Consider the following 60948-nt stretch of genomic DNA (forward strand, 5'->3'; position numbering starts at 1 on the left):
TTCTGCCCTTTGCCACTCCTGTCTTCCCTCTTCTTAGAACAGTAAATCTCTGACCACAACAGTTTATCATCATCTCTTTTCATACTGCCTGGATTTGAACAAAAAGTTACAGACTCTAAGACTCACTGTGAACTCCTCCAGCTGTCCTATTCTTTGTAAAACAAAACAAAATAACCAACCAACCAAACCAACCAACCAACAAAACCAAACCAAGAAAATCCCCAACCAACCAAACCAAAACCAAAAAAAAGTGGTCTGTTTAAAAAAAATATAATGAAAAAAATAATCAGAGATGATATTTGGAAAAGTCACTTTACTTTTAATAGTAATTTTCACTGTCAGAGCCAGCTCATCCAGACATCTTTCAATGGATCACCTATCCCGACTTTAAACATTTCCAGTGATGGGACATCCACAGCTTCTCTGAGCATCCAGCACCAGTGTTGAGGTGACATTCAGAGTACATCACACACAGACAATATGTCTGTTTCTAGCTCGTTTAGTTCTGTTGTATCCTGCCCCTTCTGCTCATGGCCTGAGTGAGGACCCAACTCTCTTTTGTGGCATGTTTGTCTGAAGATGCAGGGCTCTGAACTTTGGCCACAACAAACCCAAGCAGCGCTACAGGCTAGGGACAGAGTGGCTGGAAAGCAGTCAGGAGGAAAGGGACCTGGGGGTACAGATAGATAGTAGGCTGAAGATGAGCCAGCAGTGTGCCCAGGTGGCCAAGAGAGCCAATGGCATCCTGGCCTGTATCAGGAACAGTGTGGCCAGTAGGACAAGGGAGGTTATTCTTCCCCTGTACTCAGCAGTGCTCAGGCCACACCTTGAGTCCTGTGTCCAGTTCTGGGCACAGAATTCAGTTCAAGAGAGATGTTGAGGTGCTGGAACAAGTCCAGAGAAGGCCAACAAAGCTGGTGAGGGGCCTGGAGCACAAACCCTATGAGGAGAGGCTGTTTAGCCTGGAGAAGAGGAGGCTCAGGGGTGACCTCATTGCTGTCTACAACTACCTGAAGGGACATTGTAGCCAGGTGGGGGGTGGCCTCTTCTCCCAGACAACCAGCAATAGAACAAGGGGACACGGTCTCAAGTTGTGCTGGGGGAAGTATAGGCTGGATGTTAGAAGGAAGTTCTTCACAGAGCGAGTGATTGGCATTGGAATGGGCTGCCCAGGGAGGTGGTGGAGTCACCATCCCTGGAGGTGTTGAAGAAAAGCCTGGCTGAGGCACTCAGTGCCATGGTCTAGTTGACTGGGTGGGGCTGGGTGCTAGGTTGGACTGGATGATCTTGGAGGTCTCTTCCAACCTGGTGGATTCTATGATTCTATGATTCTAAGATCCTGCATCTGTTCCGAAGATTCAGGCAGATCTTGTGTCTCTGGCACAGGTAAGGGTTCTCTGTTTTTTCTTGGTTTCTTTTTGCTGAACAGGAACCTGTGGCTATATTTTTAAGGATCTTATTCCAGTGGTTTGAAAAGGTTCCATTTTGCCATGTCACCAAGCTGTCAGTGTGTGAGGTTCAGTGTGTGGTACTCAGGAGTATCCAGGATTGTTCTTTGGTTTTCTCACAGATTCACAGATTGCATGGGGTTGGAAGGGCCCCCCAAAGGTCATCTTCTCCACCCCCCCAAGCAGTCAGCAGGGACACCTCCAACTAGATCAGGGTCCCCAAGGCTACATCAAGTCTGATCTTGAATGTCTCCAGGGACAGGGCTTCAACCACATCCATGGGCCACCTGTTCCAGTATTTTACCACTCTGTGAATAACTTTCTCCTTATGACCAACCTAAACCTGCCCTTCTCCAGTTTAAGACCAATGCCCCACACCCTACTGCTATAAGCTCTCCTAAACAGTCCTTTCCCAGCCTTCCTGTAGGTCTCTTTCAGATATTGAAATGCAGATGATTATAGCTTGTTGTTGCTTGTTGAAAATTACTTTGTGCTCTTAACAACTGTCTCTCTTCTCAAAACCTTCTCTTTCTCTTTAGTGAAACCAACAGGAAACACATTTATGATGGCATATACATGTGTGTATGTGTGTGTATCTATATAAAATGAATAATAGGTCCTCATTTTTCCAGATTTTGGCTGAAATTTTTGTGTACTTCTAAAATTTCAACAAAAAATATCCGAAGTATTTTGAGAAGGTCTCTAATTGTCTAAGAAATCCATTATATATATTTTTTTTTCAGTTCCCCTCTGTTCTCCCTTCCAGTATTTACTTGCAGGTGGGTGTTCTGTTCTGGCAGGGGAGGACACAAATACCTCTGTTGTCATCTTAATCTGCAAGGCCTATGGGCCAGGGATTGCCCTTATGCTTGCACAGCCACTGAGAGCAGAATGTTGAACCTCTTCACAAAAAAAGCCCAAACAAATGATTCAGCTGATTTCATTCCCCAAAAGCAACATCCACTCACAAAAAGAGAGAGAAATATTTTTGCCACTCTCAGATCTCTCCTACTTCCCTATGAAAAGTTACACAGATTTCTAAGCTAGCCAAGGGAGAAACATTAGGGTTGGACTTGATGATCTGTGAAGTCTCTTCCAACCCTGATGATACTATGATCAAAGACACTCCTCAGTCATAATCACATTGAACCTGAAGCTGTTAGAGCTGCATTTCATAAGCCCAAAGCTTTGCTGTGCAGGAGGCTTTGGCTGCAGTGAGGGGTGCCACTTTAGAGACAAACTTCCAGACTCCAAACAGCAGGTCTGTTGCAATAACTTCGTTGATCAAATTAAATTTATGTTCACACTGCAGAGCCAAAACCAGTTTCTGATTGCAGCCTTGAGGGGTATTTCTTGGCTCGTGGTCCATGTTTTAAATAATGTGCAGCTCTATAAGTCATTACCAATGTTTGAAATCTCTTCCTGCTTGTTATCCTTGGAGATGTGGAATGAAGACTATTTACGTTCCCCTCATAGTTCGTTATGATTATTAAACCATAGGAATGAGGACATGTGCGTGGAAGTTGGATGCAGCAGGCCTATGCTGGCTGTGCTAACATTATTTCTCAAAGAAGAGAGTATATCAAGGGAGATGGCCAAGTTTTCCTTTTCTTCTCCTAACTCTGTTTGTGTACAAAGATTCCAAGATTTCACAATGCCATGTCATAGATGTACTGCTTGCTGAAGCAGTAAGAAGAGGTTTCTTGTTACCACATTACCAAAACACTTGAAGAGGTCCCTTTGTTAATAATCTGCTGTTTTATACTGTCAGATTCAAGTGTCTGCTCTCATTTCTGCTCGCTGTCTTAGCTGCATTCTTCCCTTCACTGGCTTTAATGCTATTTCAGTTGCCCCATCTACCCCCTCGGACCCTACCAGCTCCTTTAAAATAGATCCTTGACCACTTTTCACAGTATCACAGTATCATCAGGGTTGGAAGAGACCTCACAGATCATCAAGTCCCTTTACCACAGAGCTCAAGGCTAGACCATGGCACCAAGTGCCACGTCCAATCTTGCCTTGAACAGCTCCAGGGACGGCAACTCCACCACCTCCCCAGGCAGCCTAAATTTCCCCTGGCGCAGCCTGAGGCTGTGTCCTCTCGTTCTGGCGCTGGCCACCTGAGAGAAGAGAGCAAACCCATCCTGGCCACAACCACCCCTCAGGTAGTTGTAGACAGCAATAAGGTCACCCCTGAGCCTCCTCTTCTCCAGGCTAACCAATCCCAGCTCCCTCAGCCTCTCCTCGTAGGGCTGTGCTCAAGGCCTCTCACCAGCCTCGTCGCCCTTCTCTGGACATGCTCAAGCATCTCAATGTCCCTCCTAAACTGGGGGGCCCAGAACTGAACACAGTACTCAAGGTGTGGTCTAACCAGTGCAGAGTACAGGGGCAGAATGACCTCCCTGCTCCTGCTGACCACACCATTCCTGATGGGGTGATGTAAGCACTTGCAGATACGTCTACAGTGCACAATGCAGCATTGTTTCCAGCCGGTATCCCCACGCGCTGCTGTGCAGTGCCAAGCAGAGGTGCTGATGAGGGAAGGAAGGGGACTATATTTGCATTAAGACCAGGTGAAAAGGCAGTGCAAGAGCAAAGATTGTTCAGCCAGTCTGTGACTGATCTGGCCATGCTGATCCTAGCTTCAGGGACAGCTTGGGCTCTGTAGGCCACCCTCACTTGGTGTGGTGTAGGTACATCCTGAGTGCCTTCATGGCTGCCTAGCTACATAGCTTGGCCCCATTTTCAGAGCAGACTCATTTAATCACGGCTTACACACACTGATAGGGACATCCAGTCTTCTTCATGCCTAAATCTCTTTGGAAAATGTAAGTCATGAGAGGCAGCGGAGAGTTTATTGTCACGTCTGAGGCTTGCAAGTATTAGTTCACTAACCCCATTTTCAGAGGATGGAGAGACTGTAGTCACGAAGTCACTGCAGCCAGTGGCAGTGGGAACAGACAGCTCAGTCTGGAAAGGGTACTCATCCTGAACTGTCCTCTGCTTCCCAGATCATTTCAAATTTAGACTTAGCAGGTCTCCGTGGAGGAACATGGGCACCTGATAGCTTTGTTCTCTGGATGGAGAGGATTGAAAATTCTTGGCTGTTTATTTCTGTCATTTAATAATCACTACATCCACCTTTAAATATAAATGAGATGCCTGCATAGCTCATGTGCACTCCTATGCCTTGTAAATTTTGTCCCAAAAAGCAAGATTTTGCCTACTCTGAAGAATGTGGGATTTTTAGAATCATAGAATCAAGCAAGTTGGAAGAGATCTCCAAGATCATCCAGTCCAACCTAGCACCCAGCCCTATCCAGTCAACTAGACCATGGCACTAAGTGTCTCATCCAGGCTTTTCTTGAACACCTCCAAGGACAGTGACTCCACCACCTCCTTGGGCAGCCCATTCCAATGGCAAATCACTCTCTCTGTGAAGAGCTTCGTTCTAACATCCAGCCTATACTTCCCCTCTATAGGAGACTGTGTCCCCTTGTTCTGTTGCTGGTTGTCTGGCAGAAGAGACCAGCCTCAACCTGGCTACAGCCTCCCTTCAGGTAGTTATAGACAGCAAAGAGGTCACTCCTGAGCCTCCTCTTCTGCAGGCTGCACACCCCCAGCTCCCTCAGCCTCTCCTCATAGGGTTTGTGTTCCAGGCCTCTCACCAGCTTCATTGCCCTTCTCTGGACACATTCCAGCACTTCAACATCTCTCTTGAATTGAGGGGCCCAGAACTGGACACAGCACTCAAGGTGTGGCCTGACCAGTGCTGAGTACAGGGGAAGAATAACCTCCCTTGTCCTGTTGGCCACACTGTTCCTGATATAGCCCAGGATGCCATTGGCTCTCTTGGCCACCTGGGCACACTGCTGGCTCATCTTCAGCCTACTATCTACCAGTACACCCAGGTCCCTTTTTACTGGGTACATCAATTTGCACCTTCTCCCCATTGTCCATATCCTTAATGCTCTGCTTTCAGGTCACTGTGACACTACATTGGAGTCTACAGGAGCTGTGTCATGGCTTGTCCATGTAGCACCTGCAAAAAGAAGGTTTTAATCTAAACACAGGTCCCCAGTACGTAACATGCAATACATTTGCATAATGGAAATGGATACACTGTGAATGCAGCTCACTGTGGCAATAGCACCTAATATGGCAATAATTCCTAGCTTCTCAGGGTTCCAGTGCTCCTTTCTGCTGTGCTCCGAGCACTCAAAGGAATGCTCACCACAAGATGGTTTGTGTTAGGAATGATGGCATCTGCTTAATTAAATTTCAAAAATATCTAAGTGACAGCCCTCTTGGGCCAGAGTCAAGAACTTTCTGTGTTTTATGGTGCTTAGACAATGTTGTTGGTTGGTGGCTAGTGAGTTTGCAGTTCATACAGTGAACACCACATTGCTGATGACAAATATAATTTAACTCTTCACTCTAGAAGCCTTACCCGTACCAACCTAGCTTTATCTCCTACTTATGCTAGACTAGCAAAACAGAGAGCAGCAACTGGGTGAGTTTAGACTGGACATTAGGAAATATTTTTTCACAGCAAGAGTGGTCAGGCATTGGAATGGGCTGCCCTGGGAGGTTGTTGAGTCACCAACCCCGGGTGTGTTTAAAAGTCATTTGGACATGGTGCTTGAGGATATGGTTTAAGGGTGAACTTTGTAGAGCAGGGATAACAGTTGGACTTGGTGATCCTGAGGGTCTTTTCCAACCAGAATGTTTCTGTGGTTCTGTGATGAAGCAATAATTCACTAGATATGTGAATTGCCTGTGTCAATGATATAGCTAGGTGTTTTGTCAGGGAGATTCTACCGACTTTGCTGATGTCACTGCCACAGTCCTGAGGAGCTAGTATTCATAACCAGGATCGTGCTGCATTGCACTCTGTACAAGAACAAAACACATCTGCTCCATGGGAGTTGGCTGTAGGGAAAAAAAATGGATGGATGTGGGCAGGATTAGACACCAGCAACAGGCAGAGCCAAATGCAGCATACGGTGCTCACTTGGGCTTTTTCCTAGTAGCATTGCATTCTAACCTGTCCCATGCTTTAAAACACTCTCAAGCTCTTCACTATAGGTAGGTCAGGACTAAGTTTTGAGCTAGCAGTGTGCACTTGCAGCCTGGAGGGCCAACCAGATCCTAGGCTGCATGTGGCCAGTGGGTGGAGGGAGGTGATTCTCCCCCTCTACTCCACTCTGGTGAGACCTCACCTGGAGTACTGTGTCCAATTCTGGAGCCCTCATTACAAGAAGGATGTGGACGTGCTGGAACATGTCCAGAGAAGGGCCACTGGGATGATCAGAGGGCTGGAGCACCTCTACTATGAGGACAAACTGAAAGAGTTGGGGATATTCAGTCTGGAGAAGAGGAGGCTCTGACATGACTTTATTGTGGCCTTTCAGTATCTGAAGGGGGCCTACAAAAAAGCTGGGGAAGGACTTTTCAGAGTATCAGGGAGTGACAGGACTAGGGGCAATAGACTGAAACTGGAAATGGGCAGGTTCAGGCTGGACATGAGGAGGAAGTTCTTCAGCATGAGAGTGGTGAGAGCCTGGAATGGGTTGCCCAGGGAGGTGGTTGAGGCCCCATCCCTGGAGGTGTTTAAGGCCAGGCTGGATGAGGCTCTGGCCAGCCTGATCTAGGGTAGGGTGTCCCTGCCCATGGCAGGGGGGTTGGAACTAGATAATCCTTGTGGTCCCTTCCAACCCTGACTGATTCTATGAGTCTATGATTCCATAATTTGCCTTTCAAGGAGCAGTAGATGTTCAGATACCAGTAAAACTATGCAAATCTGTGTGTATATGTGAGTGTTGTCAGTTCCCAGCATCGGCTGAGTACTCCTCCAGCTGCAAAGCACACATGCAACCCAGGGGTACGTGTTGCTATTTACTCCTAGCCCTCATGCCAGTCTTCCTGCCAGTTCTTCACAGAGAGAGTGATTTGCCATTGGAATGGGCTGCCCAGGGAGGTGGTGGAGGCACCGTCCCTGGGGGTCTTCAAGAAAAGCCTGGATGAGGCACTTAGTGCCATGGTCTAGTTGACTGGCTAGGGCTGGGTGCTAGGTTGGACTGGATGATCTTGGAGGTCTCTTCCAACCTGGTTGATTCTATGATTCTATGATTCTATGAAAATGTACATACAGGCAGCACATTCCAGCAAGGCTTAGTATTTGCTGCTGGTACAGAACTGAGGGAACGGTATTTGCCTTGTGTTATCCTTCTGTGATGCTGTCTTTGCCATCCCTTTTGTCTCCATTCAGCCTCTTTTAATTAGGACCATCAAGGCTTCCCCAACACTGCTCCTGCAAAGCACTTCCCAGAAGGACTGGCCCTGTGAATGTACCTGGGGCAGTGAGCAGAGGTCGTGGGGCTGCAGTCTGCCAGAAGCAAACAAGTGCAGCTGCCAGGAGAAAGTCATCGTTGGGATGAGAAGGCTAGTGGAGGCACTTGGGCTGCTGGTGTGCTCCTGGGAGGAGAGAAGCCCTGAGGCATTACTTTTGTGCTATGTCTTTACTTTTAGCTTTGAATCTGGCCTTGAGGGCATCTCAGAGCCTGGAGAGGCATCGCAGGTGGTGTTGGAGCGGTGTATGCATGTGCTGTCAACTCAGAAGGTAGGAGTAAAGCTTTTGGTCAAGAAAACACATTAGTGAGGAAGTACTTAAAACAGGCAGACAAAACAAAGTAACCCAGATGTATCCAATGAAGCAAAACAAGTTGTGCATGAACAGTATCTTAAGCTGTTTACAAAAAGCAATAGAAAATGCAAAAGGTTTTGGGTTTTTTTTCTGTCTGAAAGCAGAGGACACAGGCACGAGTTCACTGTCTCCCTGACCAGTGCTGGGTAGCTTGCTGGTGGTAGTGACGTGGTCTGTGCCTATGGTGCTTTGGGGTGTGGAGCTCTGCATATTACATAGCAGCTCAGTGAGTCATCTAGCCACTTCTGCTGCGTCTGCCAGGTGTACCAGGAGTAGCATAACAACTACAGGCACCTGATCTTCTGCTTTTTCTTCTGGCCATCTCCCTGTATCAGGAGCACCAAATCACAGAATCACAGAAACGTTCTGGTTGGAAAAGACCCTCAGGATCCCCAAGTCCAACCATTATCCCTACTCTACAAAGTTCACCCTTAAACCATATCCCAAAGAACCACATTGAAACGACTTTTAAACACACCCAGGGTTGGCGACTCAACCACCTCCCTGGGCAGCCCATTCCAATGCCTGACCACTCTTGCTGTGAAAAAATGTTTCCTAATGTCCAGTCTAAACGTAGCCAGTCACAGCTTGAGGCCATTCCCTCTTGTTCTATCACTATTTACCTGTGAGAAGAGGCTAGCAGCAACCTCTCCACCACATCCTTTCAGGTAGCTGGTCCACTGCCCTTGAGCAACCAGGCATGCAGCCAGGATGCTTCTCAAGCCACTGCAGTCAAGGATACTTCTGGACAAGACAGCTGCTGCAAAAAGGAAAGAACAATCCCTTGGAAATGCTGGGTTTGTTTTTACCCACTACCCATCTAGAGCAGCACTGTAGGAGGCTGGCATGCCAGAAGCTGTAGCCAGTGCTGCCATGAGAAGTTTACACAGAAAATAGGCCTCCTTTTCCCAAAAGAGGGGTGCTTGACAGAGGACATTCAGAGGATGCATGGGACTGGCAAATGTTACAGAGACTGGGGCACAGAGTTGCTGATCTCTAGCTAGAGAGAGAAAATTCTTCAGATAGCCAGAGGATGCTTCTGTTACAGAAAAGGAGCCTGCTGAAGAGCCTGTGCAGTAGTGTGCATGGCTGGAAGTAGCAGTAAAATCACTGTAGCCAGGAACTGGAAGACTTGGAAGAAGGGAAGCATCATACTCATTAAAAAAAAAAAAAATAAGAAAGAGGACCCTGGAAATTGCCAACCTGTCTGCCTCACCTCTCTGCCTGGGAAGATCATGGAACACAGCCTTCTGCAAGCTATTCTAAAGCATGTGGAGAGCAGGGAGGGGTTTCAAGACAGCTGGCATGACTTCACCAAAGGCAAGTCCTGCTTGACCAATCTAGTGGCTTTCTACAATGGTGTAACTAAATGAGTGGACAAGGGAAGACATCTATCTGGAATTTTGTAAAGGCTTTGACACTGTCCCCCACAACATCCTTCCCTCTCAGCTGGAGAGATATAGATTTGGTGGGTGGGCTGTGCAGTGGATAAGGAGTTGGTTGGATGATGACATAGAGCAATTGTCAAAGCCTCAATGTTCAAATGGAGACAGGTGACAAGTGGAGTTAATTCTAGAGAGATGTTGAAGTACTGGAAAGTGTCCAGAGAAGATCAACAAAGCTGGTGAAAGGCCTGGAACACAAGCCCTATGTGGAGAGGCTGAGGGAGCTGGGGTTGTTTAACCTGGAGAAGAGGAGGCTCAAGGGTGGCTTCACTGCTGTCTACAACTACCTGAAGGGAGGCTGTAGCCAGGTGGGGGTTGGTCTCTTCTCCCAGGCAACCAGCAATAGAACAAGGGGACACAGTCTCAAGTTGTGCTGGGGGAAGTATAGGCTGGATGTTAGGAAGAAGTTCTTGCCAGAGAGAGTGATTGGCATTGGAATGGGCTGCCCAAGGAGGTGGTGGAGTCACCATCCCTGGAGGTGTTGAAGAAAAGCCTGGATGAGGCACTTAGTGCCATGGTGTAGTTGACTGGCTAGGGCTGGGTGCTAGGTTGGACTGGATGATCTTGGAGGTCTCTTCCAACCTGGTTGATTCTATGATTCAAGTGCTGTTCAATAGCTTCATCAATGATACTGACAGCAAGACTGAGCGCACCCTCAGCAAGTTTGCAACTGATATCAGGCTGAGTGGTACAGCTGATAAGATTGAAGGACAGGGTGCCATCCAGAGGGACCCGGGCAGGCTGGAGAGGTGGACTAAGGAGACTCTTCAATGAGGTACAGTAAGGTGAAATGCAAGGTCCAGCACCATGGTTGGGGCAATCCTCAGCATTGATACAGGCTGGGGAATTGAGAACATCCCTGCAGAAAGGTACTTGGGGGTACTTATGGATGACAAGAGGGATATGATCCAACAATGCACACTTGCATCCTGGGCTGCATCAACAGAAGCATGACCAGCAGGTTGAGAGATGTGATTCTGCCTTTCTACTCCACTCTGGTGAGACCTCACCAGGAGTACGGTGTATGTCTATGGGGCCCTCAAAACAAGAATCATAGAATCATAGAATCAACCAGGTTGGAAGAGACCTCCAAGATCATCCAGTCCAACCTAGCACCCAGCCCTAGCCAGTCAACTAGACCATGGCACCAAGTGCCTCATCCAGTCTTTTCTTGAAGACCCCCAGGGACGGTGCCTCCACCACCTCCCTGGGCAGCCCATTCCAATGGGAAATCACTCTCTCTGTGAAGAACTTCTTCCTAACATCCAGCCTATACCTACCCTGGCACAACTTGAGACTGTGTCCCCTTGTTCTATTGCTGGTTGCCTGGGAGAAGAGGCCACCCCCCACCTGGCTACAATGCCCCTTCAGGTAGTTGTAGACAGTAATAAGATCACCCCTGAGCCTCCTCTTCTCCAGGCTAAACAACCCCAGCTCCCTCAGCCTCTCCTCATAGGGTTTGTGTTCCAGGCCCCTCACCAGCTTTGTTGCCCTTCTCTGGACATGTTCCAGCACCTCAACATCTTTCTTGAATTGAGGGGCCCAGAACTGGACACAGCACTCAAGGTGTGGCCTGACCAGTGCTGAGTACAGGGGAAGAATAACCTCCCTTGTCCTACTGGCCACACTGTTGCTGATGCAGGCCAGGATGCCATTGGCTCTCTTGGCCACCTGGGCACACTGCTGGCTCATCTTCAGCTTACTATCTATCAGTACCCCCAAGTCCCTTTCCTCCTGGCTGCTCTCCAGCCACTTTGTCCCCAGCCTGTAGTGCTGCTTGGGGTTGTTGTGGACAAAGTGCAGAACCCTGCACTTGGCCTTGTTAAATCTCATCCCATTGCCAAGAAGGCCATAGTTCTGCTGCAGCAGGTCCAGAAGAGGGTCACAAAGATGATCAGAAGGCTGGGGCATCTCTCCTGTGGAGACAGGCTGGAAGAATTGGGTTTGTTCAGCTTGGAGAAGATATAGCTCTAGGGAAACTGTATAGCTACATTTCAGTATCTGAAAGGGATGAACAGGACAGCTGGAAAATACTGTTTAGAAGGAGTTATAGTGATAGGATGAAGGGCATTAGTCTTGAACTGCAGCAGTGCAGGGTTAGGTTGGACATAAGGAGGCTGTTCCTCACAATGAGAGGAGTAAAATACTGGAACAGGTGGCCCTGGGATGTGGCTGTGGCCCCATCCCTGAAGACATCCAAGATCAGACTTGATGTGGCCCTGGACAGCCTGATCTTGTTGCAGGTGTCCCTGCTGACTGAAGGGGGGTTGGAAAAGATGACTTTTGAGGGTCTCTTCCAACCCCATGCAATCTGTGAATCTGTGAACTTCCAGTAAGCAGAAGCTGATGTGAGGATGGATGATTAGTTGGCAATAATTAGAAATCCCTGTAGCAATTGCCTCCTGCCCCGGCATATCTCTTCTTCTGCCATATACCTGTGAGTGAAGCAACTGAACTGCCAGCATTCATGACTAGATCACACTCACAGGACCACAAGCCACATTTCCAGGGCAGTGGGTGGGCTGGAGGAGAGCACAGCTTGCTGCTGTTGGCTATATGAAGAGGAGGCAACATGAAGAGGCTCAGAATTCTTATCTTGACTTAGTTTCTTGGAAGCTCCCAGCATATTAAATCAACAAAGGAAACCTTGCTTGGTTGTTTTTGTTTTGTTTTTCCCCTCTATGACCCATTTTAATTTACCCTCCTCAGAAAGGTAGGGAAACATGCCAAGAAAAGAAAACATATGGTGGAAGAGCAGGAGTTGAAGCATACATCACTTGACTGGGCTGCTTTGCCTTTCTTTGCTGCCCCTGATTCACTAGAACCAGCCTCAGCTTTGGTTTCACGGATTTCACAGCCAGCTTTTCTCAGCTTCCCAGTTGTCAAAGGTAGGTGTAGGGTCATCAGTCTTCTTTGCACTTCTCACTTATGTCCCAGCATCCTCCCTAGCACAGAGTTCAGAAATGCTGTTTTGGAGATCCTATGACATGCCTTGCAAGGAGATCATGATGAGGATGAAGTGGGTGGTTGTCACCACCTCTGATAGCACATCTCATCCTGTGGAAGGAACAGAAGATGTTGAAGGTCATTTGTGCCATGGGACAATGTAGTGAGCGTTCCTTTGTTTGACTTGGTGCTGCTTTTCATCTAATTTGTACACTTCAGCTTTGGTCACAGTTTGGTCCTTGTACTGTCAATTCAAGGAGAGCCTTGAGGGTACAATTCCTCAAGGAAAGCCTTGAGGCTACAAGATCCTCTTGCTCTACGAGGATGTATAAAACTTCTGCTTGTGCACACGCACAGCTCCTGTGCAACTGTGTTTGTCTTCCTGGAGTCTGAAATTGTAGCTGCCAGAGTCCCACAGAAGATGTGGGGTTTTCACTGAGAACAGCTACTGCCACTCCCAGCCAGGAGGTATTGTTCAGGCCTGGGTGACTGAGTGCTTGCGTCTCCCAAGGAGGTGGTGGTTCACAGCTGAGAAAAATCCTTCACTTGCTTTTATTTTCTTGTGAAGCCATATGTTTGAGACAGTTTCTATTTCTAGAGCTCTCTGTCATAGGCCATGCCTAAGCAGAAGAAAGAAGCTTTCCAAACCAATTTTCTGAAATGATTTCTAAACACTGATTTAGGACTTTCAGACTGCAGTGCCAGATCTTTAGTTAGCATAAAAGGGCATGGATCTGAACAATATTCATCGACTTCTCTAGGAAAAACATAAGAGCAGATTTGTTGGCTAGACGGGACCTCTGGAGCCCCAGACTTAGGCTCCCAATGAACTTGGGACTATCACACTAGATCAGGTCAGCCTTGGTGTTGTTCAGCCAAGTTTTGAAATCCCTCAGAGGCAGAGAGTCTCCCTCTCTGGGTGATGCTTTCCCTAAAGTCCATTCTTATCTCCCAAGCTTCAGCATAGGCTTTTTGCCCCTCATTTTTTCCACCTGCCACTCGCAGGAGGCATTGGGGTCTCATATAACTCCCACTGAGGAAAGCATGATTTGCAATAAGGTCCTGTTAGACCACCCCTCTGTATCTCTGTTTCTGGACTAAACCCACCCAGCTCCCTCAGCTGCCGTTCCTAGCTCGTGCACTCTACCCTGACCATCTCAGTATCCCTCTTCCTGGGCCTGCTTGCACTGGGGAGTCAAAAGCAATACAGTGTGTCACCAGAGGCCTCCAAGGAACAACAGCTTACCTCACTCTGGCAGCTATGTGCCTCCTCCTGCAGCCTGCCCGGCACTTTGTCCCGTAGGTGATGCCAGCACACACTGGGCTCAAACAAGGTGCGACCTGTAATTTGTAGCAACGTGAATCAGAGCAGGGGTTTCATTCACTGGCTGCAGATAAGCACAGTGAGCAAGCAGTTTCAAAAATCCAATTTCATAGACACAGAGATTACATTAATCTCTTTTAATAGCTAAACAATTCTGTTTTCAAGATAGGACAAAACATGGGATCTCCCTGACAAAACTGGTGCTTCAAAGCTGCCTACATCAGATTTAAAATCCTAACTCCTAAGCTCCTAATGATGGAACTGATTGTATCTTTTCAGACAGTAGCACTGCAGAACTTGCATTTAATCCCCTCTTTTTATAACCTGCTAGAGCTGCCTGGGCTTGCCTGTTGGGAATCAAATGGAGGTTGACTTTGCCTTCAAATACCATATGAGGAAACTCACCCAGCCCTCACCAACTGATCTTGGGGGCCTGTGGAATGATAAAAGCACAAGTTATCAAAGTATCTGTGCCTTCTGATTTCTAGCTAGAGCAACTCCCTGAATCCCAACCCTTTGATTTAAGGTGGCTGCTTTCTCTCCCCATGTCTCAACAGGCAGAAAAGGGCATACCTTTAATTCCTGTTGGCTCAGTTGCATTAGCTCAACGTGACTGAGAAGCGCTCTCCACCTCCAGAAACACAGAATTCAATGCAGATCTACACTGCAAACACCTGCCTGTGTAGTGAGTACTGTGAAATATACAGGGATGTTTCCATACTGCCAGAAATATCAGTGTAAAAGTGTTTTTCTTGCTGGCAGTGTTTTGCTTGGAGAACTGGAAGCAGCTCTTCTGGGGAAGGCACTGCTGGTTGGGCTAGATGGCATGTTTTCAGAGAACTTGCAGGTTTTGTGGTTTGGGCATGCCCATTTGGGGATGATTTGAAGTGTCTGTATTGTGATTTAGAGCTCTGAGGAATGAGCTCTAACAATCGATGGTGAGGTCACTGAAGAGGTGACCCACCCAGATGTTTATTAGTGCTCCACTGGCAAAGATTTCTGTCCCTGCAGCAGAGCTGGCAGGAGACAACATACGCCCAGGGCAGAGCTGCTCCAAATGGCATTTCAGTTGAGATCTCTGAGGAGGGGGGATTATACTAGACAGAAGACTGAACTGGAAATGCTGAAATGTTAAGTCCAGAATTATTTATGCCCATCAAAAACAGCACTGCTGCCATGCCTCATGTGCTTGCTGCTTCTGCCCCATGTTTCTGACCCCTTTTTGCACCAGAGCTAGCAATTGTCTGATTCTAGCAGGAGATAATTTGGAGATTTCAAGCAGCCAGATGGTCTCCTCATTAACCTAGAAGAAGTGTAGGGGACTAAAACACCATCAGCTTCTATCAGCTTCATCAGGACACCTTTTCCTTAGACAATGGTACAAGGCTCTTTCTGGTGTCTCAGCTCCACTCTTGCCTAGTGGTATCAAGCAACATCAGGTGCTAGTGTTTTCATCTGCTTATTTTCTTCCAATCAAATGATTTTCTGAGGCCAAAGGCCCCCTGTGATGCTCTGGTATGGCCAATGAGCAAGGCCTCTGCTGCCAGGGAAATTACTCCTTGCCCCTCAGCTGTAATTTCCATTCTGCTGTAGGAGTAGGCTGCTGTAGTAGGTGACTAAACCGTCAGAAACAGAGCTGGCATTAGTGGTTGTCTCCTTCCTCTCCTGCCTCAGAGGGTAGCTAATGAGAGTCTGCTCTTGCACCCTGACACCACAGCAAGTGGGAGGCACTGCAGGAGAGAGGGTCAGGACTGACTGCTCTGAGCAAATTGCCAGGCTAAAATGCACAGGAGTTTTCCTCTCCCTGACCTGTTACTGACATGGAAAAAACAAAACAGTGGGAAAACGACTGAGTCTTAAATATGCAATGAGCCTTTCTCCACCCATTGCTCCACCTCACCGATGAGCTACTCCAGGCTATTTTGTTTATGTTTATGAGCATCTAGTACCTTTTAGCATTTGTGTTTGCCTTGAAGCTACAGGCAGCTATGTGCTGTAGTGTGCTAAATATTTGTGCCATAAGTACAAACAGATGCTTGCAGATCTCCTTTGAAGCAAGTCTTTACCCTCTAGAACATTATGCTTCACTATACTCAAGAGCAAAGCCTGGAAGGGCAGGGGAAGAGGACAGGCACAGAACAGTCGGTAGTGCAGCAGGAACACATACCCAGATCTCTGTTGCTTAATCCTTCACAGCAGCAGTTTGTAGATCAGAGTTTTCACAGACAATTATTTTGCAGGGCCTCATTCCTATAAAGCAGTCTCGACTGTGTGCAGATCTTTTAGGCTTGTTTTGACACATGAGTCAGATTCTTGGCACTCCTGAGAGCTATTGCCTGCAACTTGAATAATCTCCCTAGTATCAAGAGTCTCAGAATGAGCAGAGATGGTAAAACTCGAGTGGTGTGCATGTCTGGCTCTTCCTGACAAGTTTTACTTCTCTTAGCTGCTCACAGTGATGGAAAGGCTTCAGAATGCAGAAAGGATTAGCATGAAATAATTTGACTCTGGGAGTATGAAAACCCAAGAGTTTTTTATCCCATCCACATGCAATGTAATAGAGAAAGTTAAGCAGTCTCTGCCTCAGGCAGCTCCCAGTTTATGTCAAAATGCAACAGAAAAGCTGAGAGGGGAGAGCAGAGATGGTAGTGGTGAAACCAGGCAGGATTGTGTGGTGATTGTTGTGTGGGAGGTTGCAGGCAGGGCTTTCAAACGACTTAAACCACTGTGGTGTGGCTTTGGTTTTGCCTTTTCTCATGTTTTGAGGGAGAGGAGGATGTGTCTGGAAGTTCAGGTGATAGCTTGGAACTCAGATTTTCTATGTACAGTGACTCCCTTGGATAAACTGCTCCCATCCCCTCTGCCTTTTGTTGCTTGTTCTCCAAGGAAGAGCAGCACTTCCATACCCCCAGGGTGTATGACATTAATACTTCAAATCCTGTAACTCATTCGTGTATGGTATGAGAGTGCTATGGGGCCTTGAAATTATTCACTCCATGTTACCTTTTGACTGTACACCTTGGAAAGCAAAGGGAGTCCTTCAGAGCTCTCAATGTAGCTGACTTTCAAATGCAAAGTAACATTTGACCTGAGCTACACAGGGACCTAATGTTCTGCTGTACATCTCTTTAATGCACTCTGCACAACACTTTGCCTCATTTCACCTGTCTCTTGCAATTTTTGCTTAAAACATGAAAACTATTCCTATCTATTTTTGTATCATTCATTTTCTTTTCTTAGCAACCACTCTTTCATTTTGCCTAATTTCACTTAATCTGAAACTGTTCTTCCTCATCATCATCATCTCAGGCAGAAGCTACCCATCACTGGTGTACCTGCTAGGACTGTGCAGGCAGGATGTAAATCCCAGGATTTACAGACCCCTTGCAATGAGGAGTGACTTGCCAGGCCTGTCCACAGGGTATATGCTGAGTGCAGGGAGTGCTTCCCAACTCCTACATCCTGCTCAGTGCTCTGGTGAGGCTGAGGTAATTCCATTTGCACTGGGCTCAACAGGTGTAGGACAGGCTGGTGTGTGCTGAGAAAAGTGCTGGGGAGAAGCTTGGATCCTTGATGACCTCCAAGAAGAGCTGTGGTGCAAAACAGGAGCTTGCTGGATGGATATCTGGAGAGAGAAGTGAGAGGGAGAGCGTATGGGACTACTGTCAGTTCAAGCCTCTAAAGGTGGCAGAAGCCCTCTCCTTCCCTTTTTCCTTTTCTTGTCAGAAAGAAGGTCTAGAAGCTATGACATTAGCATAGGACTCAGGAGATTTAGAAGGATTACAAAGTTAGTTTTCTTTGATTTAGGTCCCTGAAACAGTGTCTTTAGGGTGGAAGTCAGCAAAGTAGCAAAGACAAGAGTGGGAGCGTGGGATCAGTGCCAGAGAGGAACCCATCCTTGTCTCCAGCAAGAAGCTGTTAGACTGACTCAGATGTAACATGAAACTACATCTGCCAGCTGCTTTGTCACCTCGTGCTCCCGTGCCCTCTTGTTTTTTCTTCCCTTGTAGAGATGAAGCTTGGGACGATGAAAGAGTCTGGTAAGGACTGAAGCAATGATCACAAAAGTGCCTGGCTAGGAGCCTGGCAGCTGCTTGCCATGCCCCTCTTTACTTAACACCTTTCAAGGAGGTCTGTGTGGGAGAAAAGACAATGTTTTGGGGGATAACTGGCTGCTGTGCCTTCCTGTGAAGCATGTGCTGCTTACATCAGAGCTGTAGGTAGCAAATCTAGTCAGAGGTGCTGGACTCTGCAAATCATTTCCTTGAGGCAGTGGTGAAATCCGTGATGGTTTTGTTAGGCATCAGCAACCCCAGTAGAAAGGAAAGAGAGTGGCTGCTGCCTAATGTGTGCAGCTATAGCCAGGTGGGGGTCAGTCTCTTCTCCCAGACAACCAGCAACAGAGTAAGGGGACACAGTCTCAAGTTGTGATGGAGGACATAAAGGCTTGATATTAGGAGGAAGTTCTTCCCAGAGAGAGTGATTTGCCATTGGAATGGGCTGCCCAGGGAGGTGGTGGAGTAGACTGGATGAGGCACTTTGTGCCGTGGTCTAGTTGATTGGATAGGGCTGGGTGCTTGGTTGGACTGGATGACCTTGGAGGTCTCATCCAACCTGGTTGATGCCATGATTCTGTCGGGGCAGAAAAGAAAATGCACCTCTCCTTTTATTATTATTTTAAAATCTTTTTTTCTTCTGTAAGTAGAAACTGTGTTCTCTCACCTAATTTGAGAGCCATAGGGTTCTGTGGGAGTGATTTACTTCTAGGTATTCATTTTATGAGAGGCTATGAGAGCCTCAACAAGACACAATGGGAAGTAAGAAACGGGCCCAAACCTCCAAATAACTCTGAAGAGTGAAAGAGCCCAGGAAACAAATCCTCACACCTCTTGCTTCCCACGGAGAATGAAAACCTCTCCAAGGGAGCTGCTGTATCTACTGCCAGTGTTAAGCATTCTGTATTTTGGTTTTTGGCAGCAGAGCCAAGTGACACTAGGAAGTATCATCTGCCCAATTTTAAGTGGGCACAAATAAATACTCTTGAGTCTCTTTTTAATTTCCTGTCCAGTGCCAGTTTTCCTGTGGCCCAACATGGGTCTCCAGTGAAATGTCCTGAGAACTTTGGGGCTGGGAAGAGAGCTCCTTGGCCCCATCTCCTCCATGGCAGATGAGGAAACACAGAAGAGCTCCAACAGCCTATGAGCCTGGACACCAGCAGGTTGGCTCACTGTTTCTGCTTTCACCAGCTGCTTTCAGCACAGGGTGTCCTGCTTAGTATTGCCTTTCAAGAAGGGACTTCATCCAGTTCCCTTTCAGAAAAGGCAACTGAAAGAAAATACCACACTCAGCAGCAAGGAAAAGAGAGAGCTAAGTGGTCCCCAGTGTGTGCTGAGCTGATGTGATGAGGCTGGGCCTTGTTTTTCCTGCAAGTTTTTCTCATTTCTATACTGTGTAGTGGTAAGCCAGCATGTATGATATTTTAACTCTACCCTAGAGCTTCCTCCCAGGACTCTGCCAGCAATTTGATCCTGCTTTGATAAACCATCATCCAAACACAACATGGAACTCTAATCCTAATGATCTGTGTTAATTAAAAATCAAATGATGCTTTCTCCGGAGAAAGTTCTTTAGTTCCAGTGCTTTCCTAAGGTAATTATGCTAAACCAGCCTCTTACCCTCCCCTGTAGTTTCATTTATTGTTCACTACATCTAAACTCCTGCATGCCATTGCACTGCATTATTTTGTCATGTTCCACCCCATCATTTCAAAAGAGGTTTCCAAAAAGTACAGCAAAAGCTTTAAAGTTCTGAGCAGAGAAAAGCCATATCCTTACTGTGATAATGTACAGCCTGGCAGTTCTGTTTCACTGCCTTGCAGCACCAAACTGAGAAACTCTTTGCCTCCCCTGGCTTCTAAAATAGCAAGAGGTAAACAGGAAAAAGGGGAGACACCTGCCTGATATTGTCTGATTCTCAAGTCAGTTCAGGCTCCGATATTAATAACTTCCTGTTTTGTTGTAAGTCTTCTGACAAGTGAAGTGCCTGCATGTCTGTTGGCTTCTCAGCCTGAACTTAGGTAAACAGATGAGCAGTGTGTTCCCAGGTTCTGGCCTGCAAATTCCAATTTTCTGTTTACCTTCAGGACAAAATTTTGGAATTGGAAATCAGCTTGCTGCAAATCATCTGCCTAGACCCACGATTAGTTGCCAGAATAAAAATGACCTGACTGTTGCAACAGTTGAACACCTGCAGAGTATCTCAGGATTTGAGATGGCAGAATCTGTACAAATTAGACTACTTTTGTGTAGAGACTCAAGTAAGGATCCTAATTTGAAAGTCTGGACTGCTGGGGATGTTCTCTGAAGCTGGAAACAGAAAGAGGATCTGCAAAAATGTGGAGAAAGGTGCATTTGTGTAATAACACTTGTGCAAGATGCTTGTGAAATGTGGTGCATGTTGCATTGCATCATCTTTCAGATACACTTGAATTAGTAGGGCTTGTTCTTTTCCATCTGGCCAGATAAATTTCCCTGTGAACTGAACTACTTCCTCTGGGTAATATGCTGTTTTCACAGATTCACAGAATTAACCAGGTTGGAAAAGACCTGCAAGATCATCAAGTCCAACCTGTTATCCACCATCTAAGCAACTAAACCATGGCACTAAGCACCACATCCAGTCTTTGTTTAAACACCTCCAGGGATGGTGCCTCCACCACCTCCCTGGGCAGCCCATTCCAATGGCCAAACACTCTCTCTGTGAAAAATTTCCTTCTAATAACATCCAGCCTAAACCTCCCCTGGTGCAGCTCAAGACTGTGTTCCCTCGTTCTGTTACTGGTTGCCTGAAGGAAGAGACCAACTCCCACCTATCTACACCCTCCCTTCAGATAGCTGCAGAGAGCAGTAAGGTCTCCTCTGAGCCCCCTGTTCTCCAGGCTGAACAACCCCAGCTCCCTCAGCCTCTCCTCACAGGGCTGTGCTCCAGCCCCCTCACCAGCCTTGTTGCCCTTCTCTGGACATGTTCAAGCACCTCAACATCCTTCTTAAACTGAGAGGCCCAGAGCTGGACACAGTACTCAAGATGTGGCCTGACCAGTGCTGAGTACAGGGGAAGAATAACCTCCCTTGTCCTGTTGGCCACACTGTTCCTGATATAGCCCAGGATGCCATTGGCCTTCTTGGCCACCTGGGCACATTGCTCATGTTCAGTCAGCTGTCAACCAGTACCCCCAGGTCCCTTTCTGCCTTGCTGCTCTCCAGCCACTCTCTCATAGCCTGTAGTGCTGCATGGGGTTGTTTTGATACCTGCTGAAAATATGGAGTCCCTCTCAAATAGGTTGCAGCTCTGTGTAACTAGAAATCATCTTCCAATCATGGTGCATGACAAGACAAAGACAGTTTAGGCTTAGCAACTCTATGAGATTTAAAAATCAGACAAGCTACCCAGGTTTTAAAAGAGTGCTGGATTGAGGAGACAAGCACATGGTCCAGCTGTGAGTTAATTCTTTAGTTGCTGTAAATATTACTAGAAGAGTTTGTCAAAAGGAAGTGTGAAGCAGCTGAAAAGAAATATCAGCTGAAAAGTCCTTAAAGAGAAAGTCAAAGCTGTCATCCAGTGGATTGTGAGTCGCAGTACAAGGCTCCGGTTCTTCTGTGGCACACTTAAATGGTTTAAATGGCTGTGGTCTTTTCTAGGGATCTTAAATCCTGTAATCTGTTCAGTGCTCACTTATGAACCAGGAGAGCAACTTTGTTTTCTTAACCTGGCCAGCACAGCATCATCCTGGTCCTACAGAAGGCAGCAAAGGGCTCCCACCGCTGTGTACTTGAGCATCTTGGAGGAAAGGCACCAGGATGCATTTTCCCAGGCTGAGGTATGAGTCATCACCACATGCCTATAGAAAATCCCTCTTCATTTAACCTGTAAGTCCCTTTCAAATACTGGAAGGCTGCTGCAAGGTCTTCCCAGGGCCTTGTCTTCTCCAGGCTGAACAATCCAAACTCTCTCAGCCTGTGGTCACAGGAGTGATGCTCTAGTCTTTGAGGCCCTCCTCTGGGCCGACTCCATCTGCATTTTGTGTTGGCAACTCCAGAGATGGGCATAGTATTCCAGATATGGTCTCATAAGAGTAGAAGAGAATCACCTCCCTTGACTCGCTGGCCATGCATCATTCATGGTGCTCTCTCACCACACTCCAGCTATTGCCTCTCTGAGACACTGTCATACTCCTCTCCCACCTTGTGGAAACACTGACCACAGTCTGAGAGTAACCTTTGGCAGCAATGCCCATGCCCATGCTAGCTGCTCCCTCCTACTTCTGGGCTGCAGTGCATCATCTTTTCACTGGTGTGCTGAACAAAGGACTCCTCAAGGTAGGTTTTTTATCCTTTATTCGGTGTAATTCCAAGAGCAACAATTTCTTTTTTTTTTTGTCCTGGATTTTATTTAACCCTAGTCACTTCTGAGCCCTGGTCCTCAGTGCTCCCATCTTGGTGCTAGATAGGGCTGTGCTGGCAAGGGTCATGCTCTGGGATGAGCGGAGGAAGGAACTGCATCATCTGACATTGGCATTAAATGCACTTTTTGTATAAACCTGTACCCACAGAGTGATTCTATGCAGGTGAGGCTTTAGGGGAGCACAAGCATCTCTTCCAGGGTGGCTATTAATAGCAGCCATGTTTTCCATAGCAGGATTTTCCAAGCACATGGAGGGCTCTGCCTTCCGAGACTGCTCAGGGAGCTCAGCACTCATGCAAAGAGTGGGGATGACTGCTCAGAATGGGTAGGTGCAGCGAGTATTGCAAGGCAGTAGTTTATTGGTCTCCTCTGGAGATGGGAGGTAGTAAGTGACCTGCCCAGAGAAAGCTCAGCACTGCTAACATCTGACAAGTTACATTTTTGTAACTGAGATAAACAAGCAGATGCCTCTTACTCTAGGGAAATGATTTCTCCTGTGCTACTAGCCTGAGATCATTTGCTTGGCTTAGTCTGTATTTCTACCATACGCAACAAACCTTAACCACTTCATCTGAGGCTGTGACTCATTTGAGGCCAGTATGAAACATTTCTGGCATTTATTTTTTCATTTTCCTGGCTAATGTTTCCACTTCTGTGTGTAAATTTTCTTCTCAACGTTTTAGTTCTGCTTTCTTGCCATATTTTAAATCCTTAATTGCCTAATGCTGCAGATGGAGAGTATTAGTTACCTTCCATCACCACCCTGGCCATGATGACTTCCTTTGCTTGACAAGCTGATTACTCTGTCAAGGTGAATGTAAGGTCTGTCTGGAATATCTCTGTATGTCTTCTGCCAGACTGCAATTGAAAACTAGTTTCTTATTTGGCATACTGCTTCTTCAGACAAAGAATATTAGGACTAAAACTGAAATTTTGAGGGGCTTTCCCCCCACACTTCCCTACCAAGACTGATATCGTTCCAGTTTATATCAACAGGATTTAGGTGGCTCTTTCTCTAAAGATGACAAACTAATGCATGTCAAGCAAACTCAGCTGATGAAATTCTATTCATAAAGAAAATTCCCATCCTGGCAACTAACCAGCAAAGCACACAAGTAGCAAGTAGGAGTTAATAATAACTGCACCAAGGCTGCCAAAGCTGCTGGAGATGTGAATAACAGACACCTCTGTGGAGCCAAAGAATTGTTGCTGATGCTACACTGCATCAGCAGGTCTAGAAGGGCAGTACCCTGGGTGAGCAGTGAGGCTGACAGGCTCCCCAAAGTACCAGTTAACGGCAGTGGGGACCAGAAAGGAGCCTTTGCAGAAGCATTGCAAAAATGGCTTAAGACTACGCAGGCTCCTTAAAGTGGGAAAGAAACTTCCTTGCCGTGGCACAGTAGGATTTACTGGGGTTGGTGCCTCAGATCTTGCCATCAGTATATGAGTCCATAGCTTGCTTTCACAGATCCAATGAACAGTTATGTCTCTGCTTGCTGAAGTGGCTATACACAGCCCCAGACCTTGCCTCCTTATGCCATGCACGTGCTGCACAGGCCTCCAGAGACATTCAAATGTCTGTATTCTGCATGACCCCTAAAAGAGGGTAGAGAACAGTTGCAGTATGGAAGCTATAGCATTAACAATGCTTTCAGACTGCCCAGTGGATATAATTAAACACATTCCATAGGAGTTCCTGAGGGACAACAGGTCACATTGTTTATGAGCTGCAAGCCAGTTCAAGAGGACTGAGTCTTCCACAGAGAAATCCCTGACACTGACTCAAAAATGTCATTGTTAAAGTAAGAAAACCATCCAAAGTTCTTTTAAATTTGTCTAGTTGATACTTCACAGGTATCCATCCAGACCACTACAAGTGTTAAGAATTTGGGAAGCAACACCAAGCAATATAAAGAACAAAAAACCAGTGCTTTCTGAGAAGATAGGGAAACTGAGTCAGGAGAATAAGGTCTAATAGCTACGGTAGGCAGATGTCACCTGGGACCAGAGTGCAAGCAACTCTTTGTGATATTACTTAGCATATGCCTCAACTTCTTGAACTCAGTGAAGAAGATAAATGAAAAGGTTGGCTGGCACTATTATCTGGTGGTACAGGGACATGTATTTCTGCAACTATAGCTGGTGGTGTCTGAGCAGGCAGGTCAAAGGAAACAGCGTGTATAGTTGGTTTTCAAAGTATGAACTTACTTTCTTTTAGAGATTATTCTTTCCTGACATACTGTAATATATAAATGATAAATATAATAAAATAGATATAATAAATAATATCATACAATAAAGAAAAGGATGGTAAATTCGTGAGATGATCCTCAGGACTACATTGTGTACAGTCAAACCATTTCTGGGTGCAATGTGAGCACTGAGGACAGATTTACTGTGGTGAGGCACGAGAACAGGTTGCCCAGAGCAGTTGTGGATGGCCCATCCTTGGGAGTGTTCAAAGCCAGGTTAGATGGGGCCTTGATCAGGCTGGTCTAGTGGAAGGTGTCCCTGCCCATGGCAGGGGAAATAAATGATCTGGAGAAGAGAGGGCTGAGAGGAGATCTGGTCAATGTGTACAAGTATCTGGAGGGTGGGTGTCAAGTGGATGTGGCCAATCTCTTTTCACTGATCAGCAGCAATAAGACAGGGAACAATGGCTACAAACTGGAATCTCGAAGGTTTCACCTGAACATGAGGAGAAACTTCTTTACAGTGAGGGTGACAGAGCACTGGAACAGGCTGCCCAGAGAGGTTGTGGAGTCTCCTTCTCTGGAGACTTTCAAAACCCGCTTGGATGCATTCCTGCGTGACCTACCCTAAGGGATCCTGCCTTGGCAGGGGATTGGACCCACTGATCTCTGGAGGTCCCTTCCAACCTCTAAGCCCCTGTGATTCTGTGCTCTTTAAGCTCCATTCCCTGCCTTTCTCTGTCATTTTATTTCCTGACATCTGCTCTCATGTGTTTCCCTCCAGGCCGGGATCCAGGAGGGCTGGCGCTGGGGACACCTCCTCCTGGTGTGCTGCCAAGGACGGCAGCAGTGTCCTCCCGCTGAAGGTGGCAGCCTCCCGCCCTGGGCACACAGCATCCATCTCCACCGCTCACCCGACCCTCCCCTTGAGACCTACTTGTCCTGGGAGAGGCAAGGTAACCTCACCACTGAAAATAGCTGGGACAGCCGCCAGCAGAGATTAATGGCATCATTAACATCCCCAGGTTATTTATAGGCTCGAAAATGCCTCCGACCTGCAAACTGAGCAGAGTTGCTCTGTGTGAAGCAGGGACTCCCAGGTCTCCTGCTTTTGCCTTCCCTCCTCCTGCTATTTCATCCTGAGCACTGGCACTTTAAAACCTCCGGAGCAGGCACTGTCTCTCACTGTAGACCTACATTCTAACCCTTCCTAACTAGGGATATATACATGGACATTTTTGCTCATCTATGCTCTTTCCTCCACCCTGCTCTTTCTCTGCTCACTGTGTCCTGTGGCTTCTCTTTGGGAAAATTCTCTTTGTGGTGTACTCCTGAGGCATGAGCTGCTCAGCTGCCCGGTCCTCGCAGGGATTAGTGATTCTCTGCCTCAGGTTTTGAATTGTGAGCTCTGTGAGAGCAGGACTGGCAATCTCATAGCCGTGGACAGCACCTGAGACATGTGGGGCCTTACCGAGGCATGCAAATGTAATTAACGGCCATGGAGGTCTTCCTATAAGAGTCAGCAGAGCCAGCCTGGCTCCCAGGTCCTCCAGGAACCCCAAAGGACCGGCAGGGGAAATTGTGCAGGAAAAGAAAAACCCTCCCTGAAAGTGCTGGCCCTAGAAAAGGAGTTTTCAACGTGTGACCGGCGGCCACACTGCCTGGCCTGTTTGCCAGCACTCGGAGAAAGGAAAGTGAGAAAGGGAGCCTGTTGTCAGCAGGCACAAATCCAAGGGCTTGGCTGTGTGACTGGGAGATGGCTCCGAGACTGGCAGGAAAGTAAAAATGCCAGTGGCAACATCTCCCACCCAGGAACACAGGTAACCAGAGTGGCACATGGTGGAGGTGGGGTTGCCTCAGAGGGCAGCCAGCCTTCACTTTGATATTGATATCTTGCTGTATTGATCTGAGATAATTCTGTGCATCAGTGGCTGCTTGGCCCTCTGTCTTCAGGTGGCTGAAATAAAGAACCCTCAGAGAACTGCTCAAACCACTGTTGTCTTCTTTTCTCTGAGTGATGAAACTACTTCAGGGAGTCTAAAATGCTAGAGGAATCTCTCTGCCATGGTCAATACAGGTGAAACCACAATCTTGGCCTTCCCTCATCCCTCAATATCTGGTAGGTTTGAGACATCTCAGTGTCTTGCTCTCCCCTTCCCCTCTTTCCCGCTTGGGCTCTGGGTCCTCTCCATCCCCTCCTGGTCAGGGCCCAGCTCTGCGCCTCACTTTCCATGTCTGTTAAATGAGACTGACACCTATCCAGCTTTGTGTAGTCCTCTGAACAACAAAAGGGCAAGTGCAACAATCCCATCAACCAAAGGTTATAATTGGGAGAGTATATTTGATATGTGTGGGATCCTGTATAACTTAACAGGCTTCCAAATGGCCTGAAATTGTGCCAGGAGAGGTTTAGATTGGATAGTAGGAAAAATGTATTCACTGAAAGGGTTGTGAGGCTCTTGAACAGGCTGCCCAGAGAACTGATTGAGTCACCATCCCTGGAGATACTCAGAAGGCAGAGAGATGTGATGCTGAGGGACAATGGTTTAGTGGTGGACTTGGCAGTGCTAGGTTAAAAGACTTAATGATCTTAAAGGTCTCTTCCAACCAAAATGATTCTGTGATTCAAGGAGAAGGCAGATAATATGCATCATCTGAGATAAAGGGGAGAAAAGGTGATGCTTCAACTGTACTCTCCTTATCCTAGGAAAGAGACACATCTTGTAGAGTTGTTTCTGAACATCTAACCAGAAAGGTCAGCACAACTTTCTCTCTAGACTGGTGTTAGGCTAGAGTCTGGAGATAGAAGAGGCCGTCTGCATCTCAGACTGATTGCCTGCATTGAAAACTGAATGTAAAAGGTGACAGATTTGCTTTAACCAGTCTGCTAAGTCACATTTTGAGACAGTTATCTCCTGGACTTCAGTGCTGCACAGCTTCTTTGAAATTACTCATGCTTCATACAGAAAGCAAGAGCAGGGATTTTCCCCCTCCCCTGTTTCATTAGGCTACACCCTGTTGTAGCCATATTTAACCTTCCTTTTTTTCTAGCTGCCAACACTGGGTGGCACTAAGCAACTCCTTCTGGCACGTTACAAACTTGACTATAAACGTGAACCACACTGACTTGGCTCCACTCTGTCCTGACAGCGAATGGGCTGGTTTGAGAAACTTCTCAGCACATGGTTGTTTCAGAAGAAACATCTGACTTGCATGGCACATCTTCTACTTCCTTGGTTTGTTAGGTTGTTAAAGGTCTCCTGGAACTCTGCTGTCATAGGCCTGGTAAAGATTCAATGTGCTGTTGGGCTTGAAAGCCACAGTTCCTGCACTGAGATGAGAACTGATGGAACACTTGAAAATAACTGTGCTTTATGCTGGAGATACAAATATATCTCACAGAACCATGCATGGTATCAAGCGACCTCTGGAGATTGTCTAGGCCAAGCCATCTGCTCAAGCAGGGTCAGACAAAACAGGCTGAGTAGAACTCTATCTAGTATGGTTTTGAGTATCTCCAAGGACAGAGACTTCACAACCTCTCTGGCCAATCTCTTGTTGTTCAACCAACCTCACAGTAAAAAGTAGTTCAATTGGTGTTTGTTGCCTCTTGCTGTGTTACTGGGCACCACTGAGAAGAGCCAGGCTCCATCTTCTGTACTCTCCCTCAACATCAGGTATTTAAACACACTGATAAGATCCTCCCTGAGCCTTCTTTTCTCAAGGGTCAACAACCCCAGCCCTCTGAGCCTTTGCTCATTTGTCAGCTGCCCCAATCACTTAATCGTCTTCAAGGGACTCACTGCAGTACATCCAACTCTCTCTTGTACAGGGGAGCCCAGAACTAGACACAGCACCCCAGATGCATCTCATCAGTGCTGAGCAGATAGGAAGAGTCACCTCCCTTCACCTACCAGTGACACTTCCTAGTGTAATCAAGGAGAATCTTGGCCTGCTTTATGACAAGGGCATATTGCTGGCTCATGGTCATCTTGTCTACCAGGAAGTGCAACAAAAAAGGGGTCACTCCTGGCATGGGAGAGAGAACCCTTACTGGCAGTGACCTCAGTATTGCTTTGGCCTCTCCTCAACATGTGTGACACCCTCAGACCGTGGGAAGCTGACAAATGTGCAGTGGCTCCTTGCCAGGCAGAAGGGTTCAGCAGGAAGCCCCCAGGCATCTCTGATGTGGGCCTTTCCAAAACCCAGGAAGCAGCATCCCTCACTGTCCCTTGCTAGAAATTCAGGTTTGAAGGCAAGCCGTGATTCTTTTTTATTGTTTGGCTGCTTTACAGTTCCCTCAGTTACCTCAGGTAAAATGTGAGCTTTTTAGGAAGTGCCAAGGTCAGTGTCTGTGGCTACTTGGAACAACTCCTTGCTGTGTCTGTAGGGTTCAGATAGCACAAGCCAAGTGCTTGGATTGACAGCTGACGTGAACAGAAAAGTGAGACTGCTTCTTTTTGTGGGTGGCAGGTCAAAGAGTTCGAAATTGTGAGACTTGTGATCTTGCTGAGGTGTCTTCTGAGCCTGGCACAAACAGTTTCAAGAAGTGCACAATGCAAGCTGCCAGGGCAAGGAGCAGTGTGGGTCTCCTGACACTCAGCTGCACGCTTCCTGTCGGTGACCAACTGCACAACCCAGATGTGTCTCCTATACACAGAGCACTGTTCAGAGCTTCCAAAGATGGACATCGACGTCTACCTTACACCTGGGCTTCTTACTGGTCTTGCCTGCTTGGACTTCCTTAATTTCCCATCCCTGACAGCTGCGTTTACAGCTTTTTCCTGTTCCTGTCTGGTTGTCCATCTCTTCACATATTGGTTTTTACTTCTAGTTTTCTTGCCAAGAGCCTGGCAAACTTTCTATTCAAAGGTATTGTCAGACAGGGAAAGCTGTACGAAACTTGGAGGGGTGGCTGGAGGTGGGTGCGTGGAGAAGAGCCAGCACTGTCCCTGGGCTTCATGCAGAGTCCCTTTGCTGGGGCCACCACTGGACTCAGCAGATTGGCAACGCCCTGGCCAGGCTTACTTACCTGGATGGGCTGGGGCAGTGTCCTGTCCTGGCTGCAGAGAGCTCCAGAGGCCAGGTGAAGAGAGATTCCCTGACACAAGAGCCTGATGGCTTGGGCATCTCTGCAGCAGCTGAGGTACCCCACTGTGTAAAAGAGGCCAGGGCAGGCTCCTCATCCTCCTGTGAGTCTTGCCTGCTGCCAAGGAAAACAAAACAAAGAGCCTTGGAGGCAAATCTCCAGGCAAGCCCTCAGAGACCCTCTCAACACTGTTTTCCTTACCACCCAACAAATGGGAGAGGTGTCATTAGGGAAGGAGAGGTTCCAGGGGCTCAGCTCCCTCCTGCCACAGAGTGGTAGGGAAGGACATGCCCTGTGGGAAGGGTGGCAGCAGCCTGCACCGGAGAAGGAGAGAGGAAAGGGATGGGGAAGGGGAAAGGGAACAGGGAACAAATGATTTCTGAAGGACAGTTTATTCACTGAAAAGTGCATGTTCTGGTTGACCAAAGCTATCTGCCAGTTGGTGTGTAATCATTCCTCAGACATAACCCATAAAATTAGAAACTTCAGAATGATTTGCTTTGATATTTCTGAAGTGGTTTGACTTTTTTTTTTTTTTCAGTTGATCTCCCAGGAAAGCTCAGAAAAGTCACACTGGGAAAAGAGGTTTAAACACCTTCTCCACCTCAGCTAAAGTGAGGATTTTACAGGCACATGTTGCATCTCAAGACAATATCCAAACCACAGGCTGTGGGACAGCCTGCAACAGGACTCCCTTAATCCTCCTGCTTAGGATATAATGTTGTATAAAGTATTTACACTGGATCAGATAGAGCAGAAGTATCTACAAGGCTAAATTGCCTGCCCTGGAGAGCTGGCCCAGGAATGAGGAGGTAGTGGTTGTAGCGGTTATGGCCACACTGCTCAGGGTCAGCCTGCGTGACATGGCACTTGAGTCCATCTCAGCTTGACCTGGAGTTCCTAAGGACTTAAGGCAGAACTCACATTTTGTACTTTTAGGGGGTTTTATCCCAGCTCACAATGACCAGGAGAATGAAGATAATGGTGTGGCTTACCAGTGTTGGATTTGTGTAGTGTGAAACAGTCAGGATGTGCTGCATGCTCTGAACTGAGGCATGAGAACATTCAGAACTGGACAATGGAAAGGTTGGTGGGACCATGCTGGAGAAGAAGCAACATGAGAGAAGGGAGACAGAGCTTACTCATGCTACTCTTGAATGCTGTCCCAGGAGTAATTATGCTCACAGCAGTGTAGCTTTTGGTGGTTGGAGCTGTCTCTCCAAGTCCAGAAGGGAGCACAGACATGTACTAAATGACGTGATGGGGCCAATCAAGGATGAGAACCCACAAGGCACATAGGGAACTGTTTCTGGCAGCACAGACACATGTCTGCGTGTCTGCATCTCCAGCAAAAAGGGGATGGACTCCAGCTCAGGACTTCCCCTCTCTCTCTGCTGGACTCTCTTCAGTAAAGTATTTGACACTGCCTCTCACAGCATCCCCACAGCTAAACTGAGGAGGTGTGGACTGGGTGATGGAGTAGTGAGGTGGATTGGAAACTGGTTGAAGGAAAGAAGTCAGAGAGTTATGGTCAATGGGACAGAGTCTAGCTGGAGGCCTCTAACTAGTGGAGTTCCTCAGGGGTTGGTACTATTCAATGTATTCATTAATGATCTGGATGTGGGCATGGAGTGCACTGCCAGCAAGTTGGCTGACGACACCAAGCTGGGTGGAGTGGCTGTCACACCAGAGAGTTGTGCTGACATTCAGAGAGGCTTAGACAGGCTGGAGAGTTGGGCAGGGAGAAAGTTAATGAAGTCCAAGTGCAGAGTTGTGCACCTGGGAAAGAACAACCCCATGGATCAGTATAGGCTGGAGACTGACCTGCTGGAGAGCAGCGAAGGGGAGAAGGACTTGGGAGCCCTGGTGGATGGCAGGATGGCCATGAGCCAGCAGGGTGCTCTTGTGGCAAGGAAGGTCAATGCTGTTCTGGGGTGGATTAGAAGGGCTGTGGTTAGAAGGTCGAGGGAGGTTCTCCCTCCCCTCTACTCTGCCCTGGTGAGGCTTTATCTGGAGTATTGTGTCCAGTTCTGGGCCCCCCCAGCTCAAGAAGGACAGGGAGCTGCTTGAGAGAGTCCTGAACAGAGCCACAAAAATGATTAAGGAAGTTGAACGTCTTCCTTATGAGGAGAGATGGAGGGAGCTGGGGCTCTTTAGCTTGGAGAGGAGATGACCAAGGGGTGCCCTCATTCATGTTTACAAATATGTAAGGGGTGAGTGCCAGAAGGATGGAGCCAGCCTCTTCTCGGTGATGCCCAGTGACAGGACAAGGGGGCAGTGGGTGGAAGTTGAGGCACAGGAGGTTCCATGTGTACCCGAAGAAGGATTTTTTCCCTGTGAGGGTGACAGAGCACTGGAACAGGCTGCCCAGGGAGGTTGTGGAGTCTCCCTCTCTGGAGATATTCAAGAACTGTATGAGTATGTTCCAGTGTGATCTGCTCTGGGTAATCCTGCTCTGGCAGGGGGACTGAACCAGATGATATTTTGAGGCTCCTTCCAGTCCCTGACATTCTATGATTCCAAAGCCAGAGCTCGAGTTTGGATCACTTCAAACTCTCCTCAGGGAGCAAGCTCTGAGTGCAGTGCCTGTGAGCCCAGCCCAGCAGTGTCACTCTGGCCTGGCCTGCTTTTATTGAGTGTTGGAGGCATGAGCAGGCTAAGCCAGTCTCCTGCCTTGCTGTGCTCCATCCCCAGTGTGCCTCTGCTGCTGGCCAGCACACTGAGGCTGACACTGCTTCTAGGAAATCCTTTTAAAAATCTTCTTCTGTATGAGAAGCAGAAGGGTTTGGAACTTGTGTCTGAGGTGCTTTGAGCCTGTGTTGTAAGAAGTGGATTATAGTGGGCTGCAGATTTTCATCATAAGCCTTGAGGCTGAAGACAAGGTCTCCTTGGGAATCTGCCCTTTGATTCCTGTGAGAGTTATGGGGTTGACCTATATCATGATTGTTGAGCTTTTAGTTTGACTACTGAACAGAAAAATCAACTATTGGCAGACCTGTCTTGTCAGACAGACAAAGGCACAGAAGAGGCAAAAGCTCTTTGGAGAGAGGCCCTGGCTTTGCAGGGATAACAGGGCTTTGAGCAGAATTCAGACAGAGGCTAAACCTCCCTATCCAGGTGTGGTGGTTTAGGCTGTAACCCACCCCCCACACTTTGTAGGTACCCAGCTAACTCAGACGGGCTCCAGGAATATAAACGAAGCTATTTATTTACAGCAGCAAATATACAAGCAGCTATTTACTATATATACAGTTATATAGAGAAATATACAAAGGAAAAGTAATACAGAAGCACAACTCCCCTCCCAGAAACCTGAGTCCCCAGGAGGGGTTCTCAAACCACCCCAACACCTCCCCCTGCCCCTCTCAACCTTACCCCAAATCCTGAGAAAAAATAGAGGTGCAGCCAAGAGGTTAAGAAGGAAGGTTAGTGGCAGTGGGGTTAAGGAGATGTGGCTCGGTCTGAAGGCAAAGGCAGAGTGAGAACAAAATGGAGAATGTTATCTAATGTTTACTTCTTGTTCCCAGAGCTCTCAGCGAGACTGATGAGGGAAGGAGACACACAATTGTTTTCTTTTCACAGCCTATTATTTAGTTCTTTTCACCAAAACATTCTAGCCTGCTTCAAACTAGCACACCAGGAGGATAACTTGGGGAAAGGGAGTTGTAGAAGTTGTTTCTGGTGCTGCAGGAACCTTTACTGTAATTGGGCTCATGCTGATTAACCCTGAATGCTGGATTCATAAAAAGTGATTAGTGAGATCATACTGGAAACAGAAACAGATGTACCATCTGCTACACAGTGTATGGGGTTTAGAAGAAGGCTTTGCTGAAACACATTTGCTCCTGATACTGACATGAGACTTGACTGCCGTTACCCCCCCAGAAGCTGGACACCCCTTTGAGCATATGAAGATGGCTGGCGGGACTCGCTGTCAGTGAGCTGGTAGTGTAATTCTGGTCAGCGATTTGGTTGAGAGCTGAGCTTTGGTGGCATCTCAGCCTTTTAGAGTAAGCCATGGTATAGGTGAAGGGCCTGGAGAATAAATCTTATGAGGAGTGACTGAAGGAGCTGGGGCTGTTTAGTTTGAAAAAGAGGAGGCTGAGGGGAGACCTCATTGCTGTCTACAACCACCTGAAAGTATGTTGTGGAGAGGTTGGTGCTAGTCTCTTCTCACAGGTAAATAGTGATAGAACAAGAGGTCAACAGCCTCAAGCTGTGACTGGGTAGGTTTAGACTGGATATTAGGAAAAGTATTTTCCCAGCAAGAATGGTCAGGCATTGGAATGGGCTGCCCTGGGAGGTGGTTGAGTCACCAACCCTGGGCGTGTTTAGAAGTTGTTTGGATGTGGTTCTTGAGGATATGGTTTAAGGGTGAATTTTGTAGAGTAGGGATACTGGTTGGACTTGGTGATCCTGAGAGGCTTTTCTGATCAGAATGTTTCTGTGATTCTGTGACTTTGCCTCAAGAAGCTTTTCCAAGCACCTAAAGTCACAGAGTGGGAAATCTGGGCTTCAGACTAAGCTCATGCTTGTGCCTCGTAGCACCATTACCCTCAGTGAAAGGTAAGCATTGAAAGGGTAGAGGTGTGGGGTTTTTCAGTCCATTTTCAGAGCTGTTCATGTTCCTTATCCTTGCCCCAAAACACTTTCCATTTACACTGTAGTCACTCACTGCAGGTCTCAAGGATTATTGGGAGCATTAAGCAGCTCCCAGACAGCAATTGCAATTATGCATCTAGAGCTGTGATTGTCCACAGCCCTGCTGTCTCTCTTCATCCAGAGAAACAGAGGATTTTAAGGAATGGTGAAAGCCTGGAGAAGGCAACACATCCATATGTGCTTTCCTAAATCTAATCTGACATCCTTCTGGCTTTCATAGCATCTGAAGAGCAAAGTGCACATTTGTGCTGTTCATAGCATTGCTGCCTGATAAGTAATATCTGGTCTAATAGGCAGAGCATCGCGGCACCTGGGGAGAACAAGAGCAGGTTCCCTTTGATCTGCAGGGCACCTTTTTCAGCACAGCTGCACAGATGGGTAAAAAGCTGTCAGGATTCTTGCTTTCTCCTTCCTTTTTCAGGGCAAGTCTCACGTCTCATAGGCAAAGTCTCTGGCAGGCCTCCATTTACAAGCATAACTACTATTTATTATTTATAGAGAAACAGAGAAGGGCCATTGCTTTATGGCCATGTAATAAAACAGGTCACTTCTCCCCGTGTGCTTTGAAGCCCAGGACCTGATCCAGTGCAGTGGGACTCCAGGCACAAGAAAGGGATTGCTGTGGTGGATCCCTTTTCAAAGACCAGGCTTAAATACTCAAGACACCTATGAAGCACAGGTACAGCTTTACAGGGGGGAAAGGAAACAAGCCAGCTGCCTTCCCTTGGCATTATGGGGAAAGGTGAGCATTGCTCCAACAGCACAGCTGGGCATCTTCTGAATGTGGAACCTGCTAGTATTGCACTATTCTTATCTGGGTAAAACCAGCTGCCTCTTAAAAAAAACACTTAGCTGACCCTCTGCTGCTTCTCTTGCCCCACCACTACCCACTGTCAGCTGTCCTTGTCCCTGGATGGGACCAGGGTTGGGGGCAGAAGTTGATGTGCCATGAGGAAGAGGGTGACCAAGTGACAGTTGTGCTCTATGTTTACAAATTGTCATCTCAGCCCCCACTGCCACCCCCAGCTCTAGCCCTTCATGCCATCCCCATGGATTGTCTCCCAGGGTGCTGGGAGGAGCTTGGTTTGGGATACCAGAGAGAGCATGGCCTGGGGAAGGCCACCTGGTAACTCATCTCCTGGAGGCCAGAAGACATCCAGGGGCAACTAAAGTCTTCAGCTGCTCAGCCACTATCCCCCTTCCAGTGCCTGCATAGCAAGGGACCTGGAGTCACTGAACCAACTTTATCTACTCCAGAAGTGATCCGGAGTCTTAATCATCTGTGGTGATCAAGGAGGGCTCAGTTTTGCTCCTTGGCTGTCTATAGATAGATCCAGACCCCTTGCAGAGGGTTGCACCAAGCAGCCAGCAGCCCCCCACCCTATCTTGCCCACTTGGCAGCAGAAGCACCCCTCTGTCCCCCATTCCCTGCTGACCATGTTATCCTACAGGGATAACACAGCTCTCCCAGGCTCCTGCTTGTTCCCGTGGAGCTGACTGGGAAAACATGCTGGCAGGAGATGTAACAGGCCTTTCAAAATGTCTCTTTGTGCACTGGCACTTCCTTCTCTGTCGTTGGGTAGGGAACGCACAGCTCTGGGCCTCACCCACTGCCCCCAGCCCCCCAGCCCACAGGGCGCAGGGCAGCGAGTCCTCCCAGTCAGCTCTTTCAAACACACCTTCATCAACTTGTTGGTTAATGCTACCAAGTGCTCTTCCAAGCGTTGTGTGCTGGGGACAAGGACCATGCACACACCAGCCACTAAGAGAATGATGTCTGGGCTCTCACACAAGCCCTAGCAGGTGAGGGAAGACAGGAGGGTCTCCAGGAGAACAAGTGTGACAGTTATCCTGGGAACAGAGGTCACAGAACAGGAATTTTCTTCCCTTCAGATCCCTTGTACACAGTATCACAGTATCATCAGGGTTGGAAGAGACCTCACAGATCATCAAGTCCAACCCTTTACCACAGAGCTCAAGGCTAGACCATGGCACCAAGTGCCACGTCCAATTCTGCCTTGAACAGCTCCAGGGACGGCGACTCCACCACCTCCCCGGGCAGCCCATTCCAGTGTCCAATGACTCTCTCAGGGAAGAACTTTCTCCTCACCTCCAGCCTAAATCTCCCCTGTCGCAGCCTGAGGCTGTGTCCTCTCATTCTGGTGCTGACCACCTGAGAGAAGAGAGCAACCTCCTCCTGGCCACAACCACCCCTCAGGTAGTTGTAGACAGCAATAAGGTCACCCCTGAGCCTCCTCTTCTCCAGGCTAAACAATCCCAGCTCCCTCAGCCTCTCCTCGTAGGGCTGTGCTCAAGGCCTCTCACCAGCCTCGTCGCCCTTCTCTGGACTCGCTCAAGCATCTCAATGTCCCTCCTAAACTGGAGGGCCATGGAAACAAAAAGACATCCTCACTCTCTTTTTGCAGGGATTTTTTCACAGATAAAGAGAAAACATGTTAAAAAACAAAGGTGAAAACACGTGGGGACTCTTACCAAAACTGTCTGCAACACTCAAGGGCCAAGGCAGCTGCACCCAGGAAGGCTTTTCCTCTGGTCTCACACAGCTCTCTGTGCTCGCACAGCCCAAGTGAGGGCACACCAGAAAGTGCTGGTGGTCCTTAAACTTCCTGAGCAGCTAAAAGAGATGTTCTCCCCCACAGTTTCTTTGGAAAAGTTCTGGCTCCCCCAGCTCAAGAAGGACAGGGAGGGAGTCCAGCACAGAGCCAGAAAAATGATTAAGGAAGTTGAACATCTTCTTAAGAGGAGAGCCTGAGGGAGCTGGGGCTTCTTAGCTTGGAGAGAAGGAGTCTAAAGGGTTAACCTGATTCATGTTTGTAAATATGTAAGGGGTGAGTGCCAGGAGGCCTCTTCTCAGTGATACCCAGTGACAGGACAAGGGGCAATGGGTGGAAGCTGAGGCACAGGAGGTTCCATGTGTACCCAAAGAAGATTTTTTTCCCTGTGAGGGTGGCAGAGCACTGGAACAGGCTGCCCGGGGGGGTTGTGGAGTCTCCCTCTCTGCAGATATTTGAGAACAATCTGAATGCATTTCAGTGTGATCTGCTCTAGGTGATCCTGCTGTGGCAGGGGGGCTGGACCAGATGATCTTTCGAGGTCCCTTCCAGCCTCTGACATTTGATGATTCCATGACAAGTGTCAGAGCAGTGCAGCTTCCGCGATAGCCATAAGGTCCCCTCTCAGTGATGAGGGTCTGCACCTGAAGGCATGCTGGGGCATGCTCTGACATGGCAGCCCTGCCTCCTCAGGAACAGAAACCACTCAGTGATGGACCTACATCAAGCCACAACAGCCTTGACTCTGCCTCTAAAGCCTCCTTGCCCAGATAACTCAATACCAGTTTACCCCCTCATGCACACAACTGTAACCATGTACATTTCACAAGTGTTCAGCAAATGTAACCTCTGTGGTTTATACTTTTCAGTCATTGATCAAGCTGATGTGTTTCTCCTTTAGACAAATAGTCATTACATCTGAAAGCTTACGGATGGGCTTTGAAGTTAATGTTCTCTGAGATGAAGGAGAAAGTTCACACTTCTTCTATTGCTTCCATCCCCTTTGGCTGCAGGCCAGAGAATACAGCAATGTCTTCAATTTACAAGTGATGACTATTTCTGAAGGCAGAAAAGCCAAAAATCTTCTTAAAACAATAATAAGAGCTCAGCAAAATGCTGGAAAGGAGGGCAATGAATCCAGGAGGCCTATAGCCATCGCAGAACTGTCATTTCTCTGTTTACAGTCTCAGCTTCATCTAAGGTTTTGTCTCCCTTCTGCTGCTTTTATGGACACTTAGTCTTAGGTTGCCCACAAGTCGCTGTTTTCCACCAGCAAACCGTGGAGAAGAATGGACAGTGCTGACCATTTATTTCCCTGGGTATTAACAGGTTCCATCTTCTATTTCTTCTTGATTAGGTAAAGGAAATGCTAAATTTGTGGTCCTTAACAACAGCCAAGATGAGGTGTTTAAGTTGGAGGCTGTTAAGGCATCTAGTTGCATCACTCTGTTTTGGAAATGGCATCAGCTAAGCCAGAGCTAGCCAGCTCCTCTGGGCTTCGCTGGGGGAAGGGGTTTAGCATCTCTGCCTGAGGGGTTTTGAGGGGAATCCCATATTGTGAGAGCTGGGATGCTCATAGACAGATTGTCACTGCCTACAAGCCCAGGTGGAGTAAATGGGATTGAAAGGGCTTTGGAGAAGTATGGGGCTTTCCAAGGCCTCATCCAGGCAGCTGTGGGAACTCCCCAAAGACAGCAGATCTGCCATCCACCTGGGCAGCAGTGCCTGTGTGCACCTGCATCCTGACCCCCTCTAAGCCTCTTCACTCAAAATGTTTCCTCTGTGCGACCTCACTGGCCATGGGGCTGGCCAAAAGAAAAGAGTTGTGTACCCCCTAGGTGGGGTTATCTAAACCCCTGCTAGGGAGATGTGAAATGCAGCTGTGTCAGGAACTCCTGCAGAGCACAGACAGGTACCATTAGCATTTTGATACAGCTAATGAGTGGATGTCCATATAAAGAAAATGCCTTCTGAAATGTTATTTACAAACCAGAAGAGTTCCAATATAGTCCACCTAATTTAAAACTGACTTACATTCCTGTTGTAGTGCACTAAAGGAAGGATCAGTGTACTGCAGCTCACAGCTAGGCAGCATGTCAGCTAAATCTGCTTCTCCTTGTCAATTAATTGTCTTCAATGTGTTTCTCCTAAACATGCAGCCAAAAGTCAGAGTAAAGACATCAGCCAAGCTTAGACCAGTAAGGCATGGTGAGATGAATGCGGGTGCCCCTTTTAAAGTGAATTTCAGTACCTAACTGGAAGGGAAAATGCCCAGAGGGTGGATAAATGACCTCTAGAGGTTCCTTCCAACCCAATGATACTGTGACTCTATGCCAGAGGTTTCCTCCAGCAAACCACAGTTCTCTCCCTGTTGCAGAGTACAAATACCATGGGGGACCAGCAGTTGAGCTGCACAAGGCTCTTGAGCTACCCCAGCATGACCACAAAGACCAGTTAGAAAATCCCTCCTCAAAATACACCATCAGCATCTCCCACACCAGCTGAGAGAGTCCCTCCATCAATACAGCCTTCACCAAAAGTAGCAGTTTCCTTTTATTCACACCTGCGCTGTTAATCTTCTCTTGGAGCAACCAAATTACTTTAAAGGCTCCAGAGGATTTCTCCTGATTCTCCTCCATGTCCTGGCACTGGGACTTGCCTTGTGGACCACTTGAGAAACTCCCCTGTCCTTTATATTACTCCATTTAATCTTTCGCTGCAACACTAAATAAAATGTACTTATTATGACCTGAGGGGTGGTTGTGGCCAGGGGGAGGTTGCTCTCTTCTCTCAGGTGGCCAGCACCAGAACGAGAGGACACAGCCTCAGGCTGTGCCAGGGGAGACTTAGGCTGGAGGTGAGGAGAAAGTTCTTCACTGAGAGAGTCATTGGACACTGGAATGGGCTGCCCAGGGAGGTGGTGGAGTCGCCGTCCCTGGAGCTGTTCAAGGCAGGATTGGACATGGCACTTGGTGCCATGGTCTAGCCTTGAGCTCTGTGGTAAAGGGTTGGACTTGATGATCTGTGAGGTCTCTTCCAACTTTGGTGATACTGTGATGCTGTGATGACACACACAACAGCACAAGTTATGTTTACTGCTGGTTTAGCTTCCAAGTCATTTAAATAAACATCTGAGCCATAAGGAGTAACTGTTAGGCATCCTCTTGCACTGGACACCAAGACAGAAGGCAGGCCATGACTATTTCTTTATCACTGCAAATGTCAGTGCTTCAAATCCACTCCTCAGTGTGTCACATGGGATAATTCTGAAATGTTTTCAATTATCTGCCTAATTAGCACTAAATTCAGCATTGCAGTGAATGCTCTGGTACGTGGTGTTTCTTGCACTAGTTTCATTGGGAGTTAGGGCCCATAATTTGGTGCAGCCTTCACAGCAGGAAAGTGCTTCATCTTCCAGGGTGACATCACCCAATTTTGCCCTAGGTCTACAAGGCGGCCAATATCCCTTCCAGCTTTCCCAGGCAATAAATAGCTAGAAAATCAGTGTTGTGCTTGGGAACAACAGCATCAGGAGGTGTGAAGGTGGCCATGTTGCTGCTGGTGTGTGTGTGGGACTGTTTGGGAACAAGTCCCAGTATAACAGTGAATTCCCAGTCTTTCCTCCGGGAACACCTACAAGCACTCAGCAGTGCAGTGCCACACTGGGGATGTGATGGATGCACCCTTCTCCTGGGCACTCAGGGGTTGGAAGTCATTTTAGAGGCTTTGAAGCTTTTGTTCTCTTTCCCTTGGGAGGCAGGGCAGCGAGAAGGGGTCTGGGTACCAATGGCATTAGTGCATCCTCTGCGGCATTGCTTGCTATGGCTTCTGCTCTGCTTTGTCTGTGCTGCCTGCTCTCTCCCGTTTTTGCTGGGTAGCATAGCTGAAAGCAAAGCTCTGTATCCCTCGGAGAAGACACTCTGGAAAACACTAGCTTGTTACCCAACTCCATCACAAAGTAATTTTGTTTCACTACAAAATGTTCCTTCTGCCCACTGCAGAGCAGCCCCTGAGAGGAGCAGGGCTCTGCATCCCATTAGGGCTGCCTTGAGAAAGCTGGACAGAGTTTGTATTAAATCAAGCTCAGAGGCAATGCTTAAAGAAGGGCTTTTTTGAACTAGGAGCTGAACCTCATGTTTGGTGCCCTGCCAAGCTCAGGATAGTGAGAGGAGGAAAAGGAGATGTATTTTTGGACTGCATGTCTGCGAACAGGCTGTTAGATAAAATTAAAGAGGCTGTTTATAAAGAATCCTCTGGTGGTGAAGCAGATGTGGCGGCCCAAGTTTGACAAGATATATTTCTGGCCTTCTCATGAACAATCATTTTCATTCAGAACTTCCCTCATGCTGTAATAATTTGTTGGTTTGGAGTTGAGGCTTTTTTATTTCATTATTATAACCGAAATTGGCACAATGCCCCCCCCCCCCCCCCCCCCCCATTGCCAGTGATAAACTTGTTTGTTTACTTATGTCGTGGTAACCGGAGAGCTGGACTCGGGCTCTGCTTCCTCGGATGCTGGTTGTTTCCTGCCAGAGCACTCGAGGCCATGTCCTGGTTTCGTTAAACCACGACAGACCCATTTGACACAGGTAATGAGGTAGCAAAACAGCCTTTCATTATTTTCTTGCCATGTGGATGCTGAACACTCTGGTTTCTGCAGGCTGCTGAGCAGTTTGCTGCAGGACCTCTCACTCAGACACCACGGCACAAGGACTCCGAGCCCTGCTTACATCTGGCCTGATCCACAGGCAAAATGATAGGAGGTGATGGAGTGACTTCACAGAATCATAGAACGCTTTGGGTTGGAGGGGAACTTTAAATGTCAGGTGCTCCAAGCCCCTGCAATGAGCACGGACAGCTTCAACTAGATCAGGTTGCTCAAAGCATAGTCCATTCTGACCTTGAATGTTCACAGGGATGCAGCTTCTACCACCTCTGTCAGGCAGATCCCCAGAGCAAACTCTGGGTTTGCACTGGTACAGAACAGGACCTGAGTTTTCATCTAAACTGATGTTCTTTCCTGCACTATGTTCAGCATCCAAGAAAATACTCTGCTTTCTGCTTAATGTTATATAAATACATGGAATGTGTTTTATAGACACTCCTGCAGGTTTTAAAAATACTCTGCTTTCCTGAGCATTGTGGGCAGCAAAGGCATTGCTGTGCTTTCACAGGAAAAAGCAAACGGGTTTGTGCTGACTTGCTGCTCTTCCTTGGCTCCTGCCCCAAGTCCTGGCGTTCCTGTGGCATGGAGAGTGACTTTAAAGAGAGAAGCGCAACACAGTGACCACAATATGTATCTGCAGCCAGGCATCACATATGGAAGACATAGTATTTGATGGGAATTTTTTGCTTTGACATTATAGTATTATAGCTAAGGGAAAAGGTGTCAGCCTTGGCCTAGAGTTTCACAAGTGCCACAGGCAGAACATGCTTCTTTGGGCTCTCTTAAACCTTCTCCTCCTCTTCCAAAAGGAGAAATTCACAATCTGGACTCAATTGAACCTTAAAGCTGTAGAATTCCAGGTTCCAATAAATCTTCGTTTTATAGAAACACACATCCAGCATATATCAAAACAGAGACTGCAAAAGAAATTAAACATGTGTGGGTCACATACTCTGCTGGATGTTCCTTAACAGTATTGCAGAATGAGTGGAGTAATGAGGCGCAGTTTTGCTACGAAGTTTTGGCACTGCCCAGGGCGCCCACCCGGAACAGAAGCAAATGCGTGGGGAAAGCCTTTGCTCCCACGTCCCCTCTGTCCCTCCCCAGCGTGGGCAAGCTGTCCTTCAACCAGCATCTCCGTGGGCCCAGTCACTGTGCTCAAGTGGGAGCTTTGGGTGCTGGGGAAATGGGATACAGCAATTGCAGGATGTAGTCCATAGGCATCCTACACATCTTCCCTTCAGAAGAGGCTCATCAGAGTGGAGACTTGCTCCTCCAGCCCCAGCAAGTGCTGAGACTACAACAAACAAAAGCACTGTAAATCAAAGGGAGGGAAAAGCAGAACGCTATCTGGGGAGAAGGATTTGCCTGCCTGTTCCCATAAAGTTGAAATGTGAAGCAAAAACGAAAGCAGCTGGGATCACACTGCAGAGAAACAGGCTTTAACAAGCTCTTTTTCAGGCCTTTTAAAAATGCTGCCCGTGATGTAATCTTGACATTTCCTGGCTCACTGACAATTTCCTTGGATCAAACACCCGGAATGCTGGGGAGTCATCACTGCTGTGTGCAGCTTGTGTTATTTGTGCTGTCCCAGAGGACACGGGAGGAGAAAGGCAGTTGCTGGGCAGCTGGAACAAGGGTCCAGCAACCTGTGCCCCTCTCACTGGCCTCCTCCCTGCCCTGGCTGGGCAAGACATTGAGCGTTCACTTTCCCTTTCAGAAATTCCCCTTAATTTTTAAGGCTTCTGGCCAGGGATCTTGCATCCAGTAGCCTTAGCAGAGAGACTACAGCCTGAGAGGACCTTGGTAGGGATAGACCCTCAGACCTTATAACAAGACATGATCTACTTTTAAACACCTCTTGTATTATGATGACTCTATGAAGTTCCAGGTGATTTGCTGGAGCAGTCATGACCGAGTGCAATAGCAGGCAAAGACCTGTACACTTTGGGAATCTTCTTATCGTGACTATTCATCAAGTTTCTGCTAGCAGTGTGCTGAAACTGGGAAGCTGATAGCAGAGGGGGGAAAAAACTCCAGCACACTTTCTTTGTTAGCATCTTATGGAAGTGCTTCAGTTTGTATCCAGAGCTATTTAACATCCCCTGATTCTCAGGAATTCAAGCAGCCCCAAGGAAAAGGCCTATTAGAGCCCTGGCATGTCCGTCTAGGAGGTCCAAAATCATAGAAGCCATCAGTATTTCCTAGTGATGGAATATGGCAAGTCTGCCACAAAATTGCAACGCTGAGATGGGCAGCAGGTGGTGTACCCTGAGTTACATAAAGGAATCCCATGGATGGGGACATGTGCATGATATGGCCATGGGGACAGCAGGGATGTGGAGTGGCACGGCCCAGGAATCAGGTCATCTTGCATGATCATCTCTTTGGAATTTCTTTGGTATCTGGCACCACAAAGATCTCAGCAGTTTTTGTCAACCTCCCAGAGACAGAAGCAGCTTGGTTACCGCCACAAAATATGGAATTAAAGGACTTCCACCACACTTGCAGTACAAAAACTCCACACAGTCTTACTTGTGCCCCACTCCCCCCCAGCAATGTCACTGGCTAAGGTGACATTTTGCAGTTCCTGGGCCCAAAGCACCCACTTCCAGGTGGCTCCGTCACAATCACTGCTCCTCCTGGAGGCTGCAATTCACTGGCACGTGATGGAAATATTTTTTGTAGAATGTAAGTCTTCTTGAGGGGGTGGAGGGTTTTGGTTTTCATAGGGATGAACAATTTAGTCAGCCTGCACTTAGACTGCACTGCCTCAAACAACTGCGGCTTCCAGGAAAAGACATCTGGCAGCACATAGTTCAGCTGGTTGCTCAGGGCCTTGCAGCTCTCCTGACCTCCCAAGGCCATTGTTCTGTGCATCTCTTCGGGCTAATGCTGCAGCAGGGGACCAGCCTCCCCAGCTCAGGGGATGCCATACCAGGGGCTGCAGTGGCAAATTCCTATCCTGACTCAAGATCCTCTAATGTGGGTTGTAGCAGGTGGAAGAAGAATAGACTCTTTCCATTTTTTTTCTTGTAATCTGGATCTCCAAAGACTGTCCAAATTTGGGTTGCTCAGGAGCTCTCTAATATTAATCCCCCAAACCCAAATAAAATCCAAGGCAAGCAGTGAAAGAACTGTCTGCCACATCGTGAACGAAGGGCTAGAGCACCTCTGCTACAAGGAAAGGGTAAGGGAGGTTGCTCTGTCTGTAGAAGAGAAGACTCCAGGGGAACCTCAGAGCTGCAAAGGGAGCCTAGAGGAAAGCTGCAGGAGTTTTCATAAGGGTGTCTAGTGACAGCACTAGGGAGAGTGACTTCAAGATGAGGGAGAATAGGTTTAGACTGGATCTTAATATCAAGTTCTTCAGTACGAGGCTGGTGAGACTCTGGAACAGGTTTCCCCAAGTTGTTGTGGATGGCCCCTCTATGGAGGTGTCTAAGGCCAGTCTGGGTGAGGCCTTAGGCAACCAATTCTAGTTGAGAGGCATCCCTGCCCATGGCAGAACAGCTGGAATAGATGATCTCTGAGGTCCCTTCCAACCTAAGCCATTCTATGATTCTATGACTGCAGGCCCCATGCAGCTATTCCCAACTCTTTTTCCTCACTAAGAAAATCACTGGCAGTTTTGGCTTCTGGAGATGAGTCAATCACAGGCTGTGAGCCCTGGGGGCTTGGGACAGTGGGACTCGTGGGCTCACCCCTCCCGTTATGGCTGGGGGCACTCAGCTGGATCAGGGTGTTTTGCTTTTGCCAAGTTTAATCTTGGGAGCTGCAGAAGAGAGGTTAATGCTCTTGCCTCTTTTCTCTTTTAAAAAGGACATTTAAAAGGACATGACTGACTAATGCAGCACCAACATGGATTTAGAAGCAGTATGGAAGAAAGTCTTCTAACAGTAAAAAGATATCCTTTTCTTATTTCCATGTAGACAGAGTAATTGACATAGGTAGCCACACCTCTGTCCAGCATACCACAAAGAGAAAGTGAAACAAATCCAGGCATGTAAGCTGTAAAATCTCCAACCAGGCAGGGAGAAGGCAAAGCTAGGAAGAGCCTTCAGTAGGGCTGCTGCCTGTCTACTGTCTGCTCCAGGGTGCCAGGCCCAGGCAAAGGCTCAGCAGGAGGGTTATAGGAGGGCAGCACCACAACTTTGTCTATCTAGACCTCTGCCACATAATGCTCCAAGTCTTGTATTTATGCTGATTTGGTTTGGTTTTTAGCTGAATTACACCACATGCTCCATCTCCTTATACTTACTCACAGGCCTATCACGATCTTTTCAAACTTAGGTCACTTCAGTTTTGTTATTGCAAGCGGCCCAGATAATTTTTCATTAACTTTTTTCATGTATGGTTTCTAAAGAGAACTCTACAAACAACAGGTTAGAGCTCTCTTCGAGTCTGTGAGTAGTAATTGGGAGCAAATTCCCTCCTATCGGGTTTATGTTCTCCATTTCGCCTTAACCCTCACATTAAATGCAATACCCAAAGGCTAGAGAAATGAGCAGTACTTACCTGATACTCATAGACACAATGCAACTTTCCACTGAAGACATTTCAGGCAATGTGAATTCATAGAATCATAGACTTGCTTTGGTTGGAAAAAACCTCTAAGATCATTGAGCCCGACCATCGAGCTGACACCACCATGGCCATTAAACCACGTCCTGAAGTGTCACATCCACACGGTCCTTGAACACCTCCAGGGACAGCGACTCCACCACCTCCTTGGGCAGCCTGTTCCAATGCTTGACCACTCTTTTCATAAAGAAATCTTCCCTAATATCCAATCTAAACCTCCCCTGGCAAAACTTCAGGCCATTTCTCCTCATCCTATGACCCGATACTAGAGAAGAGACCAACCCCCTTTCCTACGTTTTGCTTCACTGAATGCCTTCACAGAGCTGTGTGCACATAACCTGCCTCACACAAACAGCCTGCTGGAAGCTGTGGCTCTGCTGCAGCTTCTCCCAAGATTAATTTGTTACCAATTAACTCCAGGTATTCAACACTTTCGCAAAGGTTGGTGTGAATACTCTAAATCTACAGCTGGAGATCAAAGACAGGTAAATGTCTGGTTAAAAAAGGAAAAAAAAAAAAACAAACCAAAAAACTATGATTATAATGAGCATAATCTATCAGTGCCTGGATATCAACCCAAAAGCAGGAGAAGGGAACAATTTTTAATGCTTACAACACCTTTTAGGAGCAGAGCTACACACCATGCAGCACAGCAGTTTCTCTCTGAAGCACTTGTAAGTCTTCTGTGGGATGGTGGAGTTGCCTTGAACTTTTATTGTTTTAAAATTAATGCAGAAAAACGTGAAAAAAAAAAGGGAGTTTCCTTCACAAAAGTCGTGAGCCAATGATTAAGCACTGGTGATATCAACTTTGAGAGTGCCAAAGAGAGAGAAGTCCACTTAGAAGTCACATTTCGCATGTTTGCCTTTGAAAAACTGCCTGTTGAGCCTCCTCTGCCTTTTGCCCTTTCTCATGAAACCCAGGACATCTTGCTGCTGCAAGGTTTCTGCACACCAAGGGTACAAGTCACCTCTGGGAGCAGTGCTCTGGGACTTGCTGTCTCTGTGTTTATATTTCAGCGCCACGCATGATTAATCCTCCATTTCATTCATTGTCTTTTTACTTCTCTGCTACTGGGAACAGTAAATAAGAGGGAAGTTGTAACAAGAGCCTCCCTTTTATTCAGAGACCTTCTGTTTCCTGCAGGCTGGTGGCTCTGAAAAAAAAAATCACAGCTCTATTGTGCTCCAAAGTCATACTAAATGATTCTGACGGAAAGAAAACCCACGTCAGTAGAAACAGAGGATCAGAGAAGCGTGGAGGCTGGCGGACCAGGGACACTGATCCTGGGCAGTAGCACATCCTAAGGATGCTGCACCCTGTGGCAGCACTGACATGCATTTCCCCCCCGTTTTGTGGGTCAGTGGAATGCAGGAGCCCCCTCCAGCATTAGCAGTGCTTTGGTGGGTTTCCCCATGCACCCTTGGCACCACAGGAATGGCATCAATTGCCTGGGAGTGCTGGGCAGCAGGACAACCCTAGTGTCCAATCTGGGGAGCAGAGATCAGACCCCCAGCAGCTGTGAGGTAGTGGACTCAGTTCTGTCCTTGGAACAGAGCCGGCAGCAGTGGATGCTGGGCAGGGGCACTGGCAGGTGACCACCAGGCAGAAGCAGAGAGGCAGAGTCTGTGTGCTTCAGCACAGAAGCAGAGTAGCCTCCTTCTGGAAGCCAGTTACACATCCTGAAGTGAGCTCTGGGACAAGCTATCAGTTGCAGGCAGGACCCAAGACATCAGTCCTGCAAAACACCCACACAGGTGCTGTGCTTTGCCAGACCTTGTGAGCAGAAACCCAGTAACACTTCGCTACCAGTGGCTGGTATACCAAACCCAAACTCTCTCATCCTCAAAACTTGCCCTTTAAAGTGTCTGCCATGCCAAGGGGCTCAGGCTGTGATCAGTCCTGCCCTGCATTTTCTGGCACTGGGTTTACAAATCCAGTGGTTGCTGAGGACATCTTCCTCATTGGAAGGTGTCCGTAGAACAGTGTGTCAATGGCACTGAACAAGCTGAGCGCCACCACAGTCAGGTCTGATAATAAAACATGACTCACTGTTGTTCAATCATTTGCTAATGCACACTTTGCAACAAAGTTATCTCTTCTAGGCATCATCACCACACACATCTGACAGTTGTTTTCGTCTATAAAAGTGAGCTGTGATTTACTGCACAGCTGACTCCTCAGAGAGCTGGTGCCTGTGATTCCTATCTGCAACCCTGCTCCCTTTGCACCTCCATCTCAAACCTGGGCCACAGCCCCTCACCCCAGAGTGACCCACTGTTTATGCTCTGCGGGGAGTGGCTATGAGCCTGCCAGCCTTTCAACACTGTCCTTCCTCCCTGTAGCTTTCATGCCTGTCTCCCCAGTACCAGCAGCAAAAGGCTCCTAAGGCCCACCTGGCTGCCATCAGTACTCCACACTACTGCAAGCTTGCATCACCTGTAGTGCCACCGGCTGGCGCCAATTTAGGGGACAGGTATTTTTCCCCTGGGCTGAGCCGAGGAAGAGTGTGGCCAACCCTAGCACTTTGGCATGGAAAACATCCTCCCGTAAAGGGATTTGCTTTGCTTTCTTCAGTATGGGAAGGAGCAGGTGCCAGGGATGCTGCACCTCAGCTGGGTTTTCTCCTCAGACATTTCTTTGAAGGTGTTATTTTTGTTCTCAGTAGCAAAGTCACTCACCAAACCTCGCAGCACGTGTCCTCGGTTTCTCCTCCATAAGCCTCGTTTTCTGAGCAGCGCCTCGCAAAGAGCATTTCACTGGTGACCTCTTGCTGCTGTAAGGTGCGCAGGGAGCTGGGTCCCTTCCAGGCATTCAGGCTGTAGCGTTTGGTCTTTCCTGTTGTTATTGAAGGACTTTTGGGAGGTCAGAAATTTGTGATTTGAGCTTTTGCCGCTTTAAACGATGAAAGGCTGCTAGCAGCACTAGGATGAGCTTCCTTTTGTGCCAAATGTCCATCATTTAAGTCAAACATGCTTTAACAATGTAAGTGGGATTTTAAAAGGTTTATCTAAAAAATCCAGACTTGTCTGCTTGGCTTGCTCCTTGTTGCTCTGCCGTCTTACCGCTTAGCATGATCTGGAGGATTCCTGCTGCAGAGTAGGCTTGAGCTTCTGATGTAGCAAATAGGTAGACCAAGCTATTTTATAGCTTAAGTCTTTTACTCCATCACAAAGTGGGAAAAGGGAAGGCTTGTCTCTCTTGTGGGTCACCTCTAATACCAATTTCTTCAGCAAGATGGGTTTCAAAATGAGGTACTCTCGAAGCAGAAGTCACACTGTACTTTTCAACAGCACAAAGCAGCTGTTAAGAGCAATCTGACCTTCATTCTTAGTAACATATTCATTGGGGGGAAAAAAAATCCATCTTTTGTTTTTCTGCTTCAAGTACTGTCAAAATAAAAGCCAGGGGACAACACATACAAAATAGAAATATAAGACAACTTCTGCAAAATTATACAAAACTCTTAGATATTTATTTTCCTGGGTTTGGGGACTTTTTTAACTCAAACATTGGAAGAAAGCCTGATGGCTCATCTACAAGTATATTGTTTTGGAATAAAAGCTGGTGTTAATTTAAAGTGAACCTATTCTAGACTAAATTAATACCATCTCAAAGCATTTTTCAGATGTAGGATGCAATCTAGTAGCAGAGTCTGGGGAGTTTATTGATAAACACCCACATTCAGGCACTGCGTTGGATTAGCTCATTTGTAAAACATCCCTTAGGGGGTACAACATATATCACAGCTTGCAAAAGGAAAATGTCAAGAGTTATTTTTTGATAAAGCAGTCCCTCAAAGACATGATCAATAGTCTGTAGTTGAGTGTGATGGTAAGCTAAAGAATGTAATGAAGGAACGTTGTTTGAGGATACTTGGCATGTTATTGTTACTAGACAGTACGTTTGTGTCCTGTAGGTGGTCAACTACTAGCAGTAGAGCCTGGAAATGGTGACAATTAATCATCTCCTGTATTAAATACTGCCTTTGTGTTTTGCCATGTCTCTGTTACAGCCTCAGTATTGAGTAACATATTATAACCCAGTGCAGTACGTTGGTTTTATTCCTTTAATCTCCTGTCAGGCATAGTTGAGAAGGCAGAATGTGAATGTTTATTCTAAGGGTATAACCCTCCTGGTAGCAAGAATTAAGAAAGGCTTTTTTTGAGCTTGTCACCCCATCGAGATGACCTAATGCTGTGGCTGCAGTCTGCCTCTGCCTAGCTCCTCTTCTGGCAGAGTTATTCAAACCATCTTCCTGCTTTCTAGCAAGCCTGAACCCAGCTACTACTCAACCTTTTCTCCTTCACGATGAGTTTCTTACACAGATAAAAGGAACTGTAAAGTTTCACTGTCAGCAGTGCCAGCATCACCCTAATTAAGCTACCGAAATCTTTTCAGCCACTTGATACCTATTACTTTGGGTTTCTGGGGACCCATCTGCCTGGAGACACATTTTGTTAAATAAACTCACCTTTTTGCTAGTACTAGTGTGATTACTGAAAGCACAGCAGAAGGGATGCACACTGCCCATTCATTGGAGTTTAAAATTACAGAGACTATCTGGAAAGCAGGTGGCTGCAACTACAGCTCCTTTCAGGACCAACTCAAGATAAACAATTATAAATTTGGTGTGGCTTCATTTGGCATAGTTACTACTAACACTCAAAGCTCTCTCCTAACTAATTCTTTTTGTTTGCCCAGAACAGGAAAAACACTTTTTTCCTCTACATCAAGCATCTAAGCAAACATTAAAGCCCTAGGAAACGGTCTTTGTTTTGACACCAACGCCAGCGCTGTCCAGTTCCCTTCCAGGGAATCGTTGCCTGAACAGTTGCAGTTTTACTATTCGTTATACCTCAGCAAACACAGACCCTTCAAGATGATGGGGAAGCATTTGTGCAAAAACGTCAGCAGTAACTAACCTGACTCTTGTAGTAAAGCCTGACCTGTCAGTGCTAAGAATCAGGCAGAGTTTTGACCAAAAGGATTAAACTGAAGCTCACAGGGGACCAGAGCTAGGGAACGGAGAGGTCCTTTCCAGCAATAACTCTGAGCTTTGATGTTAATTCATCTACCCAACTATGGCACTTCCCTCTAGAAATAGTAGTTTCGTTGTTTCAAAACAGTTTTTTTTAAAAAGACACAAATGAAGACTTCAGTTGATGTATATGTGCAGGTCCTGCTGACCTAAAAGTGGGTACTAACTGCTCATAAGGAAACCATGGCTGTCCTGAAGGGCTCAGGAGGCTTTGGTACACTTCCCAAGTATTAGCTGCTGCTGCAGAGTACCAGGGGTTCTTTTCCCAGAAAGCACTTAAAATTGTTATACTACCTGCCCTCTTCAGCCTCAAGCATGCTCAGCTTGCTAACAATGTCCTACCCTTACAGGTAAAAGCAAATGCCATGCCTGGCTGATGGATAAGCACTTGCTACTCATCTTTTTAAGACCAGTGGAATCCTCTAGGTTGCTTCTGTCAAAATCAAGCACCAAGAACAAAGGCACAAGATTACAGGGGTCTCATTAAGCATGTTTGTTTCAAGAACAACAAACATGTCTATTTTCCTCTCAAGACCTGGGGAAACAAAACAACCCCTTCGGCACAGATTTATTTGTGACCAGTTACGAGCATCTGAAGGGGTAATAGCATTTAAGGGGGAAAAACCGCACATTTGGCCTCAGCTTTTTCTGGCGAGACTGTCAAGAGCATTCTTCTTCTGTCTGAAACAGAAAGCAGTGGTGTACACATCTGAAAGCACCAACGCACACACAAAACCAACCACCAACCCTTGAGGATATCAAGTGAGCCATTTAACTAAGTATTTAAAACCTCTGCAATTATTAGTTTATTAGTATCATCCAGGATTTAGATGTTCAATATTTCTCCTGAAGTTATACATAAATGCAAATTGAAATAAGAATCTGAAAGTCAAAATTGTATAACAAAACAATACTCCATCACAAAAGCGTGTAAAATTACAAGAATGCCTTTTTTGTTGTTGTTTGGTTTCTTTTCTTTTTTTTTCTTTTTTTTTATTTTTTCCTTTTTTTTTTTTTTTTTTTAAACACTGGCACTTAAGAGAACCATAATTTTGTAACCACAAAATTGCCAAATTGTCCCCCAAACTGGTAAGCAGGTATATTGTGAAAACAGTTACAGTTGCCAGCACTTGAAGTTTTACTGAGTATGCAAAAAACCCTTAGCTTTGGTTTTGGAAGAGAACTGCATTTGACCAAATTAGACATTGTTGGTATACCATAAACATTTAACTTTTTTTCTTTTTCTTTTTAATGCAAAATTTAATAAAATGTACTTTTCCATACAGCTATATTTAACTTAAAAATGGGCAAACATCAAGAGTGCGGTATAAAACCTAACAGGAAAAATACATCTTATCTCATTTTCAATTTGAGACAATATACAACTTTGTTTAAAGGGCTAAAACTAGAATTTCAAGAATACAAATATGAATTTACATAGATTTAACAAATAATAATGGTACCATTTATAGAAATCTTAGAAAGAAAAAAATCATTTCTCGTGGGCCATTTGCTACCAGGAGAGTTTCATGGTATAAAGCCCGTGGCCATCAATAGACCTGTCACCAAAAAATAATATGGTAATTCAATGCTTTAACTTTACACATTTTTAGGTACGCTCATCACTCGCCAGTGTTCAGAGATTTACAAACACAACTTCCATTACATGGTAATGGAGTCACACCTGTAAATTTCTCTACACTAGATGGGCGTACACTCTTCCTATGGGTCCTTCTAGGACAAAATTTAACCTTCCCTCCCTCCCCGTCCCGCCCCATGCCCCAAAGTATTTAACTTCTGTAAAATTGAACTCTATACTTCTCAACTCTCCAAGACTGGTAAACTCATGCAACTCGATAGAATATTACATTTCACAAAAATCTGAACAAGTATCAGTTTGCTGAGATTGAATTTTTCCTTTTGTTTCCAGTTATGGAAGAACATCCTTTCATTGTATGCCTGTATTTCTTTTCTTACCCTACCATGATTACGCAGGGTATGCAGATCAAAGCTTTGTTTATCAGCTGGTTATATGAAAGATGAAAATTGTAATATTCCTGTGATCCCATACAGGTATTCAAAGCAAAAGATGAGTTCCCCTCAAGGAAAAAAAAAAAGAAAACAAAAAAGAAAACATATGATTTTTCAAGGGCACCTATTAAAAGGACAACAATACTAATAAAAAAAATTGTATTTACTTAGAAGCATTCAGAATGTCAACAAAACAGCTGCAACTTTTCAACTCCTTTTTGCAATTACAGAGTGGTATTCAGTTAACAGAACAACAATTGGTTTTATGATGCATCAGAGACAACTGAAGATGAAAAATGAACTACCATCCCCAAGGATAACTAATTTGTGCTGTGCACCAACAGGAACCTGCTTTAAAACTCCCATGCCAATTTACAACCCCCACACTGTACCAGGCAAGGTTAGTGGCCATTGAAATACCACTAAGGACAGGGCTATCTAAAGACACATTCGGTAGTGTGTTAACTATACAAAAAAAGAGACACTGTACAGTTTAAAAACAAATCTTACACAGCCTTACATTTCAATTTTTTTTCTTTAAAAGGAGTGAGTTGTGTACAGGGGGGTTAAATGCTTTATAGACAAGAAAGAATTTGCTCTAAGAGAGACTTATTCATCATCATCATCATCTTCTTCCTCCTCCTCTTCCTCCTCTTCATCATCTTCATCTTCTTCATCTTCATCCTCATCTTCCTCCTCCTCCTTCTTCTTCTTGCTCTTCTCAGCCTTGGCAACTACTTTTTTGCCTGCATCAACCTTCCCTTTGGCCCGATATGCAGCAATATCCTTGGAGGAGAAAAGCAGGAAGAATCTCTCAAAGATTTAATCAGCCAAGAACTCTGAGCAACTTGTGAAACCAGAGCCACCCAGCTATCTGCCCCTTGTCCACATCCACAGGGGTAGGACTAGGAGCTGCAGATTCAGTTACAAAGTGAACCAAAGCCAGAGAAAGGGGAATCCTCTAACGCAGAAATGATACTGGTGCACTGCTTACAGCTGCTGGGGAATCTCTGCTCTTAGGGTTCTGGGAACAGGTTGGAAAGGCTGGTCCCTTGGATGGTAAGCTGAGACCATGATCCCATAAGGAAATTAAGTACAGAGATGTCTTACGATCCCTTTCTAGCCCTATTTTCTACAATGCCTTAAAGAAATGCACAGGAAAAATCCTTGAGGCACAAAATTGTAATTAGCCATCTGAAATGCATCAGAGTGACACAACCTAATATAACCAATGTTGTGCCTCAGCAAAGAGCAATTATATAGCATTCTGCATAACTGAAGTTTACAAAATAAAAGGTACAAGGGCTTGATTAAAGGGTAGACAGTGCCACCTTCTGCATGCAATAAATTTATTCTAGTGGTTTATAATGCACAAAAATTTAGTTCCTGACACAGCCAAGTCAAAATTGTACCTAGAAGACCAACCCAGAGAAACTTTAGTTAAGAATTCCTGACTTTGTGTCAAAGTAACACAAACAATTATGTAACAGAATCGATCTACAAGACTTAAACATACCAGCTACAGGGCAACGGCAACACCTTTACACAGATGGTCCAAACGTTCAAGTATTCCCCACCCAGTAAACACTACACCATTAATCTTACAGTTCCCTCAGACTCCCTTAAAGCTTAGCATGAAACTTTCAGAAGACATGATATCCACTTAGTCAAAGGCCAAACAGCGAAACACTGAAAATACAAATGGAATTTTAAGGTGCTGTAAAGAAATAAAGACACTAATGAAGATTAATTATCTGGGAAGATTAACAATTCCACCATTTAAAACACCTCTTACAAGTTGTCTTGGATGTATGTACAATCACCATGGTAAACGACTCTAAAGCCACACAGAAAGGACAACAGGGAAAGCTCCTAGACTTGCAGTTCCTCTCTGACAGTTCTTAAGACTCAGAGGGGCCACCTTACTCACTACAATGGTACAGTTTTAAAGAGATTTGCCAACAGAATACCCAGAGGAAGGTCAAGGCATATAAATGGATATATGTGGTGTATGTTAGCTACAGGTGGCGAGTGACCTATTGTAAAGCACCATCACAAGATGCTAACACATAGCATCCTCTTCCCTTACTTTCCCTGTACTTGGATGGGACTCTGTCTTTGGCACAACACATTTCTGGAGCTTCAATTCTGAAGCCAGGATTTAGCTTTAGTAATTCGAGAAATTGTATGACACGCTGCTTCATATGTATTATTAACTATGTTAATTACCATAAAGGAGATGGACACAAAATAGGTACGGGAAAAATGCACATCTAAATCTACTACATCTCGTTAGTGTTCTGACATTATCCCAAGAATGAATTTTTAAAAAGCATCTGTGTGTATCAATTATTCTAATGTTCAGGGATGCTCATCAGTATCTCCAAGATTAGGGAAAACCAATTTATTTTTTACTGGCATTACTTAATACCACCACCTTAACTCTGATACTGCTGTGACCTACGGTTTCAGTAGCACTGCAGATACCACAGTATCTATTAAACCATCACTGATAGCCTGGCATTACAGACAAATGCACAGTTCAACACAGAGGACTGAAACTTTGCGTTGTGGTAATGAATCATTAGTGCCCTTACATGATATTTTCCAACAAACATCATGGTGTTTGTCATTAGCATATTGTAATTTCCAGTATCAGGTTTCAAGGATATAGAGGAAGGAAAAAAAGCCTCATCTAAATTGAGGCCTGACCTCTTCAAGCAATCCCCATAAATGTAGACATTACCTTTTCATACTTCTCCTTCAGCTTAGCAGCCTTTTTTTCATAAGGCTGTTTATCATCTGCAGCAGTGTTGTTCCACATCTCCCCCAGTTTCTTCGCAACATCTCCGATGGACAGACCAGGATGTTCTCCTTTAATTTTTGGACGAAACTCAGAGCAAAACAAGAAAAAAGCCGAACTACAGAGGACAAAAAAAAAAATTAGTTTTAGGCTTTACTGTAACAAAGTTCTGTGACTTTGCCACCCTTTCATAAAAGTTTTGGGAAAGCATCTGAAAGAAGACACACATTAATTACAACAGAAGGTATGAGAACTTAATAAGCTACTTCGAAAACCTGACACGTCCTTGTCTCTTAAAAATAATGACACACATCTGGTCCCATTTTTGGCAGGACCCCAGGAAGGCAAATACACTGTCAGCAGAGAAAAATCTTAGGAGAATGCATGAAAAGAGTAAATATTATGTCAGAATTGTTGAAAGCAGAGAAGATGCGGTGTTTCCTATGAAAATCAGGATTTCCAGGTAAAGGCACCAACCTAAATACAAACGCTCACTCACACAGGAACTTCCCTGTTCTTTTCTGCATTGGCTCCATTTAAAACACATTCAAAAACGTACTGCTACAAAATACTACTGTTGAGTACCAGGAGAAACTGAAGTCAGTGTCTTTATGTAGCAGCTGAAACTTTAAATCTCAAAGGTGTTTTATCTTCCCTCTAACCTGTTCTGTGCAACAGCCTCCCAATTTTAAATGGACTGCAAAACAAAAATTCAGCTCAAGCCAACAGGTGGGGAGAGCTGAGCCTAAAATATTTTACACTAGAATGAAGGAGCAAACTGCAAACTTGACCCAGAAGTCCATGTTGCAAATTTCTGCTGAAAGAATGATGTTTTTCCAATTTAGAGAGTCAACCCAAAATTAAACTTGTAACTAAGCCACTGGTCAGAAAAATATCATATAGTCTTCTATTTCACAAATGTACATAAAATGTTCACTTTATAGACTCCAGTGTGATGGTCCCAAACAAGACAGACAAACTACTCATTTACTTACGGAGGCCTCTTCGGTGCATTTGGATCCTTGAACTTCTTTTTCGTTTCCCCCTTAGGTGGTACATAGTTTTTCATTTCTTTTTCATAACGAAGCTTGTCAGCTTTTGCCATATCTTCAAATTTCCCTTTCTCCTTAGAAGACATAGTCTAGAAGGCAATTAGAATGACACAATATCTCAAGTTGGAAGGGACGTTTAAGAATTCAAAAGCTATTTTAAGATTTCAAAAGCATGTTTAAGTCCATTCCAAAATTTTACTTGAAGGTGGCTAAAGTCAACTCAAAAATAATGGACATTTACCGCTAATCTTACAAGCTCTCTTCATACCTCTAATTTCAACTTTTAAGGAACTAACCTAGTCTTGAATGGTATTTCAGACAAAACAGTCACTTAGGCTTTTTTGTGATTTTCTTAAGCTGTTATTCCTACCTTCCATCGTTCTGAGCACTTTTTTGAGAACTCTGAGAAGTTCACTGAAGCATCTGGATGTTTCTTCTTGTGCTCCTCCCGGCAGGTTTGCACAAAGAAGGCATATGAAGACATTTTACCTCTCGGTTTCTTAGGATCGCCTTTGCCCATTTTGACGATTTTCTGTAACAAAGCGAGAAAGACATCTTTAAAATTTTACACTTTTTACAAACCAATGTGAGAAATAAGCCAGGATGAAGCGTTATGCCAAACAAGTGTTCTGAAATCATACGACAGGAAGTTTTCTTCTTCTGGGAAATCTACTGAAGATTTCTGCTATTTGAGGTTACCTGGATGCAAGTAACCTGAAATCTCAAAAGGTCATTCTGACATGCAGTACTGGTCAAAAACTAATCAAAACATCGCTTCCAAGCAATCTGAAGGCAAGTACTACCATCAGTGTGGAGAAGACTGAACTCCTCGATTACTGATAGTGGATCAATCAGATGCTTGGAATGAATAAATTACATTGGAAAGAGGAAAAAAAGTACATGAGTATCTTGTCTCAGATGGATTTATGGCCTAATAATTTCCTTCTTCCCAGAGCCTGCATTTCTGTCTCCCTCCCCTGCAGGCCTTGGGTACTCATTTGCAAAAAAATTTTAAAAAATATATTTTTGCATGACAAAATACTGCAAAAACTACTCTCTATGTATACCTAGAAATACAGGAATGACATGTCCCACTGACATGTTATGCCCAAGCCAGGGACACTAGAAGTCATTTACGTATGACTAGCAAAGCTGTGCTCACTGTGAAGACTATCAGACTCTTTCTGAGACAGAGGGAACAAAAAACACCTTCCTAGAACTTTCACACCCAAGTCAGACATTCAGAGTATTTCTTCATAGCTCCCTGGAAAAAGCCACTCGTGCCCTGACAAACTGCTCTTTAGCAGGAAAAGGAAAAAAAAAAGTTTTAAAAAAATAGTGAAGTGCAGGCATTGCCTGTCGGTATTGCCACAGAAGCAGCACTTCCTATCGGTTTTGGCGGATAGACAGAAACAGATTTCTGCTCTGTAACTAAACACGTCCGGTTTGAAGTTTCTATCAAGTAAACAAGAGGGCTGAAGAACCAGGAGCCGCTCCTGCCTGCCATGGAAACGTTTCCAGAGCCAGCCGGCACTCAGAGCTCAGCTAGTGGCGAGGGCACTTCTGGCTGGGTGTGGGGGAAAGGCAGTGAGGGCCGGGGGCACAAACGGTGCAAACGCCTAAAGCGATTGTGGGAAGGTGTAGTAGGCACCATGCACTGCAACTGTGAGCTGGCATTTAAATGCCTCCTTCCCGCCATTTTGGACGTTTCCCTTGCGAGGGGGACAGAGAAAAACTTCAGAAGCCTCCTAAGAGACCTGCTAAGGGGTGAAAAGAAGGCAGGGGAGTAGGGAAAAAGAAGTCCCGTCCTTACGGAGAACCCGTTAAAGTTTTATTGTGCCTTCACAGCGCTGCAAGCACGTGCCCAGCAGCCAGCCACCAGCGCTGCGGCTACCCGCAGGCGGCGACCCCGGGTCCCGGCCGCCGCTCGCAGCTTCGGGACAAAGCGCCCTCACGGCCGCCGCCGCTATCATCCCGCGGTGGGGCGCGCCGTTCCCAGGCTTTCCCCGCTTCCCGCCGCCATGAGGCCTGGCCGCGATGCGCTGCCTGCGCCGCCGCAGCGGCGGTGGCGGGAGCGGCCGCCATGGCGCAGGCTCCTGGCGGAGGAGGTCACCCGCCGCTGAGGCTCCTTCCATTTTGTGCGCTGAGGAAAGCGGGCCACCCCCCACGCTCCACCACACCCCCACCCGCGGCCCGGCGGGCGGGGCAGGGAGGCCAGGCCGCGAGACCCCCACAGAGGGGCAGTGGCGGGGCCGGGCGGCGACCCCCAGGCCGCGGGGGCGCGGCGCGACAGCGGTTGGGCGGCGCGGAATGGCCGCTGCTGGCGTCGCCCGCGCTCGCCGCCGCGCAGAGAACATGGCTCCTTCCTCCCTTCCCTTTGTGTGAGCGCGCCCGCTACCCTGGCGCACACGCTCAGCCATTGCAGCCGGGGGAGGGCGGGTGGGAGGAAGAAAGGGGGAGGTGGGTGGGTGCGGGAGGGGGCTGGGGCGGGGGGGGGCAGCGCGCTTCCAGTGCCTGCCCGAGCCCCGCAGAGCGGGAAGAACCCCGGCGGGGACCCCCGCTCGCTCCTGCGACCCGTCGAGTTTCAACAGCCTCTCGGCCGCGGACCCCGCGCCCGAGCGAGCAGCAGTAGCTGGAAAAAAAAGTTCCCCCGAACTGCGCCCCCGCCCGCCCGAGCGCCTCTCTGCTCCACCACCGCCGCTCGCCTTGTTTTCTAGCTCGCGGCTCCCGTCAGCCATGTTACAGCCGGGCGGCCGTGGGGCCAGCAGCTCCCCGGCCCGCACCCCGCTGCCCCCGAGACCGTCGCGGCCCCGACGGCGGGCAGCAACGCGGCATGGCCCGTCCGAAGCGCCCGCTGCTCTACCGCGCTTGTACCCATCGGCTGCCCCGCCGCCGCAGCGATGGCTACGGCGAGGCACCGTAAGCAGCTTATGGTGGGGCACGGCGCGGCCCGCGCCCCCCGCGGCGGACGACCCCCGGCCACTCGCCCCTAACCTGGGCGGCTTCCTTACCCCATCTCCCTCCCTCCTTCCCGTCGCCCCGCTCCTGAAGTCGCCCGCCGCCTCCGGCGCCCCCGCCCCGCCCCAGCCGGGGGGCTCACCGCTCGGGAAGGGTCTCCCGGACTCAGCCAGGCTCGCCTTTGTGTGTCGGCGCCTGAGCCGGCGCTGCCCCGTGCTCTACGGCCAGGCAGCGGCGGCGGTACGGCGGGCAGCGGCGGCTCACCGCTCGGCTGCGAGCGAGCGGGCAAGCGCGCTCGGCCGGCCCGGCGGCCCCTGGCGCGTACTCACCCGTGTCAGAGTCGGCACACAGCCCTCGTTCGGCCCTGAGCCCCAAAGACACTACCCCGGCCACCCGCCCGGCCCCAGCGCTGCCTGGGTCCCTGTGTAGCCCGGTGCACTGCAATGGCTGTGAGAGCGGGATCGATACGCAGCCTCCTCACACTCTCAGCGCTGGTAACATTACTCTCAACACAGCCCTGTCCCCATTGGCTGCCGCCAAGCCAGCCGCCCCACTGATTGGCCGAGGCGCTTCCATTGTCCTGACCAGAGAGCTTCGCTTATTGGACGCGGCGCGGGACACGTCACTGAGGATTGAAAGGGCGCGCAAATATAAAAGTGAGTGGAGGGAGCCGGGCGGCGGCGGGATGTAGAGTTCTGAAGCGGCAGCTTGGTGCTGTGTTGCCGTCTGCAAGGAGTGCAGCCAGCTTCCGTCCCGCCTGCCGCTGTGGTGGTCCCATTCCCCTCAGGGCCATTCGTTGTCGCGCCAGGGGTCCTTTCAGGACTGGCCCCTGCCGCCCCGGGAAGAGCAGGACGCCGGCGCCGCGAGCGGTCCTGCGATGCCACCGCCCCCTGCGGCACCTCCTGGCGGGAGGCACCGCCCCGTTTTACAGACGCGGAAACAGGCGCGGGGGTCGAGGAGCAGCGGGGCGC

General features: G+C 47.2%; 1 protein-coding gene across 2 annotated transcripts; it reads right to left on the reverse strand.

Moving 5' to 3' along the window:
- Window positions 1-51915: 51915 nt before the first annotated feature.
- On the reverse strand, window positions 51916-60488 carry HMGB1 (high mobility group box 1). 2 transcript variants are annotated; one of them, XM_064172669.1, is made up of 5 exons: window positions 60307-60488; window positions 57390-57551; window positions 56963-57108; window positions 55911-56085; window positions 51916-53950 (listed from the first exon to the last, which is right to left on the reverse strand). In XM_064172669.1, the coding sequence occupies exons 2-5, from the start codon at window positions 57537-57539 to the stop codon at window positions 53774-53776; spliced, it is 648 nt and encodes a 215-aa protein (XP_064028739.1). In that variant the 5' UTR covers window positions 57540-57551; window positions 60307-60488; the 3' UTR covers window positions 51916-53773. The 2 variants fall into 2 exon arrangements, with proteins under 2 accessions (XP_064028739.1, XP_064028748.1); XM_064172678.1 differs by lacking the exon at window positions 60307-60488 and adding an exon at window positions 60120-60214.
- Window positions 60489-60948: the final 460 nt, after the last annotated feature.

This window comes from Pogoniulus pusillus, chromosome 3 (genome assembly GCF_015220805.1).
Source record: "Pogoniulus pusillus isolate bPogPus1 chromosome 3, bPogPus1.pri, whole genome shotgun sequence".
NCBI lineage: Eukaryota > Metazoa > Chordata > Aves > Piciformes > Lybiidae > Pogoniulus > Pogoniulus pusillus.

Excerpts from the sequence above, each read along its gene's own strand:
- HMGB1 (XM_064172669.1), bottom strand. The coding sequence starts at position 57,539 with ATGGGCAAAGGCGATCCTAAGAAACCGAGAGGTAAAATGTCTTCATAT. Across the intron at positions 57,109-57,389 it reads AGTGCTCAGAACGATGGAAG|ACTATGTCTTCTAAGGAGAA; the intron begins GTAGGAATAACA and ends ATTGCCTTCTAG. Across the intron at positions 56,086-56,962 it reads AATGCACCGAAGAGGCCTCC|TTCGGCTTTTTTCTTGTTTT; the intron begins GTAAGTAAATGA and ends TGTCCTCTGTAG.